Source organism: Nyctereutes procyonoides, unplaced genomic scaffold, assembly GCF_905146905.1.
Source record: "Nyctereutes procyonoides isolate TBG_1078 unplaced genomic scaffold, NYPRO_anot_genome, whole genome shotgun sequence".
NCBI classification, from domain to species: domain Eukaryota; kingdom Metazoa; phylum Chordata; class Mammalia; order Carnivora; family Canidae; genus Nyctereutes; species Nyctereutes procyonoides.
The window spans coordinates 8,166,720-8,229,742 of record NW_026575044.1 but is presented as its reverse complement, the minus strand read 5'-3'; the positions used below and the strand labels follow the sequence as shown (position 1 = coordinate 8,229,742).

General features: G+C 41.0%; 1 protein-coding gene across 1 annotated transcript; it reads right to left on the bottom strand.

Annotated features, from left to right (window-relative positions):
* Positions 1–7,034: 7,034 nt before the first annotated feature.
* On the bottom strand, positions 7,035–23,551 carry CUNH1orf100 (chromosome unknown C1orf100 homolog). Its single transcript, XM_055324354.1, has 4 exons — positions 23,496–23,551; positions 17,579–17,674; positions 13,867–13,943; positions 7,035–7,126 (listed from the first exon to the last, which is right to left on the bottom strand). The coding sequence occupies exons 1-4, from the start codon at positions 23,549–23,551 to the stop codon at positions 7,035–7,037; spliced, it is 321 nt and encodes a 106-aa protein (XP_055180329.1).
* Positions 23,552–63,023: the final 39,472 nt, after the last annotated feature.

Here is a 63,023-nt window from a genome sequence, read left to right as displayed (position 1 = left end):
ATCCCTGTAGTATGTAAGGATGAGGTGAGGAGAGGGAGATCAAAACAGAATCTTAGAAAATAATGTAAATATTTTTTGTCTTCACTAGACATATTTTAATTAATACTTAGTTCAGAAAATTCTAAAACAGAGCCAGCCTTGTTGGATTCAATAAACCAAAAGGATAATACAGAGGATCTTACAAGCCCATCGCCAATCAATAATAACCTTTATGTAAAATTTATATTTAATATACAATAAATAATTTTTATTCTAATGGAAATTGAATGGGCTTTTATTTCTTCTTACCCTTTATCTTCCTACTTGAACTTCAAATCAGGTTGAGTTGAAATTAGGTTTTTAAGTCCTTATTCTCATCTTGGCTGAAAGTCTGTTACGGAAACATAATTTTAATAATGGTCCAGAGGCAGATGTGAAGAACTCATTCTCCAAAGAGATTACTAAAAAATAAATGAGTAAACTTAAAGAAATATCTTAGGGGCAGCTGGCTCTCTCAGAAGAGCATACAACTCTTGATCTTAAGTTGTGAATTTGAGCCCCGTGTAGGGATTACAAAAAAAAAAAAAAAATCATTTTCTGAGTCAGTGCTTTTTTTTTTTTTTAAGATTATATTTATTTATGAGAGACACAGAGAGAGGGAGGCAGAAACACAGGCAGAGGAAGCAGGCCTCCTGCAAGGAGCCCAATATGGGACTCAATCCCAGATTCCGGGATCACGCCCTGAGCCGAAGGCAGATGTTCAACCACTGAGCCACCCAGGCATCCCAGTGCTTTTTGTTTAAACCAAAAAAAAAAAAAAAATACAGATATCCTATTGATTTGATAGGCATTTACTTATTTTTGACCAGAGTAATTCTCTCCTGTCATTACAAGTGAGCTGTTTGATAATTAAGTTGGTTAAGAGAGTTCTGGTTCTGCTCTTCAGATACAGTTCAGTTTTTGAAATCCTGGATAACAGTATTACACTAATAAATCTTTATTGAACAAGAGTATATGCTAGAATCTACTAGGTGTTGGAGGACGTGGTAGTGTATTGTGGGGCAGCATGTCAGACAAATGTATTTGCAGGTTATCTGTGGTACAGTGGGAGAGTGCAAGATGCTATGAAGGAGAACTTAATCTAAGTTTGGAAGGAGTCAGATCAGCCTTTAGCAGAAATAGCATTCAAACAGACCAAAGGGATGAGTCGTCAGAGGGACAGTGCAAAGGCATGGAGGCTGGAAACACCTTGGAAAAGTTGGAATAACTGAACAAAATGAGTGAGGGGCTGGTGAGGCAGATAGGCTCGCAAGAAGTTGGAGGAGGATTCTGCCAAATAACCAAAATATGTTTCCACTGAAAGAAAAGGACAAAGCCAAAATGTAATCACTATGCTTAAAGGGGCATAATGACACAGAAAAACTGAAAGAGAAGCATACTCTTCAAATCTTAAAAATTCAGTAGAGGGGCACTAGGTGGCAGAACAAGGTATTTCAATGGGGTGATGGCCTATTTACTTTTTATATATTAATGGATTGATAGAAATGAATGTCCTTCACAAATGAGTATGTGAATTGAATGCCATTCCAGTCAGAATTGCCAGGGGGTTGTCCAACTGGACAAGAGTGTATCAAAACTTTAGTGGAAAAATGAATGTGCAATAATATCTAAGATATTTTTGAAAAAGGAATGTGTTGAGACTTTTCCCCCCACCAGATGTTAAAACATCGTGAAGCTCCTGTTGTCAAAGTATGTGATATTGTCATGGGAATGAACAAATATACAAGGGGAATGGACTGGGCATTTTGGAAGTAGATGCAACATGTTTGGGAACTTGGTATGAGCTAAAAATGGAAATTTTGTGTTAATAGGAAAAGTGCATTAAAAAATGATAATCTTAAAATAGGAACTTCAGATTGAATAAAACTCAAATCACAAAAGTTTTAATGAAAGTAATATAGGAATATCTTTAGGAGAGTCTTCTAAAGAAAAATCAGGAAACTTAGAAACTATCAGGAAATATGTGCAGATTTGACCAAATTAAAAAATTTTTAAAGACTTATGAACAAAGCTCATTTAAAAAAACAAAGAACACAAAAAAATCCTGAGAAACCAAAAAGCAAACTGGGAAAAAATATTTCAACACAAATCCCTTGACACAAAGAGCTGCCACAAGTAAGAACATGACAACTAACAGAAAAGATGGGTAAAGCAATACATACCAATCAATCCACAGAAAAATAAATGTAAATGGCCCAGAACACGAAAAGGCATGCCTTGTCCCCTACAGACAGGAAAATGGGAGTTAACATAATGAGATACCACTTTCCATCTCAGAGTGGTAAATATGTAAAACCAGTGCTATGGCCCTTTCATATACATACTCCTGACCAGGGGGTAATTGCTACAATATGGGGGAAGCAATTTGGCAATTTCTGGTACAATTTGTATTTGCAAATGCTTTGACCCACCAGCAATCCCATTCTCCCCCACCCCTTAAAAAACACAGCCCTATTTTGCATATAATTGTATCATTGGAAACACAAATGTCCATTAATGGTACACCATGATCCTCTATGAAATCTTTAAAAATATCCAGTTAGATCAATGCATGTTGATTATAAGATGACCGTGAAACACTGACATGACCCACAGCAAGTTTTCTGTGTGACTCCATTTGGAAGGAGAAGGGAAGGAGAAAATTGAAAACTATTTGTTGATCTAAAGCTAAGACAAAGTATGTAGGGGAATATGTCAAATAGTTAACATTGGTCACTTGGAGAGGACTTGGAGGATTCCCCAATTCATCTTTGTATTAAATTTTTTAAAGCATACTATTTTAAGTATTTTAAGAAATAAGCAACAACAGTTTACTGAGAATAATTTGCTGTGTCAAGTGTACCTGAGAACCAAGTATATTTAGTGATTAATACTTTCAGAAATCCACTTTATATGTCATAGTCTATACACCTTTGGGAAGTATGGTTGGAATGCTGGCATTTGGCATCACTTTATAGGCTCAATCTTTAGAAACCCTGTGAATGAACTTCCACAGTGACACAAAGACAAAGGTAGTGAATGCAGGGAAAACTGCTTTCACTGGATTCTGCAGTCACATAGTATATATTAGCCTCCAATATTATATAATTGCCTTAGCTTCCAGAATTTGGAGGGAAGAGATGACTATACCCCTGTAACTCTTTCCCACTGCTTTCATTTATTTGTTTCCCCAAAACTGAAGAAGATTATTGTTTGGGAATATCAATGTATATACCATTAGCCTAGCTTCTCATTTATAACTGCATCCACCTGTATAGGAAAATAAGATTTGGATCATCTTTATGCACAATGTCAATCCATCTTCCTTAGAGACTTCTTGGTCTGATTTTGTTTTATTTTTGTCAGTTATCCATACATACACAATGGTTTTTATTGAAACAACTTTATTGAGGTATAATTTATATACCATAAAATTCACTTGTTTTAAGAATATAACTTGATTTAGTTAGTAATCACCACGATCCAATTTTAGAATGTTTCCATCACCCCATAAAAATTCTTTGTGCCAAAGGCACTTGGGTGGCTGAGCTGGTTAAGTGTTTGACATCATGATCTCAGAGTCCTGGGGTCAGGCTCCCTGCTTATTAGGGCGAGAGTGGGGGAGGGGTCAGCTTGCCCCTCTGCCCCTCCCCTGTTCTCTCTCTCTCAAATAAAATCTTTAAAAAAATCTCTTTGTGCCCATTTGTAGCCACTCCCCGTTACCACCTCGAACCTCACAAATCTCCCTCCATAAAATTGCCTTTCTCAGACATTTCACATAAATGAAATCATGTAATATGGAGTCTTCTGCATCTGGCTGTTACCAGTTAGTGTAATGTTATGAGGCCATACCAGGGACTTCATCCTTTTTATTGCCGAACAGTAGCCCGTTATGTGGCTATACCACCTTTTTCTTCATCTGTTCATGGATACTTTATTTACAATTTTTATCTTTTTATGAAAAATACTATTGTGAGCATTTGTAAATCTATGTGGACATATCTTTTCATTCCTCTTAGCTAGACACCTAGGAGTGGAGTTTCTGAATCCTAATTATAATTAATTTTTAAAAGAAATTTCCAAAACACACTAGTTTACACTCATACCAACAAGGTATGAAGGGTTCCTATTTCTCTATATCCTTGTCAATACATATAATAAATAGTATGTCTTTTTTATTGTAGCCATTTTAATTGGTGTGAAGAGTTGTTTTAATTTGCATTTTTCTAAGGTGACTAATGATGTTGCAATACCTTTTCATGGTAATTTATGTATCTTTGGTGAAGTGTCTGTTCAAATATTTTGCCCATTCTTGAGTTAGGTTATTTTCAGTAAAAGAATGGAAAAAGATATTCTAATATCATATATGATAGACTAAGTAAAAAACTATTACAACTGACAAAGGACCTTATGTATTAATAAAAGGGTCAAATCATCAAGAGATGTAGTAATTATAAACATATACTCATCAAACAACAGTGCCCCCAAATACATAAAGCAAATGTTGACAGATTTGAGGGGAGAAATAGTACTTTGATAATAGGAGTTTTCAATACCCCACTTTCAGTAATTCATAGAACATTTAGGTAAAAGGAAATTGAGAACTTGAATAATACTACAAACCTGCCAGACTTAACAGACATTTATGAAACCCTTTACCTCAAAATAATGGAATACGCATTCTTTTCAAGTGCACATGGGATATTCTCCCGTATAGACCCTATGTTAGGTCACAAAACAAGTCTCAGAGTTTAAAATATTGAAATCCTACAAAGTAACTTCTTTGATGAAAATGAAATGATGCTAGAAATCCTTTAACAGGAGGAAAACTAGGGGCACGTGGGTGGCTCAGTACTGAGCATCTGACTTCAGCTCAGGTCAGGATCCCAGGATCTTGGAATCAAGTCCTACGTGCAGCTCCCTGCGTGGAGCCTGTGTCTCCCTCTGCCTATGTCTCTGTTTCTCTCTCTGTGTCTCTCATGAATAAATAAAATCTTAAAAAAAAAAAGTGGGAGGAAAACTGGAAAATTCACAGTAGAGATTTAAAAACACTCTTTTAACCAGTGGGTCAAGGAAGAAATCCAAGGGAAATCAGGAAACACTTAAAAGTTGAATGACAACAAAAACACAACATACTAAACCATGGGATGCTGCAAACATGAGTGGTGCTCCACAGGAAATTGATAGCAGTAAAAGGTCTCCCATCAACAACCTCAGTTTATAACTTAAGGAGCTAAAAAGGAGTAACTGAAACCCAAAGCCAGTAAAAGGAAGGAAATAATAAAAATGAGAGTGAAGAGAAACAAAATAGAGACTAGAAAATAACAGAGAAATCAGTGAAACCAAAAGTTGGTTATTTTTATTTTCTGTTTTCATGTGTAAGGCCACAGCATACACACTGCATTTGAGGTTTCTAGTCCCTTGATGATTTCCTCTGATTTTCTGTTCAGTCTCTAGGATGCTTATTAGTCAGATGATAGACCCTCTGATTTATTATTCTATGTCTCTTTTTTTTTTAAGATTTTATTTATTTATTTATTTATTTATTTATTTATTTATTTATTTATTTATTTGAGAGAGTGAGCCCTTGAGCAGGAGGAGGAGCAGAAGAGGGAGAAGCAGCAGGAAAGGATCTCAAGTAGACTTCTCGCTGGGTGTGGAGCCTGATGTGGGGCTTGATCTCATGATCTGAGCCAAAACTAAGAGTGGGACACTTAACTTACTGAGGTACCGAAGTGCCCCTCTGTGTCTCTTCTCTTAAAACAATAATTTTCTTTGCCTTTCTCTTCTATATAAAGTTTTTCTGAATTTTCTTCCAATCCTGTCCAATTTTTAACTTTAGCAATCACAATTTTAATTTTCTTTATTTTAAAGATTTATTGATTTATTCATGAGAGAGAGAGAGAGAGAGAGAGAGAGGCAGAGACACAGGCAGAGGGAGAAGCAGGCTTCCCCGCAGGGAGCCCAATGTAGGACTCAATCCTGGATCCTGGGATCACGCCCTAAAGCCGAAGACAGACACTCAACTACTGAGCCACTTAGGCATCCCCACATTTTTAATTTCTAAGAGGTTTGGAAAATTGCTCATATTTGTGGATGTAATTATTTTGACACATCCCTTGTCAGATGACAGTGTTACTTTGTTAGCTTGTTTTAGATTCCTTGGTGTTCCCTGAATTGTTTCCTCTGGGATAATTTCTTTATTTTGGTCTTTGTCTTTTATCTTCTGTTATTTTTCCAACTCTGGTGATCCTTGATTGGCTCTTCACATCTAAGACTATGGCAGTGGAACACTATCAGAAATTGTGTTCCTGGGGAAGTTTGTCAACTGGTAGGCTTCACTTTGGGGTGTTGAGTAGGGATCCTAACTTGTACGTTGGGTGGTTACTAAGGGCAGAATGTAGGATTCTTTTTTTGGAATCATTAATTTCTTTAGAAAATGCCCTCTAACTTTTTGCCTGGGGAATCCATGCCCCGTTGTTCAGATAGGGGTATTAACTCTGTATACAGACTTTCAATTAATCCTTTTTTTTAAACCAGTCTCATAGCTCACTACAGCCCTAAACTGTATCTGGGTTTCTGCATCCAGAGCAACCTTATGGTCTGTGGTGCCTGCAGTCTTCCTCCCTGACTACATCACAGGTTCTTTTTTTTTTTTTTTTCTTTTCAATAGTGAATGATGCAGTTATTGAGCAGATTGTATCCCTAACTGGTCCCCTGTATAACCATTGAGTTATATGTAAGATGCTTTGTAAGCGCCAGCAATGAGACTGGTGTTGGGGCTGATGTGAAAACAGATGACAAGTTCTCTTAAACTTGACTCTTGATTCCCTGCCCTTGGCTGATTACCTCAATCTGAAAAGAATTTGCAATGTGTAAATGTTTCAGGATTGTAACCATTTGGATACATACTTAAAATTAGTTCTGTTATAATTATTTTCGTCTTAAAGAGTCACGTAAGAATTCCAAATGTTTTGTTCAAATGCCATGATTATTTTAAATGCAAAGGTTTTCCTTCAAAGCTGCCTCGCTTCACAACAGTAGAACTCTGGCAGTGAATTTAGTGGTGTAGGATTCGATGAAACTGTGGCTAATTTCTGGTTGCAACCTGGAATTTAAAACAGAATAATGATTTATTTTAAGACCATTCACTCCTAAGTTTTAACATGCTGTCAATTGTGTACAATAAAATAATTCGAGGGATTTAAGACAAAGGAATATAAGTAAAAGATGTGAGAGAAAAACACTTAGTCAAAAGGTTATTTCTGTGTTTCAATCTCTGATCAAGAGGCATATCACTGAATTAATGCCCAAATGTAAATAAAATCAAATCAATCATAAATTTGCATTTTGACGTATTAATTGTAGACCCCCAAACCCTTTAACAATATATTATTAATGGGCCAGTTTGTATGATATTTATATCAAACTTCAGTTGTTACCATCACTAAATTCATACCCATTGGAGTTCCCTTGTACTTTATAACCTCTTATCTACAATCACAGTCTTTGAAAAATAAAATGAATCATTAGTTGAGAACTACAGGGAAAATTTAACCAACTTGCCAAATCCCATTTATTCCAACTACTTTAATAATATAGTATCACTTAATATTATACTAATTTAAGAGATTTTCAAGAATAACTTTGATTATACGTGATTATTACCTTATGCACTGGTTTGAGAACTTAATCTCAGTATAAGATACAATTCCATTGCATTAGGGTTTTGTTGTTGTTGTTTACAAATATTTATTATGGCACATGTTAATTAATTCTTTGATCAACAACAATAATAATGTAATAGCATTACATTATTAAATTATTATTTAATTTATTAATAATTAATAATTAATAATAATGAATTATTATTTTATTTATTATTAATTTTTATTAAATAACATTTTTTGAAGGCTTATTAATGTTACATACAAGCAAAATGCTAAAGTCTTTATATGGATATCTCAGTTCTGGTAGGTAGATACTATTTTTACCCTTTTTGCAGATGAGAGAACTGAAGGTCAGACTGCTACCGAGATCATGTATTTTATTCTTTTAAGTATTTGGTACCAGGGTGAGTAATACAAGGGCAAGTTTTGTCTGAGGGGCCATCCTATCCTACAGTGCTGTAAGTTCTCTGAGAATAGAATCTGCTTTCCTTATACTATGTCTTGTACATAGTCTGTGCTTGATAAATATTTCCTAAATAAATGAATGAACCCCTATGTGCTGAGAAAGAATTTTTACTGAGGAAGAATTTCTTGAGCAATAACTGATCTATCACGATCTATATGTAATCTGTTTCTCACCAATTCCCAAAAAGAAGTAAGAACTGAACGTGAACTGCAAATCAGTGTTCATCAAGACGTAAGCCCTACCCTTAAAATCTGATCACAAAGACTGTCAGATGGTCAAGAGAAAGAACCCCACACCTTGATACACAACTTAATGTCGATCTTATTCTGTGAGAAGCACTTCCCTGCAAAGACTCCTTTAAGGAATCAGTTTCTTGATTCAAACAAAAGCTTGAGTCAGCAGCCACTGCTGTGTTCTCTCTCAGAGCTCAGATTTGTGACCTCTCTGCTGAGTCTTTTGCAGACCAGACCTGCCTGATTGTTGTTTACAAAATAGGCATCAAGTAAGTATCTTGCAAATTCTCTACTGTTAACAGCTATCCTCAGCTGCGTGAACCGCAGAGTCTAAACTTGGCTGCATGGTGGAAGAATCTGGGAGTTTTTAAAATTACTGATGCCTGGGACCACTCCCTTCCCACCAGGAGATCCTGGTTTGATTGGTCTGGGTCTATCCTGGGCGTCTGGATTGCTAAAAGTGATGTCACTGAAGTTAAGCACCTTTTAGCCTAACCACTGCCATGGCCTACTGATGCACCATATTCGATCTCTGCCCCACCCGACACCCCACCCTGCTACCTTTTCCTTCTCCACAGTTAGAGCAGTCTTTTCAAAATGTACTTTTAATCATGGCACTTCAACCCTCCTTTAAACTTTTCAGCGGTTGCCCATTAATCTCAGACTAGAGGGCACCTGGGTGGCTCAGTGGATGAGCATCTGCCTTTGGCTCAGGTCGTGATCCCCAGGTCCTGGGATCGAGTCCCGCATCTGATTCCCCACAGGGAGCCTGCTTCTCCTTCTGCCAGTGTCTCTGCCTCTCTCTGTGTGTCTCTCGTGAATAAATAAATGAAATCTTAAAAAAAAAAATCTCAGACTAGAGGATGCTAGAGCTGAAAATGACCTGTAAACACCCTCCCCCCTTCCTTGTTCCTATGTTTACATCTCTCTAGTCCCTCCCTACTCCACCCTTCTGGATTTCTGTGCTTTATCACATTCTTAATTTTTTTTGGTTCCTCAAACACGTCCTATTCCTGTCGCAGGGCTTATGCACATGCCACACTTGCTGTGAAGCTCTTCCCCCCCACTCCTTGCCTAGTGAACTTTTAGCTCATCATTTCCTCAGGGAAGCCTTTTCTGATCTATTAAATGCTCCTATATAGCACCACATAAACTCTGCTTCATAGCATTTATGACAGGTGGATTTTATGCTGATTTCTAACCTGGTTCCCCATTCTTCTTGATTGTAGAAACTTGTGTCTATTTTTGCTTGTCATAGTATTGCCAAAACCTTGGACAATGCCTGGCTTTCAAATTATTTACTGAAAGAATACAGACAAATGAATGAAAATGCTCTCTGCAGCAGATCTATCACCAAGTCCAATTGATGTCACCTCCAAAATATCTCTGGAATCCATTCATTCTTTTTCATCTTCTGAAGCTCCAAGCCACCATTATCTCTGTTCTAAACTAGTAAACAGCTTCCCCACTGGTCTGCATGCCGTACCTCCAAACAAGGTCTTAGCAGCAGCCCAAGTGATCTTTTAAAAATACAAGTAATAAGTCACTCCTCTTTTTGGAACCCTTCTCTTTGTTCTTTGACTGGAATTCAGGCATCTTACCACACATACCCTCACTGACTACACAGCAGCTCTGCTGGGCTCCTTTTGTCCCTCAAACATGTCAAGGCTTTCCCCACTTTCAAACTTTTGCACTTACTGCTCCTTTCTCCTGAATGCTCTTTATGTGACTCATTCCTATATTCCAGGGCTCAGCTAAAATTGTATAGAGGTTTTCCCTGACTGCCCCATTAAAAGTAGCCTCCCTTAGTGACCCTCATCACCCTGCTTATTTTCCTTACAGCACCACTACAGTCTATAATTTCAAATTTTTAAAAAATGTGCTTCGTTATGCTCTGTACTCTGCCCTTCCAAAGAATGTCAGCTCCACGAGAGCAAGTATCTTGTCTGTGCTGGTCACTGTACCCCAGCAGACAGCATAGAGGCTAGTTCATAATGAGAACTCAATGAATGAATTGTCTTATGGTTCCCAGCCTCCAAGATGGGCCCCAGTAATTCTTCTTCCCTGGTATCCGTGCCTGATGTAATTCCCTTACACAGTGCCTCAGGGCTGGCTGTGTGTCACTAGTAGGGCACCTCAGAAACAACAGTGTGTGACTTCTGCATCTAGGTCATAAGAGGCATTGCAATTTCCCCCTTCATCTTGGATTGCCCATTCTAGGGGAAGCTGCATGCCTGCAGGGCACTTAGCACCCCTGTGGGTTGGCCACTTGGACCACAAAGGCCTCCCATCACCAGCCAGCATGTGAGTGACACCCATGTAAATGAGCTGTCTTGGAGGTGGCTCCTCCAGCCCCAGTCAAGCCTTCAGATGGTGTAGCACTTGGTGACATCTGGCTGATACCTTGAAAGACTCTGAACCAGAACTGCCCCGTTAAAAAATAAAAATCATCATTTATCTTGTAAATCACTAGGTTTTGGAATGATATGTTACTCCACAAGAGATAGCTAATACGCATTCAGTGATTCAATGAATAGAGCAGTGACTATTTCATCATAAATTACCTCTTGAATTGGTCAGGCTTCAGACCTCACTGAGGAGGTGACTATCTGACCCTGTTTCCTGCCTGCACTTTCTAGCACCTTATTCTCAGTCATCCACAGTTGCCAACCTCACACCTCTTCTGCCAAAACCATTATTTCTATTAGAGGCACCAACAATCCTGCTATATAGAATCAGAAGGCTGAGAAGTGAGCTTTAACTTCCCTCATGTGAATTCTCTTTTAATACCACCCTTTCTCACTCCAAATGCTACACCACATGAATTTTCTTTCCATTTCCCATGAAGCCTCCTCAGTCCAATCCAAGAACCAGGGTCTGGAGTATGACCTATCTGGATGACCTGGATTGACGATTTACAAGCTGCTTGAGTAAGTTTCCTAAAATCTCTAAGACTCGGTTTTCTCTTCTGCTACATGCAGTGAATAATAATACCTCCTTCATGGGGGCTATTATGACCCATTGCAACCGCGAGTGTATGTAAACACATGTGCGCATATCACTTAGCACAGTTCTGAGCACATGACAGATATTGTAAATCCTACCAGCTATCCTAAAATATAGAGCCTTTGAATCTCTACTTGACAGAGGCACAGATCGGTTCAGAGAAGCCAAGTGTCTTGCCCGACATGGCAGAGCTAGAATGTGCAGGCCTGCAGCCCCCCAAGGCCTGAGTCCTGCCCACACTCCCATAGCTCCATCCTGCCTGACTGCCAATGTCGTCATGTCTTCTCCAACCCATCCTGAGCAGGCTGACAGGCCAACAGCCTCCGGGTTCTCCCCCTGTCTTAAGATGGCTCTGATTGTCCAAATTCAACTTTCCAGATTCCCTCCTCGAGCTCCTCTTCATTTCCAGCCATTCTGTCCTACTCTGCTGCCACAGGTGATTCCCCACTTCCTCCTTCTGCCCGGCCCAGGCGGGCCAGCGTCCTCATGTCTGGAGTCCTTCCTGCTCTCCCACCCTCCACAAGCCTTGCTATACCCCCTACCCTGTCCCTGGCTGCAGTGTACACCACTTCTCCTCTGCCTCAGACCTCGTCCACTGGGGCCCAGCTTGGGTCCCCATGGCTACAGGTTCTAGATTCCATCTTCCTGTTCTACTAGTTCCTCCTATCTCTGATAGGCTGGTTGTTGCCTTAGCTTCCCGATTAGATTGGGAACTCCCCATGGCTGAGGTCAAAACCTGGACTTGCATTCACCTCCTCCCATGGCACCCAGCACGGTGCTGGGGACACAGTAGACGGTGAATGTCGAACTGTATTGCTAAACACCTGGTTCTGTAGATTTGGAAAGAATTGGGGATTGTCATCTAAAACTAGCAGGGGGAAAACCTTTTGTGTCTGTCTAACTGGATTCCCTCACAGTGGAGGAATTCTAAAGAAGGTCCTATTTACTATCACTTTGGTAAGTCGAGGGTTGCCTGGATTCCCACATGAGAAGGAAGCAGACTTCATGCTCAGTGAGTCTTGAAAGGGCAAACTGCTTTGCTGGAGCCCCACTGACACCTCCTGGCCACCTTTTCTTTCCAGTACTTCAGGCCCTGGTGGCTTCTGTCCCCCCAGGCCTCACCCTTCAGCCCCTAACCTGCACCACCACTCACTCCATCCTTTTAATACAGCCCTCCCAGGACCCTCATGGAACCTGAACTTCTACCATCCCACACCCCCTCCTGGCACCTTCTTCCATAAATGAGCTCATCTCAGCTGCCTGCTTCCTCTCTCAGCTCCCTTCTCAGCCTCAAACTTTCTCTGCCCTCCCAGACCCCAATTTTGCATTGCTGGTAGGTAACTTCTTAGGCCAGATGCCTCCTGCCCATATGGCCCATCCTGCTTCATCTACTGCCCCTTTTTGGTGGCTCCACTGTCTGGAGATGGCCTGGTTCCATCTGCTTCCCATCTTCCTGACTGTTGTTGTTTGAGGCTCCTTTGGGCCCCGAGCCCCATCCCTGGCTTAGCTTTCCATCTGGGCTGCTGCTCTCCTCGGGGGAGAACAGAAGGAAAGGCCACTCCCCCCCACCATCCTTCTCCTCGTTTTCATTTCCAGCAAAAAGAAAGTGGCTCACTCTCAAGCAAACTATTAAATGAATAGGAGTGTAAGGCACTCTGACCAGGTCAAAGGCAGCATGGCTTAAGGGTCAAGCCCCGAATTCTATGTTTCAGATGGCCTTGGTCTGAACTCTGCTTCTCCTGCGGACTGCAGTGTCATCTGAGGCTGCTTAATTAATTGGCTCTGCAACTTCATCTCCCTTATTGTAAAATGGGGAAAGTGATAGCACCTACCTGAGAGCTGTCAGAAGGACAGAGTATGTGTCTGCCACCGCAAAAGAGCCCCAGAAAGAGTGGGGCTTACTCATTTAGAAAGCAGCAGCTCCCTCCTCCTCTCTAAAATTCAAAGCACCAAGAACGACAGGAATACAAGTAATGTCTACATTGCTGTCTGCCTGTATACTCTCCGGGTCACCTCTGGGGGGAGGAGGGTTGGGCCCTTCATATTCACCTGTTACAACATACAGGGAACGTAGAATTTTTGAAACATACCTTCAAATGCCAATAATTGTCATAAAGCCATTTAAAATGGGAGAACAAGAGGGAAAAAAGTTCCCTCAACAGTATGTTTAGGCACAATAAGGAATTTGTTGACTATAACAAAGGGCTCAGTGAAAAATAGGCCCCCTCTAGCCTGCTTCCTACCAAGGATGTTTGTGCATTTTTATCCTTGAATTTTCTAAGGACTAGAATAAAGAGGAGAGGAGGAAGCAGCCCTTGGGCCAGCCTCTACATTCTTCCTGCTTCTAGACACATGCACACCCTCCCCCAACTTGACTGATCCCAGACCCTCCCTGATGGCGGTGAGCCCATGAAAGAGGCTCCTGTGAAGCAAAGTTGATCTCAAGAGAGTCAGAGCAGTGGACCTGACTTACCCATGTTGTAAAATGGCAGAGAATAGTCTCTTTGATAGGTGGTTTCCTTATACCATCGTTCCGCAGGCTGCAAATATCTTCGAAAACAAATATATCGAATGAGAGTTTGTTGGTCAAATTGAGGCTGATGTTGACTTTCTCTCTTGGGTGGAATTGCCAAGTCTATGAGATGTCTAAATAAAAATAAAAAAGAGCTTGCTGAACACCCAGAAGAAGAAAAGCATTCCATGTTCTCATCAGCTGACGTCCGCTCTTTGGAAGTGGCCAAGAGGTTATTGGCAAGACTTCATAACTCCAGGGTCAGCCCAGCAGTTTTCAGGAGGTGACTCAGGAATCCTGGTCCACTGTTCCCTGGCATTAGCATCCTCCTCCTCCCCCGTCACAGCTTATAGAAGGTGACCTGCATTGAAACTTCCACTGGGTCTGCTCATGCGTGGCTACTTCCTATAATCCAGATCTCCCCAGTAACCTCTCCCATTGTAATTTTTTTTTTATGGACGTTTGGTTCCCTCGAGGAATCAATGCTTTCTTTTGACCAGACTCACCCCTATGGTGCAAATTGGTGATGGACAACCCTGAAATCAGTTCCAGCCTTCCTGTACCTCCACTCAGATAAAAACCCTCTGAAGATAAAGGTAAAGAAGAATCAAAATGTAATGGGGGAAGTATCTTCATGCCCTTGTGAGGGTACACATTCCCTGGTGCAACTTGTTGGAGAATGATTTGGCGATGAGTATTAATAGCTTTAAAATGGGCCTATACTCTGTCGCAACCACTCCAGAGATCTACGTGCTCATTAATGGATGAATGAATAGAGATGTTGTGTATGTATCTAAAACGGAATACTATTCAGCCATAAAAAGAAGGAAAACCTGCCATTTGCTGCAACATGGATGGACCTTGAGAACATTGTGCTAAGTGAAGTAAGTCAGATAAAGAAAGACAAGTATTGTATGATCTCACTTATACATGGAATATAAAAAAAACTAAAATGCATAGAAAGAACAGAATAGTGGTTACCAGGCTACCAGGGGCAGAGTTGGGGGATGAGGGAAATGAGTGAGTCAAAAGGGACAAAATTCCAGATAAATAAGTACTAGAAATGTTATGTACTGCATGATGATAATAGTTAATAATACTGTATAGTATAGTTGAAAGGTACTAAGACAGGTAGATCTTAGAAGTTCTCATCATGAGTGAGAAACTTGCAACTATACAAGGTGATAGATATTAAATAAATTTATCAATGATCATTTTACAATATGTACATATAGTAAATCATTATATTGTACACCTTGAATGAATACAGTGTCATGTCAACTGTATCTCAATAAACTAGGGGAAAGAGGGGGTTTCAAAATATTGTTCATCCCATTTTGTGTAGATCTGGAATATTCTGATGATAGTCTGTCTCTGAGTGATGACATTATAGGTAATTACAATTCGGTTTTTATTAATGTTTTCTGAATGTTGTAATAAACATGCATATTTAAAAATTTTGTTTTACTTATTCATTTTTTTAAATAATCTCTACTCCCAATGTGGGGCTTGAACTCACAACCCAAAGACCAAGAGTCACATACACTACCAGCTGAGCCAGCCAGGTGCCCCAACATGGGTATTTTTAAACTATAAAATACATGAAGTGAGCAAATATGAGATGTTGGGTGAGATTTAGGAACATCTTACCCAATCATTTAGTAGTAAGATGTAGTCTTACTTGATGGGATCACCATGATTGAGCACACTTAAACGAGGTGACCGAAACAATATAATCATAATGTATTGTGTTTCCATATTCGGGTAAAAACTTGATTATAATGGACCTTCTCTGAAGAGTGCTTAGCAGAAATGGAGTGGTTCTTCCTGAAGTTCAGAAAAAACAAGAGCAGTAATGTGAGGGTGAGGACATGGTACTGGTGGGGGAGAAATGCTGGTGGGCAGATGGTGCGTAGACATGAAGAGACCCCGAAAATTCCTGCCTGCCTCTACTTGCTCTTATTTCATGCCCAATAGGCACTGGGTCTTGTAAGATGGGCACCTTAAATGGTGGGCAGGAACACTCCTTTCCCTATGAAAGCATGTCCCCCACAGTGGATCAAACATTTGCTGCCTAATGAACAGGTGAGTCTCTTGTGAGGTTGGGCTCTGTGTAACCATCCCTGACATCAGGTCACTTTTGTGCCACTGACAGCTCTGGCTTCTGAACCACATCCTAGAGATTGTCCCTAGATCTACCCTGCTGGACTAGCAGACCGTGCTGTCTTTGCTTTGGGTCTTTTGACAGAACCAAAATATTCTCCATCTTCAAGTAATACATCAGTGTCCTGAAGAAAAGACTTTGATTCAAGGGATGGGATTCTAATACTGAAACCATTAAGTTGGTAGAGGAATATATCTGGGGGAGATAAGCCATTAGACACCTATAAAATTATACTACAACCACAAAAACTGAAGTTAGGACTTGTCCCAAGAATTGTATTATTTCTTGTTTTTTGGAGAGTGGGGCTTGTCTTGTCTTTTCCTTCTTATTTTTAACTGGAAGTTGCTAAAATCACTGATTGCCATCTGCACTAAGTTTTCCCCTTAAGGCTGATCTTGGGCAGGCACTGATCTTGTCAGAGTCAAAGTGGGTCAAGGTTCCATACTATGGGGAGAAGGACTGACATATGGGTACTGGGTGTTGGAGTCAGGGGTGTCATCAGAGCCTACAGAGTACACGTGGAGAGAGCCCTGGTGGTGGGCTGGCCCCAGCAAGAGTTCAACATAATGTGTATCTGAGGTAGAACAAATCCTTGAACTGAGAATCAGAAAATGTGCATAGATCCAAGTACCAGCTTTCACACCAACCAACTTCTCTGGGCTCCGTCTTATTCACTGACTAGATCAGAATGACCTCTAACACTACTTCTAGTTTGATCTTCTAAGACTATGTGCTCTTTATAGCTGCCATGGCTTCCTTTTCTTTGCATAGAGGATAATCAGGAGTTGACTATATCAAAGGCCATTAAGAGAAGAACTTTGTAAAATGTATTAGACAATGAAGTCAAAATAATCATATTTCAAGTGCTTTCTATGTTCTGGAATTTTATGTCAGTTATTTTATTTAACAGGTAAGGCAACTGATTCCCAGAGAAGGAGTTAAAATTGCCCAAGATCAACCACTTCAAAAGTTACTCATATTGCTGCTTCTAACTATTGTGGTTTCTAGCTTCCCAAAACTAGAAAATAACGTCCAAGAGGCTGTTTTTTGTTTTTTCTTTTTCTTTTTGTTAAACATCACATCTGGAAAGGCAGAAACTGTTCAGGCCAAACTCACAATTTTACTGAGAGGGAAACAGAGTCTCGGGAAGGGTATGTTTTTGAACAAGTTGAAACTCTGAATTCACAGTGTTTCTTAAATTTGTCTAATGATTTCATAACATTTTATATTTGTTGTTGATTATAAAAGTAATAGATGTTCATTAGAGAAAATCTGGAAAATGAAAAAAAAAAGTAAAATACAAATACTCACATCTTACCACTCAGAAAAAGCCATCGTTAACAGTTGGGTATATTTCCTTCCAAACTTTTTGAATCCACTAAATAACAACTATTATTATTTATTGTTATTATTATTATGGTTACAAATTGTGACTCCCATTTCTTTTTTGTTTGTTTATTCTAACTTTAGTGAAATTTTTGAAAACAAAGATTTGGAAAGGTGTCTCACCTGGGTGGTCTCTTCACACTAGACTCAAAATGGACTCTTGCCAGCTGCCCGGTGTAATATCCTTGGATGTCCTTTCCTTGATGAGTGATGAATATACTAGTGGAGAAAGTAAGAGGGTCCTTAAAAATAAAAAGCAATTACTACAATTATTTCTTTACAGAAGAATTCCAGCTGTGGTCTAATAAAAGATCCATGTACTTTGCCCCCAGTTGCTGGCACAGAGCTCTTGAAACCCTTGGAATTTCTTGACAGGAGCATCTTCTGTTACCTGTTTTTCAAGATCGGGTTCTCAGTATTCATAAGAAAATATTTGATGTGTTAGGCATTAGGTTCGAAAAATCAGGAAAAGAAATAGGATATGTAAAACCATGGGAGCAAATGCTAATAATAATAATCAAAATGTGAAAATGGATAAATGGAAGCTCCTTATACTGTTTTTTTTTTCTACTTTGGGTAGGTTTATAAACTTTCACAAGTTTTATGTTCTTGTTTTTTTTTCTTTTTTTTTAAATTCTGTTGATTAGGTGTATGAGATAAGAAATGAATAAGCACTATGATGGCCAAAGCACAGGGCACATCTGTGCTGGAGGAGGAAGCCTCGCCTGGCTGGGAAAGGCTGTGTTTTGAGAAAGTTTTGAGGCACAAAGGGAGTAGGAGTGTTTCTGGGAGTGAAGGTGAGATGGAGCTTACAGCTGAACCCCAGAGCCAGAGGGAGGCGAGGCAAGGCAAGGCGGGGTTGCAGTGAGGGAGTGGCAATGCCCAAACCTCACCTTTTCAAAGACATCTTATTTTATAATCATAGTCCTTTTAGAATATAGTCATTGTGTTATGCAACTACTTTAAAATTATGTGTGGTTGGATTATGTTATTTGCAGGTTTTATTTCAGAAGAACAGTAGGAGTAGTAGGAAATATTTGTTCTAAATAAAGGGAGCATTGTGTCTTGAAACGTTGAGAACCACTCATATAGGTGACAGGGAATCTTGGTAGAATTTTAAAAAGATTAATGACAGAGTGCAATTTTTATTTTAGAAAGATCTTTGCCAGTGTGATGTGGACAAAAAAGTGGAGGACAATCTGGCTAGAAGTACAGAGACTGACCAGGAGGCAAAAGTGGTCATTTATGTGGGACCCTGTGTGGTGGGAAGGTGGCCAGACAGGATAAAAGACGCTGTGGGAGAAAGGGTTGAAACTGAGAGGAAGGTGTCAAAGACAAGGACAGATCTTAGGCTTCAGACATAAGGAAGAAGGCTGCCATTCCTTAGGAGACAGAGGGGACACAGGCAGGTGACCATTGTGGGGAGAATGACTTTAGAGAGTTTGTGACGTGTAGGTCTTTGGGGACCTGTCACAGATTCTGAGTACTCAGTGGGTGTCATCAGAGATCCAAGGGAAGAGTTAGTAGAAAGGAGTACATAGTTTTGCATGAAGGAGCTCGCCAAAGCTGCATTGGGTTCACTGAATACATGGGACATGCCTGCATGCTCTGTGTTCTGCACTCACAGAGCTTGTCCTCACCATGCTTTTATGTGTGAAATAGTGATCTGAATAAAGGGTCAGTGGGGGCACAGACGAGGGAGTGATGCCTAGGATTTGGGCAGGCAAATACAATGGCAAAGAGATTCTAGGTGAGGGGAATTTGAGAAGCCAAGATGTGGCCAGAGTTGGGATCAGAGTGGTGGGGTGGGAATCTCGCTGTCTAACTAGTACGAAAGGCAAGAACTGGGAACAGGGTGGGCCTGTCTACACAAACAAGACCTCAGGAAGCTCTGATTTTCAGAAAACCACAGACTGTCTGGGCCTGCCCCGTGGCTGGGATAATATGACTGAGCCCTGAAGAGTAAATAACAGCAGGGATTAAGTCATAAGAAGAGGGAGAAACTGGCATGATAATAGGGGAAAATGACGTTTCTGAGTGCATGGGAGTGGAACGTTCTTGGGCACCCATCCTGCTCTGAAGCACTACACTGGGAGAGATTACCCTAGGGCCATGTTACAGGTTGTTGAAAACCCAGCTGGGGTTCCCAAACCACACTGGTTTCTCGAAATAGCTGTGCCGTTTCAGTAGGCTGAGTTTTGACCATGGATTCTTCACTAGCTTGAATATAACTAACTGAATATAGGTGAGCAACCTAAGAATATACCCTGCTTTTAGTCCCTGAGGATCTCTCTTGGTAGGTTTTGGCCGAGGAGCCAGGAGAGGGAAGGAAAATGTGGAAGTAGGTGCTGGAGGGAAGGAGTGCTGTGTGGAGAGGCAGAAAGCTTTTCTTTTTTGGGGAAAATAGTGGTACATTTTGCCTCCAACTCTTTGGGTTGACTTTCCAAGCTCCCCATGTGGCCTAACTTCAGCTCACAGGAGGAAGCTCCCAATCAGGAGGTTTGCAAGGGGGCAGTGCCTAACCTGGCTTGTCATTCAGTATTCCTAGAGGCTCCACAGTAGCTGGCCTCTCCTGAGGGTACTGGGTGCATGAGCAGGGAAGCAGTGCTGGCTCTCCAGGCCTGGCTGAGGAGCCCTGCCGAGGCTGTGCTCAGACCTGTCAATTAACCTGGCTTTCAGGGTTCCTGAATGAATGTAGGGAGGTCTTTCCTTCTTGGGTGGGAGCAGGAGGCCAGCTTTGTCTGATTCCCCCATACATTGTTTACCAGTCCCTGATAGTTTGGCTCTTCAAGGTGACGTATTCTATCCAGACAAGAGCAAACTTGTCCCCTGGGAGGGTGCATGTCATCAGAGCAGAAATCTGGGCTTAGCTATAGACAAAATTCAGTATGCACAGGGGAGGCCAGGAGTGTCCATCCCTCCTGAGCCTGGTCTCGTGGCCCAAGATGGCCCATGCTCCTATGTGGCTCTGAGTCCTCTGTTATGTCTGTGTTGAGCCTCAGGCTTTAGGATGGTGACCTCATCTAATTCCCAGTCACCTTGCCAGGGCAATATTATGAACATCTTGTTACAGAAGACCGAGGATCAGAGAGGTCAAGTGGGCTCTCCAAACTTCATCTGGCTGATAAATGCCAGAGCCGTGGTTCAAACCCCATTCTCTGAACTCCATGTACATGCAGAGTCACCTCTACATATGCAGGATGGCTTTTGTTCAAGAGTTCAGTGCTGTTTTTATAGAACTCTGTGATTCTCTCATGGGCAGACAGGAAGTAGAAGTCATGCACCAAAGGTCTAGAAGAAGAAATAACCCAGCTATGGTAGCTGGGAGTGGCCTTCATGTCAATGAGGTGAGTCTCCATTGAAGGCTCTATGATGTCCGCTATGTGCTGGGTGCTAGGGACACAGTGCTGATAAATATTGTCTTCTCCCCAAGAGTTGATGATCTGGTAGGGAAAACCACATTCAGGCACTAATCATACACAGTGAGTAAGTGCTGTGCCAGTCAGGAGCTGGCTCAGGAAAATGAGTCACTTAGCAAGGACACAAGCTAGTCAGCACAGAGGATGGGACACTGCCATGCCTACTCTGCCATCTCCCAGACTTATCATCCCCTCCAGGAAGAGGACAGCCTGAGGTTCCCCATCAGGAAAGTAGGGGGCATACCAACATCACTGATTTGTGACTGGATCAATGAGACACTGTGAACGCACATGGTGACCTGTGGTAGATGTTGCCATAGCTCTGGGCAGGAAGAGCTGCTCCTCACACTGCCTCTGGGTCCCCCAGACACCACTTCAGTCAGTGTTTTAAAGATCCATTTTAAGCCTGACACAGATTCCACATCTTTTCTCTTCCACACCACACTGCAAGTACTCCACAAGAAACAACCTCAGGAGTGTCCTGCTCTTGGCAAACCAACTCAGAGCTCAGGCCTGCCTGAGTGACGGGCCTGTGGCTTTGGGTGGCAGCAGGTCACATTTGCATCTTATACAATTCTGATGAGAGTTGTGTAATCAGTCCTGCTGGTGAACCACAGAATATTTAATTTTATTGGATGCCCCTGCCAGTGTGCGATTCAGTTTTCCCTCAAGTGGTCCCAAGGTCTGGGCATGCAGGGAGTGACTGGATGATTGTCCGAGAAGCAGGAGGCGGTCAGGCCTTCTACAGGTACCACCAGCCAGCAGGAGGCTACGCCACAGATCCATGACCCGATAATTGTATCTCACTGATTCATTCATGTTCTATTTTTTTTTCAACAAATGTGCATGGAGGAACTACCAGAGGTGGCAGTCTGCTCAGCAGAGGTGCCAGTGATGGGCAGAGAGAGGCAAGTAAGCCTAACTGGACATGTGGCCAGGTGCAGGGATTAAGAGCACAGATGTTGGAGCCAGCCCTGTGGGTTCGAACCCTACCTCTGCCAATTTCTTCCTAGCTGTGGGATCTTGGGACAGTCACCTTACCTCTCGTGTCTCCATTTCCCCTCTCTCTCTCACAGCTATGGTAAAGACAAAATGAGTGAATATATACCAGGTGTGAGCGAGACTGGCGTGTTGGAGGAACAAAGGAAAGACAGTGTGGCTGGCCAAAGAGGAGGCCACAACAGGGGCAGGAACAGTTCATGGAGGGCCATAGAGGCCCCAGCAGAGGTTAGATTTTATGAAAAATGCAGTGATTGCAGGGTTTTCTGCAACAGAGGGCTTTGATCCAATTTACATTTTATGAGGTGCCCTCTGTACAATGGGAAGAGGAGGATGGGAGTGGGTGGCCATTGGAGGTAAACGGGGAAAAGATAGCATTCCTGTGGGAGATACATCCTGGAGGTACAAGTGAGGAACCTATGGAGGGGTTGGGTCCCTACTGTTGCAGAGGCAGGCAAGGCGTCAGGTAAATGAGGACCAGCTCCACAGTGAGTATGGTGGGGAGGCTGGGGCCCCAGCCTGGTTCCGGCTGCATGCCTCCTGGTGGGCCTCTGATGGATGAGCACGGAGAACAGAATCCAGCTCTGTCTTAGGACTTCATGAACCCCATGCCTGCTGTGCTATGTTCCACCCAAACCCTCAGGCTCCCCCACAGACTGGCTTAGGCCAGGCCCAGTGACTCTGATTGGTTCCACAGAACTCCAGGCAGCAGCAGCTTAGAGAGTTTTGTTTCCATTTTGCCCAGGGGATAACCCACAGTTAAGTAACCTGACAGTGGACAAGACAGATCTCAAACACACTCAGAAAGACCAAGGGCTTGTGGGGAGGCAGAAATCAGGAAATATGGAGACCCATCCCGGTTTCCCTCTAGCTTCTCCTCATGGGGTTTCCTAGAGGAAAGGGTAGACTCCATACTTTCTCTGAAAGAGGACTCAAAGCAACCTTTCCTTGCCTCTTCTTCACTAATTTATGGAAGCAAAAGAACTTATCTTTGTGATTAAACATTGTTGAAAATAACTAGATACTAAAACATGAGGCTTACTCAAAACCACGAAGCCAAAGAGGCTAACCTCAAAATCACTTTACAGTGTGAGGGTTCCTGCTGGAATTTCATAGCTTCTGAACTTCTGCAGACCCTATGGCCAGTGGTGAAGGGAAACTGGGTTAGGATTTATGGATTATTATCCAGTATCTCTCAGCAAGATGAATTTAGCATAAAAAAACACATCTAGGATTTGTTGGCCTTGGGCCATCTATGAATTTGGAGAAAGAGTAAGAATCCTACTTGGTTTTAACCTGTGCAACCACCTCCCATATGACAGAAGCACAAAGGGGTTTGTTTGATCCCAAGCAGAGTAAAGGGGCCCCTGCTAAAATTTAGGCTGAGATTCCTCATACTTCTTGCTGAAGCCCTTCCCAAGCCAAACCCAATAGGCTTCTAATCTTTTTGGAGTTTGGATTTTGTCATGAGTGTGGGATTTTTTTTTTTTTGTGCAACTTTCTCCAAACTCAAAGAAATGTCACTGGAATCTCTGACAGAAGTCTGTCAATCAGAGAGCAGCCAGTGAGCAAGTCTGCCCTACCACAGCTCTGGATGGCATCTGTGTCTGGAAGAACATTACCTGGATGGGACCACTGGGCGGTGGTCGATAAATTCTCGAAGTCGGATGGCAGCCATGGGGGATGGGAGTCTAAAAAATATTATAGAGTGAAAGATGAGATTACAAATTTATACACACTACATACTATATTACATATTGCACATATACACTATACACAGTCCATTTCCATGCAGGAGCTGTCTAGTGCCACCAAGTCAGCCTTGAAAGAAAAAATAGTAAGAAAACTGAAGAGTAGATAGATTATCCGTGGCTTTGGCTAAACCACTTAGAGAGGAAATAAACTAGTAAAGGGGCGGGGGGGGGGGGAGTGGGAAGCATAAGCTAATACACACAGATGCACTTTTTAAAACAAACTACTGAAGCATCTGGGTGGCTCAGTCAGTTAAGTGTCCGACACCTGGTTTTGGCTGAATCATGATCTCAGGCCCCATGTTGGGCTCCTCGCTCAGCAGGGAGTCTGCTTGTCCCCTTCTCTTTCTGCCCCCCGCCCCCCGCTTGTCTGTGCTCTCTCTCTCTCTCTCTAAAATAAGTAAATAAACTTTTTTAAAAAAACTAAAACTAAAAATAGAAACTACTGTGCCAGTTTTCATCCTGATTAGGGTGTTCCTACTGCACAAGCTTGCAGGCTCAGTGTTACACACCAGATTCCCTGGCACCTAGAGCTCTGGATAGGAATTAGACTCCTCCAACCCCACAGACTGGATTGAGACTCAAAGGCAGAAATGAGGCTGAGGCCATTTCCTGCTGCTTGGACATTTTCTACTGGCAGGCAAGGCTGGGAAGCCATGGTATGGTGAAATTCTGTAGCACAACTGCCGGGGCCAGCCTCCAGCATGGGCTGTCAAGAAACAAGTGCACTGAGGCAGTGGCTTAGCCCTGTGTTCCAGTGTTCAAATGCCATTTTTGGGAGTGTGAAGAAGGCGCTGCAGTGGCAGTGGTGGCAGCTTTGGGAAGAGGTTCTGGAAGCAGCTTCCTCAGTAGGGCACAGGTAGCTGCTCCCATGATGGGTCAGTTTTCTGGTGGCGTTCTAGATGCTTCTTGGAGGCCTTCCCCAGAGTGTTTCTCATGGTCTCTCCAATGATTTTGGAAGTGCCCCATCATCTGTATCAAACCTTTTCTGTGTCCTAGATGTGAACATACAATACATATTTCTAGTGAAAAATTCATATTGCATCTGATTGCCTACTGGAGTAGAAGACGTGCCACAGAAAACTCCTACATCTAAATATTCACTTGAGGAAAACTCAACACTGGGGAGAGAAACAGTGCCTGGGGGGACAGAGGTAGTTGAAAGCCTTACTTTTCTTTACAGTTTACCTTTTGTATACCTTATAAATTTTGTACTATGTGTTTATATTATGTGTCTACAGAGACAGCTGGTTTTCTGTTTGCATAAATACATGATGAAGAACAATTTAGCAGGAGAACATCGGAAGGAAGGAGACTCACACTCCACACCTGAGCCGCTCGCATTCACACATTATACTCTGATCCAAGAAAGTAGTGATACTTGGAAGCAGAGTCTTTGGGAGGTAGTGAGGGTGAAGAACCCATGAGTGGAGCTAGTGCTCTTACGAAAGAGACCCCTGAGAGCTCCGTTGTCCTCTTCCTGTCATATGAGGACACAACAGGAAGATGGCAGCCTGGAAACCAGCAGAGAGTTCTCATCAGAACCTGACCATGCCAGCACTCTGATCTTGGACTTCAGCCTCCAGAACTGTGAGAAATAAATTTCTGATGTTTAGAAACCACCCAGTCTATGGTAATCTGGTGCAGCCTGAACAGAGTAAGGCACTCGATCTGTATATGTATGATTACAATACCTCTCTGCAGGGTTAAGTGAGAAATAATGCATGTGTGCATTCTGTAACAAAAACAGCACCTTTGAGGAAAGAGAAATATGAGTTTCTATGTACAGGCACGTATTCTGTATCAGGTGATAAGAATGAACTCATTTTAGCCTTCCAGAAACCCTGTGAAGTATGCTTCCTATTTTACTGATAAGAAACCTGAAGGAGTGAGAAGTAGAATAACTTGTCCAAGGTCACTGAGGAACCAGCCTGGGAACCCATTTGGTTCTAGAGATATTTACCTTGACAGTATTCTGTGCTTTATTGAAACAACCGCAGAGCACTCTAACCACCAGCCAACATGAAACTGAAAAAGATAGGAAAAAGATAGACAGGAAGAAGATAGATTAGGAAAAAAGATAGATTAGGAAAAAGATTAAAAAAGATAGACATTTTCATTTATTTAGGCACTGATATAAAACAGATTATATAATGAACAGGTTCCATTGGATAGCCCCCAAGAAGCAGTAACTGGGAGGGGGATGGGTTTCCTTGGGAAGGAAAACAGTGTGTGGGGCCTCCATCCCCCTTCTTCTAGTCAAAGCTAGTCAGTGTATTGCCCACAGGCCAGCTAGCTGTTATTTCATATCTCAGTGTGTTTTTCAAGCAACTTGAACATTTTCAAGCAAGGTTACATTATAATAGAATAATTTGGCTATCCAATGGAGCCTGTTCATTATATAATCTGTTTTTTCTTTTAGCACTAGTGTGATTATATTAAAAAAAAAAAAGGAAGAAGAAGAAAGAACAGAAGAGAAAATCTGAGTAAATACCATGGAGCTCTTGCTTACACTGGGAAAGCTTTGTGACTGCTGGGATTTTCCCTCACTGGAAGTGACATGCTGGAGAGAAGAATGCAAGATATTCAGGACATTTGTGTTTCACTAAGACAACACCACGTCTGCCTTTGATGATAAAGTGATTGCTCAGTGCCTAGAAATTCTGAATCAACACCAGAGGGAATAAGCCAGGCCTGGGCTGCCATACTTTAGCCAGGCCACAGAAACATTTTCAGAGGAACACGTGAATAGCCCACATGGAGTCTAAGCATAAGCTCCTGGAGTCATCGGAAGACGTTGTCTGGCAATGGTTGCAGCCTGTCGTTCTGAATCTTTAGGGAACTGAACTACTACATAGATACCAAGTCACATCTTGTGTGATTAGTTGTCATCTCTTGAACACAGAAGAAAATGTTTCTGCAGTAAGATATGTCAGTACATTTTATTTTAGTCAATCTTAAAAAATAGATTCACATGCCAAATCTAAATAAGATAAATTATGAACACATGTTAAACTTGCCATCATTTCCAAGCTCACAGCCAACACTGCACAACCACTGTTCTCGGCACCCTGAACAACGTAACTTTCATCTCCTTTAAAATATATATATTTTTATGAGATTCCTTAGTAGAGATTCTTCCTCAGCTGTGCCCCAAATAGAATTTTTCCAGAGCAAATGTGAGTTCTATGTGTATCCTCATCACACATTTCATTCAATTTCAAATTAGCCTTAGGGAACCTTAAATATTTTTCTTTTCTTTTTTTTTTAATTAAGATTCATCTATTTATTTGAGAGAGGGGGAGGGGCAGAGGGAGAGAATCTCAAGCAGACTCCCCACTGACTATGGAGCCCAACTTAGGGCTTAGTCTCACAACCCTGAGTTCATGACCTGAGCCAAAACCAAGAGTTAGACACTTAACCAACTGAGCCAACCAAGCGTCCAAACATTTTTCTTGTTTTAAATGGAAAACATAATTATGCTCAGAGTAAATAATGCTGTAAAACGATATTAAAACTATCCACAAACAACTGTTTACATTTTTTATGTTTTATATGTATGTATCTACTTAAATGTTTGAACCACAGCAGACATCTTATTTTGTATCCTTTTTTTTTCATTTAATAAGATATCATGAAAAATTTTCCACGTTGTTAGAGAGTATTCTTAATTCTAATATTTCATGTTCCTTTATATTGTTTGGTGAGGCCCACCCATCACTTTATTTAAAATAGTACCCCATTCCACTCCCATGCCTGGACTTCTTATTCATGCTCTCTGCTTTATTTTTCTCCAAAACACTCATCACCATCTGTCATATTATGTTTACTTATGTATCTTATTTATGCCTGTCTCCCCAATGGAAAGTAGTCTCCAGGAGTGCAGCGATGTGTCTCTTGTGCTCATTGCTGTAACCCTAGGGCCAAAGATAATAACTGGCACAGAATGGACATTTCATAAAGGTTTATTAAGGAACTGAATATGCCATAATTTATGAAACCCAGCCCTAATATTGGACATTTTGGTTGTGCTAAATAAACTATATTTTGGTTCTATAGAATTTATATTTTCAGATACATTCCTAAGAATGAAATAAGATTTGGACATCTTCATGGCTCTTATTTAGGAGAATTTTAACCACTTCCACTTAGTTAACACTGACCCATAAACCAGCAGTTAGACTCCCAGGGCACAGAAATTAAAGTTTAATAATATAATTTTTTTATTATGCTGATGTTCAGAAGGTGAACTAAGGTAAGTTCACTTCATCTTAGCCAAAAGGCCAAGAAACAATTGAACTAAGATAAATAAAGGACATACATTGCAACAAACTTCTCCAACTTTAATATTCAACATACAGACTTCAGGGACAAAGATATAAGATTTATCTTGTCAACTTTCTTAGCAACTTTTGTGAATTATAGACGATATTATGGATCACATCAGAATTCTATAAAATAGGATAACAGCCAAAAACCTGATAAAATCTGTCCATTTATCATAAAATTTCTTAGTCAACCATTAGGCAAATTTTTCAACCTGATAAGGTGCATCTATAGGAATTTACAGCTAACATCATACTTAATGGGGAAAGACTGATTTCTTCCTAAAATCGAGAACAAAGCAAGGATGTCTCTTTCACCACTCCTATTCAACATAGTGCCAGCAGTCCTACACAGTGCAATAAGGCCAGGGAAGGAAATATAAAGCACACAGATGGAAAGGAAGAAAACTGTCCCTATTTACAAATGATATAATCATTTATGTAGAAAATCCAAAGAAGCTTACAAATAAATTCTTAAAACTAATAACTTTTTAACAAGATCATAGGATACAAGGTCAATGCATACAATTACATTTCTATACTTTATTATTTATTTAAAATTTCTATTTAGCTATTTGAGAGAGAGAGCGTGTGAGAGGTGGGGAGGGGCTGAGGGAGAAGCAGGCAGATACCTAACCAACTGAGCCACCCATGTGCCCCGCATTTCTATACTTTAAATAAAAAATTGAAACCAAAATTTAAAACACAACTATTGGGGTGCCTGAGTGGCTCAGTCAGTTGAGCATCTGACTCTTGGTTTAGGCTCAGGTCGTGATCTCAGGGTCATGAGATCGAGCCCCATGTCAGGCTCTGCACACAGCAGAGCCTGCTTGTTCCTTTCCTTTTGCTCCTCCCCACCACCATGCTTGCTCTCTTTCAAATAAATAAATAAAAATTTAAAATACCACAGCTATTTACAGTAGCTAAAAAAGAAATATTAGGCACAAATCTAATAAGACGTGTACAGATGCTGGATGCTGAAAGGTTACAAAATGCTGATGGAAGAAATCAAAGAAGATCTGAGAGATACACTGTGTTTATGTTTTGAGAGACTTAATATAGCAAAGATGACAACCTCCCCACACTGATCTGGCTTATCTGGTCAAACTTCCCAGGAGGAGTTTTTGTAGATCTAAACCAATTTATTCTAAAGTTTATTTGGAAATGCAAGGGAGCTAAAATAGCCAAAACAATTTTGAAAAAGAGCAACTACCCTCTGTTGGAAACGGACGGGAAAGATCTTGTCCTGAGCGAATGCTTGTCAGCCACCAGACAGTTGGCACCATACACTACTTCACTCAGTCCTCACAGGAGTCCTGGGAGTTTTCCATCATTATCCTGAATTTCTAGAAGATGTTAAATTCCATGTTGAAGGTTACACAGCCAGTAAACAAGCAAAAAAAAAAAACAAACAAACAAAAAAAAAACCCACAAATCTGCCTGACTCCAAAACTCTTCTTCTTCTGCTACAGTGCCACTGATTCATTGATTCACTCAACAGATATTTATTGATAAACTACCTTTGGTTGGCATTTTACCAGGCACTAGGGAAAAAGCAAGTGACATGTGGTTCTGTTCTCATGTTACTTATCTGGTGGAAGAGATGAAGTCAGATATTAACCATAGTGTTGCACAAGTTGATATAAAATTAAAGTTCTGTAGCTGCTAAAACAGAATCCCCAAGTTGCCTTTCTGATAGATAGTTGAGCGGCTGTGTCCCTGCCCCTACCCACAACCTCTCTTTCAGAATTTTAAAGGAAACGTTTCCAAGAATAGATGTCACATCTGCTTCAGAAAACCTGAACCTTTTCCCTGATATGAAGTATGTGATAAGCTTTCCTCATGGAGATGAGCTTTCTGAGGTTTAAAATTTTAAGTTGGCATCAATGTTTATGGTAGAAAAGAGCTAAAAGAAGTATTTGTAAAATTGAAGGTTAAGCCCTCTCAGTACGATAGTGAGTGGAACCAGTAGTAACTGCCTGGTAAGGTTATTTAGGTTGCAAACCTCAATTAAACAACTAGCAAGTTTTATAATTTAATTAATCTGTCCAAAAAAAGGGTGGAGGCAGGATATTAGTCAGGGTCCCAAGATTTTGTTATTTATCAAAATTTGGGGAAAATTCAAGAAATAGAGAGTGACATTTAGACAGGTATATAAGCAGCAACAATTGATTTTCCAAGTGTACTTTATAACCTCAGAGTCCTGGGCGGGGAGGGCTTTCCTTGGAGGTGTAGAACCAGTATGCAAGGCATGGGGGTAAGTTAGGGCCCTGGAGATAGCCACTCCCTAGTGCTATCTCCTACAAGTCCTCTGTTCTGGATTCCAAATGGTCCACTGCCCACTTCCAGAGCCTTTGATTAATCTTATAATGCATTTTGGTTCCCAAGCCTATTCTTATTGGTTTATTGCTTTCTGAATTCATTTATTCATTCTATCATTTAGGAAAATATTTAATTAGTAAAAACTTTGTGCTAGGCCTCAGATAAGGCTCTAGAGATTCTTCAAAGAACAAGACATGAGTTTCATACAGAGTCTGTCCTGTCCACCTGAAGCATAAGCTCCTAGATGTTGGAGCCATATTGCTTTGGCAGACACTACCTTTACTCTCCTTGTCCTTCTCCTGCCTTACTGACTTGCAAAGTATTCCCCATCCAAGGAAGTACTCTTTGCATACTTTGGAATGAATGAATATATGAACTCAGTAACCTCGTAATCTACTTAACAGTGTTTAATCTTTGTTCTTTTTGTGTTGCAGAAAGCCAGATGACTTAATATGGGTATACTTCATTTCTTTTTTTTTTCTTTTAAGATTTTATTTATTTGAGAGAGAGAGAGAGAGCACAAGTAAGGGGGAAGGGCAGAGGGAGAGGGAGAAGCAGGCTCCTCGCTGAGCAGGGAGCTCGATGTGGGGCTCAATCCCAGGACCCTGATATCACAACCCAAGCTGAAGGCAGACGCTTAAGTGACTGAGCAATCCAGGTGCCCTGGTATACCTCATTTCTAAGAAAAAAAAAATATTGAGCTAAATCTACTCAAATAATTTAAAGTTAAGAGGTATGAATATATACTTTCCAAAAGAATTCTAGACTTTACAAAATGATTTGTCATAAAGTTTCTCTAGTTGTGAGCTTTTGTCTCCAAAACCTTCAAAATTCAACCAGCTATTTAGTAATGCAACGACTAAGCTACAGGAGAGAGGTTCAGGTGGTAATGACCAAATTGGTGTTACCTGGTTTGGCTGCAGTGGTTAGAGCCCTCTTTGTTCTTAAATGCAGTCTTCCGAGGACAGCAGTTATTTCAACTGCCTCCGGTGTTGGATACACTGCAAAAGCACACTGCAGAGTTATAAGACTTGATCCTTTTACATCACTTAAAGGGTATTGTGATGCACTGTGGGACAGAAAGTTTTGCTAGGTAATGCCTTTCAGGACTTGGCCTTGTAAAAAGGAGGGATGCTTTGGTCTTTGTGAGAGCCCAGCTGCACAAGAAAGAAAGGATGAAAAATCAGTATGTAAAACAAAACCATGTGGGCAAATAACTCAGACTATTTAAGCACTAGAACTTTCTTTTCTGTAAAGATTATTCCAAGAACAACATAAGGTTAAAGATCTGGATGATGCTGCATTGGCAAGTAACACCCTTTTCAAGCTAGAATCGAAAAAGTAGGGCACACAGGGGACAAATAAGCCCAGGTCAGCTTGGTCCAAGACCAGACTAGGCTCCATGCAGCTCCTACTGAAACCGCCAAAGGAAACTTTTAATTATTTACAACTACCGTTCATACCAATCCATGGAACATCACAGTAGCACCATGATATGGGACAGCAAGTTCTCAGAAGAACAGAATGGCAAGTGTTCTCATTCAAACTAACCTCTACTAAAAACAAAAACAACATAAAACACCAGTATTATGTGTAGGAGCCTGACCTGGAAACAGGAACACCTCTCAGTTAAATAGTGTTTTCAACTGGGAAGTGTTTGTAACCAGGAAGTTTTTGTAACTATCCCATGAAATTTTAGGTGGTACTTAGGAGAGACCAGGGGTAAGGCTAGGGCTCTCACTGGGAGCCTCACCCACATAGAACAGACACAATAGTAGTTTAATACCAAATTCTTGATGACACAGCACTTTGTTGAAAGTAAACAGATGGGGAAAAATTAAAGATAAGAACAGAAGCAACATACTGGGATTACACTAATAGAAATGATACATAGTTCTCATTTGTTGGGTAATCACCTTCTATTGACAGGCACTGTGTTAGATGTTTGACGCATATCATCTCAAATTCCAACTATGGCCATTGATGGTAAATATCTCCATTTGAATTGAAGGCTAGACGAGGCTAGGGAATTTGCTTGAAGTTACACAACTAGGCCATAATAAATCTAGGATTTGAATTTTTTATTTTATTTTATTATTTTTTTATTTTATTTATTTATGATAGGCACACAGTGAGAGAGAGAGAGAGGCAGAGACATAGGCAGAGGGAGAAGCAGGCTCTATGCACCGGGAGCCTGATGTGGGATTCGATCCCGGGTCTCCAGGATCGCACCCTGGGCCAAAGGCAGGCGCTAAACCGCTGCACCACCCAGGGATCCCTAAATCTAGGATTTGAATCTAGCTCTGTCTTATGCTGCAGTCCAGGTTGAATTACATTTTAATTAAAATATGTTAATTTTTAATTTTAAGAATAATAATCCATATTCTTTATGAAGGAAAAAACAAAAAAAATCCTCATGTTATTCATGGAAATGTATCTGACAATATAAGAAGAATACAAAGAAAATTTAAAAATGAACATAAATCTCATGAGTCAGAAATTATCTGTGCCCACGATTAGTGAACACTAGTTTAGATGACATTCTGAACATATAAACAAATTGACATTAAGAATTAGATAGCTGAGTTTGGGGAAGATGGTGGAGTAGGAGGACCTAAGCTCATAACTAGATACCACTAGAATATGATCTGAAGACCAGCAAAGCAAACTCCACAACTAAATAAAGAGAAGAAGCCACATTGAAGAGGGTAGGAAGGGCAGAGTCTCAGGGGGAAGCTAAATGGACTGTGGTCCTCAGCAGGAGGGAGAGAGCTGCAGTCTCAGACTGGGAAGAGAAGACCATCACACCCTGGAGCCCACACGGTGAAGACAAATCCCCATAGCATTTGGCTTTGGAAATTAGAAGGGCCAAATTTCAAGAGTTCTTGCAACCAGTGGGACTTAAAACCTGGAACCATAAAAATCAGCAGGCTCTGTCTGGAAGAGCCTGGAGAATGATAGGAAACAGTCCCTACCCTTAGACAGTATGAAAAACAGCCCCTGGAGATGTAGCTTAGAAGCAACAGTTTGAAAAATGCCTGGGGCATATGAGCAGAAGAGTTATTTACTAATCAAAGAGCAATTCCACCTGCCAGAACCAGTGGGGTCCTAGCATTTGCTACCAAATGTGCTTACACTGCACCCCACTTCCTCCAGCTGGGCTTGTCCCAGTCCCCACCCTGCAGCTTCCCTCCCTCAGAAGACCCATGCAAACCTTGTCAACACTGCCTCTCTTGACCACACACTTTGTGGGACCTTGATCCCTGCTGCAATGACCTGTCACGTCTCATGGAGAATACACACACCTTGTTAAAACTGTGTGCCCCACCTGTGCACACTTTCCAGATGCACCAGCTGGCCCTACCTTGGCACTGGAGACATGTTCCCTCTGGCAAAGGACCAATGCCACCTTATTAAAGTTGCTCACTACTTTCAAGAGCTGACTTTCCTCACACATTGAAACAGGCAAAGAGAGTTAGACAAAATGAAGAAATGGAGAACTGTGCCTTAAATGAAAGGACAAAATTATAGCAAGAGACCTAAGCAAAACTGGCATAAATAATATGCCTGATAAAGAACTTAATGATCATCAAGATACTGGATTTGAGAAGAGTGGAAAACATCAGTGAGATCTTTTAACAAAGAGACTTTTTAAAAGAGAGAGAGAATAGACTTAGGGAACTCAGCAAGTCTATCAAAAATAGTAACATTCATAGGATAGGGATTCTAGAAAAAGAAGAGAGAGAAAGGGAACAGAAAAATTATTTAAAGAAAAAATAGCTGAAAACTTCTCTAATTGGGAAAGAAAACAGAAATTCAGATCCAGGAGGCACAGAGATTCCCCCAACAAAATCAACAAAAGGAAGTCCACACAGTAATTAAAATAGCAGAAAGTAGTGATAAAGAAAGATTTTAAAAGCAGATAAAGAAAAGTTACATATAGGGGAATACCCATCAAGTTATCAGTGGATTGTTCAACAGAAACTTTGCAAGGCAGAAGAAGTAGCATGATATATTAAAAGTGTTAAGAGGAAAAAACTACATATGAAAATATTCTGTCCAGCGAGGCAATTGTTCAGAATAGAAGGAGAGATGATAAGTTTCTCAGATAAACAAAGGTTAGAGGAATTCATGACCACTATACAGGCCCTACCAAAAATGTTAAAGGGGACCGTGAGTGGAAAGAAAGGAAGCACAAAAGCAGGAAAAATAAATACAGCTATAAAACTCAGTCAAAGGACTCACAAAATTAAAGGATGTAAAGTATGATACCCTATACATAAAACGTGTGTGTGGGGGGGGAGAGGAGTAAAGAATGTGTTTCAACCTAAGTGATCATCAACTTAATATAGACTGCTATATGCAGAAGATGTTATATATAAACCTCGTGGTAACTACAAATCAAAATCCAGTAATGGATATGCAAAGCATAAAGAGAAAGAAATCCAAGTATATCACTAAAGAAAGACAGCAAACCATGAAAGAAAGACAAAAAAGAATCAGAGAAAATCTAGAAACAATCACAAAACAAGTAACAAAATTGAAATAGGTATATGCCTATCAATAATTACTTTGAACGTAAATGAACTAAACACACCAATCAAAAGATATAGGGTGATGTAATGAATAAAAAACAAGACCCATCTATATACTGCCTAAAAGAGACTCATTTCAGACTTAATGCAGATTGAAAGTAAATGGATGGGAAAGCACTTATCAGGTAAATGGAAGTGAGAAGAAAACCATGTTAGCAATACTTATATTGAACAAAATCAACTTTAAAACAAACAAAGAGGGATCTCTGGGTGGCTCAGCGGTTTAGTGCCTGCCTTTGGCCCAGGGTGTGATCCTGGAGTCCTCGGATCGAGTCCCACATCGGGCTCCCTGCATAGAGCCTACTTCTCCCTCTGCCTGTGTCTCTGCCTCTCTCTCTCTGTGTATCTCTCATGAATAAATAAATAAAATCTTTTAAAAGACATGAACAGAAATCTCACAGAGGAAGACATAGACATGGCCAATATGCACATGAGAAAATGCTCTGCATCACTTGCCATCAGGGAAATACGAATCAAAACCACAATGAGATACCACCTCACACCAGTGAGAATGGGGAAAATTAACAAGGCAGGAAACCACAAATGTTGGAGAGGATGCAGAGAAAGGGAACCCTCTTACACTGTTGGTGGGAATGTGAACTGGTGCAGCCACTCTGGAAAACTGTGTGGAGGTTCCTCAAAGAGTTAAAAATAGACTTGCCCTATGACCCAGCAATTGCACTGTTGGGGATTTACCCCAAAGATACAGATGCAATGAAACGCCAGGACACCTGCACCCCGATGTTTCTAGCAGCCATGTCCACAATAGCCAAACCGTGGAAGGAGCCTCGGTGTCCATCGAAAGATGAGTGGATAAAGAAGCTGTGGTTTACGTATACAATGGAATATTACTCAGCCATTAGAAATGACAAATACCCACCATTTGCTTCGACGTGGATGGAACTGGAGGGTATTATGCTGAGTGAAATGAGTCAATCGGAGAAGGACAAACATTATATGTTCTCATTCATTTGGGGAATATAAATAATAGTGAAAGGGAATAGAAGGGAAGGGAGAAGAAACGTGTGGGAAATATCAGAAAGGGAGACAGAACATAAACACTCCTAACTCTGGGAAAAGAACTAGGGGTGGGGGAAGGGGAGGAGGGCAGGGGGTGGGGGTGAATGGGTGCCGGGCACTGAGAGCACTGGGTGTTATTCTGTATGTTGTAAATTGAACACCAATAAAAAATAAATTTAGTATTAAAAAAATAAAAATAAAAATAAAACAAAGACTGTAACAAGGAAGGACACTATATAATCATTAAGGGGAAAATCCTACAAGAAGACATAACAATTGTAAATATTTATGCACCCAACATAGCAGCACCCAAATATATAAACAGTTAATAACAAATACAAAAAAACGAATTGATAATAACACAATAATAATGGGACTTTAACACCCCACATACATCAATGGGCAGCCATTATCTGAACGGAAAATCAACAAGGAAATGGTGACTTTGAATGACACAGTGGAACAGATAGATTTAGTAGACATATTCAGAATATTCCATCTTAAAGCAGTAGAACATACATTCTTTTCAAGTGCACATGGGACATTCTCCAGAATAGATCAAGTATTAGGCCACAAAACAACTCTTAACGAATTCAAAAAGATCACAGTCATATCATGCATCTTTTCCAACCACAATACTATGAAACTAGAAATCAACCACAAGAAGAAATCTGGAAAGAGCACAAGTACATGGAGGTTAAATAATATGTTACTAAACAATGAATGGGTCAACCAAGAAATCCAAGAAGAAATTTTAAAAATTCATGGAGACAAATAAAAATGAAAACCCAATGCTCCAAAATCTTTGGGACACAGCAAAAGCTGTACTAAGAGCGAGGTCTATAGCAATACAGTCCTACCTCAAGAAGCAAGAAAATTCTCAAATATACAGCCTAATCTTACACTTAAAGGAGCTAGAAAAAGAGCAAACAAAATCCCAAACCAGCAGAAGGAAGGAAATAATAGTTAGATAGCTTTATGCCATATATGTAAAATACAAAAATATAAATTAAGTAAATTTACAAACATTTAATTAAAGAGTCAAACCCAAAATATGATGAGTAATCTACATGGTATAAGAGGTCATGTGGATTGTAAATCATCATAAGTTACTCTAAACAATGAGGACTGGGGATCCCTGGGTGGCTCAGTGGTTTCGTGTCTGCCTTTGGCCCAGGGCGCGATCCTGGAGTCCCGGGATCGAGTCCCACGTCTGGCTCCCAGCATGGAGCCTGCTTCTCCTTCCTCCTGTGTCTCTGCCTCTCTCTCTCTCTCTATGTCTATCGTGAATAAATAAATCTTTAAAAAAAATAAACAATGAGGACTGCTTGTGCATAAAAATGTTCATTGATAGAAATTTCTTCAAGTTCATGCCAAGCTTAGTGACCTCTCGTATATAGTCCTCTATTCTCTTCACCTTTAAAATGTTCTCCATTTGCCCTCTGGGTTTTGTGAATATGAAACTTCCATTTAGAAGTGTATTAGTTGGATCATCCTATAAAGTTGGTCATAATGCTATTAATCTCTCATTCTACCATGTCATATTGTCATGTGACTCTCTCAAAAGGCTAAATTTACAAGGTCACCTTGACCACTACCTGGGGAAGCAATCATCACATTTCTTATAACACCCAAATCTTACCCTCAAATTTAATTCATTAAATAGCTCTTTTCCAGGATCACTGTTAGCTCTCTATGGCGTAATCCTCTCTCCACTTAAATCTCAAGTTTGTCCCCTGGTGACATCAGAGAGCTCCGAGACCTTCCTCAACTGCACAGGATATGGAAATATTCTCTTAAAATAATACATTTCTCATAATTCAGATGGCATAGAAAAATATGGTTAGAAACATTAGAATAATCTTTCAATCTGGGGACACTGCTGTTAATATTTGATCTCATTAATTATATCACAGATATTATTAGGTCAGGGTGCCATAGGACACTTAGATTCCCATGAGGGTTGGTACGAGAGAAATCATGCCTTGGAGTGACCTTTCAGACAGATGAGCTCTTTAACCACAAAAGTGTAATGATCCCACATTCTCTCCTTTAAGATCAAAGCATTCCCACATCTGCTTAGAGTGTGTAGTTGCCTCTTTTTTCTTTTTTTAAAGGATTTTGTTTATGTATTCATGAGACAGAGAGACAGAGAGAGAGAGAGGCAGAGACACAGGGAGAAGGAGAAGCAGACAGAGGGAGAAGCAGGCTCCATGCAGGGAGCCAGACATGGGACTTGATCCCGAGTCTCCAGGATCACACCCTGGGCTGAAGACGGTGCTAAACCACTGAGCCACTTGGGCTACCCATGTAGTTGCCTCTTGATAACTCACAGCTCAATCCCTCTCTGATAATTGCCTTTGGCTAAAGCTAACTGTCTTCCGTGCATTATGCTCCCACTTCCAGGCAGTCCACCTCCAATGACTGGGCAACAGGAGGACACAAAGGCCCAGTCCCCTGGCCTCAGTTTGGACAGCTCTCAAGGGCTGTTCCAGCTCCAGTGGCCCCTATGGAATCAGCTGGCTGGGGGTGAACTGTTATTTCTCAATTCAGTTTCTCCCTCTACCTAACTCTGGTCCCTTTACTCCATTACAGGAATAGTTCCTGAAACTATTCCCCAGTAAGTCACCTCCACGAAATTCTCTGTCTCACAGTCTTTTACCCAGTGAACCTGATTTGAAAGAGTCGGCCCAAGAAAGGCGAGCCTGAACTGAACTTTGCAATTCCATCACCCACTGGCAGACTATGGGTGAGGACCTCACCACTGGTAGTAAGTAGAGCAAGGATAGCCCCTGGCTCTCTGTAGTGGAGCAACTGTTAAGACTTTCCTCACTGTACAGAAGGACAGGATATGAGTAGGATAGACTCTGACACGTGCAGTCTCTTAGGCATTTGAGAGGTCAGAGGAAGAAGTAGTTATAAGGCAATGATATTGGATGGCTCTTGATGAGTACCCATGTATCTTGCAGTAAGATAGTGAATATCTCAAGATAATTAATCATTAATTAGGCAACATGTGAAATCAGAGGACCCCCTTTGCTGCATATGTAGAGACTGATTTGCTGTAGCAGGAGGGCAGAAACAGGTGAAAATCAGGCTCAGTTCTGAAATATAAGGGTATCAGAGCCCCATAGAACAACCCCAAAAGTTTGCTGTGCCAATGTCAAGGCTGTGGTTGGAAAGGAGTGACAACCTAAGATTTGGAATAAGGAAAAAGGGGTCATTACACTTCATGACCTTGAAAACTCAGACTCATCTGAATTCCCTGGGCCAGCAGAGGTGATCCATTCCTCTATTAAGGGTGGTTGTTTCTCCTCTGCTTGATTGCTAGGAGAAAATGCAGAGGTCACCCCTTGCCTTCAGAGCCTACCCTCTTCTCCCCTTCTGGCCACTAGACTAATGAGACCTAGTAACATCACCTGCAGGATAGCACAGAATCTGTTAAGAGAGGAAAGATGCTGAGTCAAAAGAATATAACCTGAACTTTAGCCATAAGGCAAGATAGACAAGCTTCCTTATAACTCCCCTGAAATCTTTAAAAATGATGAAGTCAAGAGAGAAAAAAAAAGGCTGAGAAACTCTCTAGATTAAGAAGTGTAGACAAAGATAATAAACAGTATGGCTGGATCTGAGCTCAGTAGAGGCAGACTGCACCTCCTGGATCTCCATTTAGGTTCTAGTGCTCCAGCTGAAACTGTTGCCTTCTGACAGGTCACAGTTCAATTCCTCCCCAAAGAATTTCCTTCAACTAAAAAGAGTAGCCTCTCTCAAGACTACACATCCTTCCTGGGACAGCCCACATCCAATGAGTGGTTAATATGGGGGTATGGAAGTCTAGCCTCCTGGCCCAGATTGGGACATTTCTGAAGTTCTGTAATAGCCTTGGAGCTCTCCAGGGCACTGGCTCCCCTTTCAGCTTATCCACTTATTAGATCCTCCACTCATCCGCCTGTCCACTGCAACAGACCTTCCCCTGCAAATTTCTGCCTCAAACAGTGTTTCCCAGGAAGCTCTGTTTAAGAGACGCATCCAAAGCCCAAATTCCTCTCCCTCAAAAAGAACCACAACCCCTGCATGTTCCTTCTGCCTCCAATCAAATGCTGGGAAAGGGATGGAGCATAGACACTAGAGACTGCTCCAGTAAAGGAAGGCTTAAAAGAAGGCCCAGGAAAAAGAAGATGTTTTTTGTTTGTTTGTTTGTTTGTTTTGCAGTGTTTCAGAAGTTATTCTCAAGTTTCTGGTGTCCTGAAATCTTACTTAAAAATTCAAAATTTCCACACTAATCAGCAGGGGAATGCAAATCAAAAGCATGATAACACATCACCTTATACTTGCGAGAATACCTAGAATCAAAAAGACAAGAAGTAAGTATTGGAGAGGATGTGGAGTAAAAGGGACTCCCATGCACTGTTGGGAATGCAAATTGATGCAGCCACTGTGGAAAACAGTGTGGAGCTTCCTCAAAAAACAAAAAAATAGAAGGGTGCCTGGGTGGCTCAGTCAGTTAAGCCTCTGACTCTTGATTTTGGCTCAGGTCAGGATCTCAGGGTTGTGAGATTGAGCCCTGCATCAGGCTCTGTGCTCAGCATGGAGTCTGCTTGTCTCTCCCCTTCCCACCACCACCACCCTGTTCTCTCTCTCTCTCTCTCTCATAAATAAATAAATAAATAAATAAATAAATAAATAAATAAATAAATAAAATATTTTAAAAGATTAAAAATAGAAATACCATGCAATCCAGTAATTCTACTACAGCATTATTTACAACAGCCAAGATGGAAGCAGCCCAAATGTCCATCAACACATGAATAGATAAAGGAGTGGTCTATATCTACAATGGAATACTACTACTCAGCCTTAAAAAAGAAGGAGATCTGACCATTTGCAACAACATGGACAGACCTGGAGGGTTTGATATCAAGTGAAATACGTCAAACAGAGAAAAAAAATACCATATGATTTCATTCATATGTAGAATCAAAAAACAAAACAAACAAGTAGACAAAAAGCAGAATCAGACCCATAAATACAGAGAGCAACCTGATGGCTACCAGAAGGGAAGGGTATAGGGGATGGGCAAAGTGGGTGAAGGAGAGAGGGAGACACAGGCTTCCAGTTATGGAATGAAGGGTATAGCATAGGGAATGTAGTCAATGGTATTGTAATAGCATTGTATGGTGACAGATGGCACCTACACTTGTGTTGTAACATAACATAATATATCAACTATATGCAAATTTAAAAAAATTTAATCCCAAAATTTCAGAGCTCTCTAACACAATACACCTCTAACAATTTTAAAATGTAAAAAAGGATTAAGGGGTACAAACTTCCAGTTATAAAATGAATGAGTCACAGAGATGAAAAGTACAACATAGAGAATATAGTCAATAATATTGTAATAATGTTGTATAGTGACAGATGGTGACTATACTTATTGTGGTGAGTATAAGGTCATGTGTGGAATCATCCAATCACTGTGTTGTACACCAGAAACTGATGTGACACTGTATGGCAACTATACTTCAATTTTAAAAAACAACAAAATTAAAATAGAAATTTATCTTTGCCAGCCAAATGCTACATCATGTTGCGGCAGGACCTGCCAGGTGTTTCTTCCTGAACTGGCCCTGAGGGAGTAAGGAAAACGAAGGTGGCTCATGGTCAGACACAGGCCCCAGTCCTGAGGCTCTGCCAGTCGACTCTGCACCCTGGCTATACAAAGTAGGGCAATAAAACCTACCACGTGAGGCTCATTCCCATTATGATTATAAGACATAATGCCTGTGGCAGCCCTTTGATAGTTAGTGAAGGTTAATTATAATTCTAGAGGTCAGTACTAGCCTCAAGAACTAGGTACAGTAGGCATGTCACTCTCATTTGTTGACATAAATCTGCTCTGTAAGACATTTGCATGACACTTTCCCTGTTTTTGATTTAGAAAATTTTCAAACTTACAGAAAAGTTAAAGGAATAATGCAATGAACACCCATATGCTTTCACCTCATTTTGCTGGTTTCCATATATTGCCGTGTTATCTATATATTTTTTTCTGAATAATCTGAAAATAGACATCATGACACCCAACCCTAAACATTTTGACACTTCTCCAAAGAATCAGAATATTTTTCATTAACACCAGTATATTGTCCCACAGAAGAGAAGTAACACTAATGTAATAATACCATTCATACAAAGTCCAAATTGACCTCAAAATGTTTTTAAGGCTAATATATTTTTTTAAATGATCCAAAAGCCAATCAAAGCTCATACATTGAGTCTGGTAATTACACTGGCCTCTTTTAATTCCTAACAGTGACTTTGTTGGCATTCTGTGATAATGACTTACTTTATGAGTCCACATTAGCTGACACATAGCATGTCTCACAGTCTATGTGTTAATCTCATTTTCCCCCCTCACTTCCTCATGATTAGATGCTAAGTAAACATTTTTGGCAAGAGTACCACATATGAGAGATTGTGGCATATTATATGCTTTGGAAGACTTAACGCAGGTGTATGTTAATCATACCTTATAAAGTGATTTAAAAAAAACCTTACCAAGTTGGATAAAATTCTTTTGGTTTTAAGTTATATAAATAAATACCATTAACTTGATGGAAAAATTAATTTCTTGGAAGGCCATTAGAGTGAAGAAATGAGGAGAGTCACCAAACCTCAAGAGGCAGGCATCAGGGCAGGTCTTGGGACCCCAGACACAGGGCTTCCTGGCACCCTGGGGCATCAAAACTGATATGACAATACCACAGCCTGTCAGTCAGGGGTTGGGATCATATAGCATCAATGTAGCCACTGAGGAAATAGGATCACTAGGTAGTCACTCCAACTGCTTTCTATTTAAGTGAAAGTGCTTTCTATTTAAGTGATGATGACAACTGATTGTTATAGGGAGGCTGATGTAAAAACACTTTTACTTGCTTTATTGGTTTGACCCTCCCAATAAACCAAGAGATAAGAAAGTCTCTGAAGAATCCCAAAACAATAGAATGTCTCCTAAGTCACAAAATCAATTTTTGCCTGTTGTGATGGAATATTTGCCACCCTAAAATTCGTGTGTTGAAGCCCCAATACCCAGTATGATGGTGTTTGGAGATGCAGACTTTGAGAGGAAATTGGGTTTAGATTGGTCATGAAGATAGGATCCCCATGATGGGTTTAGTGCACTTAGAGGAGAATAAGAAATAGAAAGATCTCTCTTTCAACATGTGGGGATGCAGTGCAAAGGCTTCCACCTGCAACGTGAGAAAAAGCCTTTGGCTAGGAACTGAATCTGCTGACACTTTGATCTTGGATGTCCCAGCCTCCAGTATGGTGAGAAATAAATTTCTATTGTTGAAGCCACCTTGCCTGTGGAACTGGCAGCCCAAGTTGACTAAGACAATGCATCTCACTAGCCTGCCCTCCAGGGATTAATTTAATCACTGACATCCCAGTCACCCAAGCCATACATTTGGGAATCATCTAAAAATTCTTCCCCTTCAGCCCTCATCGCTAACACCTCACTAAGTGATTTCTGTCCTTCCCTCGTTAGTCTCATGGGGCTGCTCTCATCTCACCCTCCACTTCAGTGCAAAAGTGTCAGGCTGAGCCCTTTGGTTGCTTTCCATCACCTTCTCCCTCCCTTCCTCCTTCTTTGCTGACATGACCCCAGTTTGGTTCCAGTTGCAAGGGGTGCAGCCCCAGTGGATGATTCATTGCCTATCTCAGCCAACTGTAGCTTTTCTGTCTTTCTTTGTGGCCAATGGCAGGTAACAAAACATACACTGGGGGGTTGCTGAGGTCTATCTTCCTCATGATAAATGAAGCACTTCCCTCACTGATTCTTTCTGATTGAGAAGACAATGTCTGGAGCTCAGCTTCCACTGCACAATCAGTGATGGCCGTGCCATTTTGTGTGCTGCTTTCTGGGTCTAGAACACGTTTCTCTTTTTGTTTGATTAGCTGATTTCCATCCAATCTTCATCTAGGGAGCCTTCCTCACCCATCTGACTTGTACACACCCGGTCACTATGTCCTGTTTACCTGTGTGTCAGCCCAGATGGTTTAAGGCCCGCAAGTATTTTCTCTTCTTTGTGAGAAGCAGCTTAAGTTAGTAAGTTAGTTAAGAGCAAGAGATTTGCTCTCTCAAAGACCTGGAGTCAAATTCTCACTGTGCTGCTTTCCCAGTTCCATTGGTTTATTTTCTTTCTTCCTTTTTCCCTCCTTCCTTCCTTTCTTTCTTTTCTTTCAATATTTTACTTATTTATTTATTTAAAAGAGAGAGAATGGGGAAGCTTGAGCAGGGAGAGTGAGAAGAAGAGGGAAAGAATCTCAAGCATCTCCCATGCTGAGCATGGAGCCTGATGCAGGGCTCCATGGAACCTGATGCAGGGCTCCATCTCACAAGCCTGAGATAAAAACCTGAGCCAAAACCAAGAGTCAGATGCTTAACTGACTGATCCACCCAGGTGCCTCTTCATTGTTTATTTCTTAATCTCTAGTCCCTAATGTCTCCTATTGATTGGCATGTGGCAATAATAATAATAATAGTATTATCTATAGCACAGGATGGTTGTGGTGAATAGAGAACCAATACATATAAAATCAGCACAGTGCCCGGCATGTGGTAACATCTCATCAGGTATTAGTTGCCATAACTATTATTTCTGGCCTGGCACCAACACAATCACTCACTTAGATGGCTGAGCTTTGGTTCCTAATTCAGCTCTGAACCCCTGACCTCAAGACCAAGTGCTCTTTTTACTGGACTGCAGGTGGAGGAGTTAAAGAAACAAGTGCTTCCTTGTTTTCTCTGGCTCCAGTGACAGGTGTCTATGCCCCATGGCCTCATTTAGTTAAACACAAATGTCACTTGGTCATCTGGCCACTTAAGACCTAGACAATATTGCCCCAAGCCCACAATATCATTACACAGGGAAGTGCAAAACCCTCTCAAGATGGTAGCTAGTTTGGGGAAGAGGAGGATGTAGGAGTGTGGTTATGTATTTATGTCATTGTTTAAACTCCAGCTTCTTCAGTTTTGGGGTATGATAAAGGCTACTATTTGTCCCCCAATATCCAGTCTTTTCTTCCTCTTCAGGAATAGAATTCTCAATTTTTAGCTGAGGTCAGGATTGACTTAACCAAAGACCATATTTCTCAGCCTCCACTTCATCTGTTTAAGAAAATATGTATAATAGGCACCTGGGCGGCTCAGTTGGTTCAGCATCTGCTTTTAGCTCAGGTCATGATCCTGGGGTCCTGGGATCAAGTCCCTCACCAGGATCCCTGTTCAGTGGGGAATCTGCTTTTCCCTCTCTCTCACTTTGTCTCTCTCAAATAAATCAATAAAATCTAAAAAAGAAATACGTGTAAGGACTAACAGACTATGGATGAACACTGAACAGAAAAGTTGTTGGCTTGAGCAAGGATGGATCCCTACTAGCATAGAGTCTAGGCTCTGGGGGATTAGGTTCAGGCAAAGAGAAATGCAACAGGTTTCTTAAAGCCCAAAGACTAAGAAGTGCTTCTGTCTCATCTTAGAAATTCAATGTCTGAGGTTTCTGATTGGCTAGTGATGTCTTGGTTGGTTGGTTGGTTGGTTGGTTTTTAGGTAAGCACTGAGGTGGCTGGAAGCTGTTGACGTGAGGTACCTGCCTTGGACCATGGCCTCCAGTGGCTCCTGCTTAAGCAACGATTATAGTGCTCAGGGAGGTCTGCTGCAGTGTCAGCAGGCTGGGTGGCCAGGGCAGTATTTGCCACATGTGTGTGTGGCTGTGTGTCTAACTCTGAGCTAGTACATGCCACTGGAAGTGTTTGGTACCCTCCCTGGGACATACCTTTGAAGGAGGAGGCATGGCCTTTTCTTACCTAAGAATGCAGGTAAGATGCTGGGATTTGAGTAGTCTTGGCACCATGCGTTGGAAGCCATGCATTTAGGAGGGTGGAAAAGCAAGCTTGAAGAAGGCTAGCTTCCTCAGGATCTTGAAGCTACCAAAACACCCTTGACTGTCTTCCTTTGGACTTTGTTTAGATAAAACACAGGGAGCCCCTATCTTGTTTGAGCCCACCTCTGCAGAGCCAAACCCATATATGTGGTGAGCAGGACAAGATTCACCTTCCTTAAAGGAACTCTTATTTTTAAATGGAGTTCTTCCACCCATCCACCTCTCTCCATTCATTCATTTGTTGAAACAGTGTTACATAATGTATAACAATGCATCCTTCACTTTGTACTTTGGAAAGGACAGGAATTTGAGTACAAAAACAGTGGCACTGGGAAAGAGCCAGGTGTCATTGTCACTAGCATCCTTTTTAGTGTGGCTTCTGGGAAGCAAGGCCTGACAAATAACATGGTTGTCACAGTGCAATTGAAGCTAAAAGACTTGTGTTGAGGGCTACGAATGACCAGGGTAGGATATGACCGTACCAGGTAGGCACTGTTTTATTGTAGAAACCTGTTTTCTTTCCCTTCTGCTTCTCTGCAGCAGCATTGAACATGGCATCTTCTTGCCTTGGAGAGGCTTTGAAAATTAGATCCAGCTTTTCTGATGCTAATCACTTGGACTCTGGCTCCCTGAATCAATGTTATTAGAAAGTGGCAAGACCTGAGAGAAATGCCAGAGATGGGAACCTGGAAGGTAGACTATGATCAAGATTCAGTTTACAGAAAAAAAAAAAAAAAAACAAATTTACTTACATTCGTTTTGGAACAAGAGTCATGCTTTCTATGTGACTTCCATTTGCTGACCACTCACCAGGAGCCTGATGTGTTGCTAAGGCACTTTATAAGATGTTTTGTGTTTTTTTTTTTTAATTCTTGAAATATTATGAAGTGGCTACAGCAAAGTCCTTTTCGGCAGAAGCAAATGAGGCCAGGAAGCATTTGAGAACATGCCCACAGTTACACACGCAGAAAAGGTAAAGGAAGGCTCTGAGCCCTAGGCCACGTGACCCCAAAGTTTTTGCTTTGACCCACCATTCTTTTCTGCCTCTATGGAGCATCCTTTGTGCACAGTGGGAAGACGTGAGGTTAGAAGCGGGGTTGGCACTCAGTAGCTCTCGACTTTGGGTGTGTTTCCTCTTGTGCCCCCATGACCCACACTTTCTGCTTTTGTGGTTTCTTCTCTCTCTGGCTCCGGAGACCGGAACTGCAGGTGAACTGGCTTCCTCCCCATCCTGTCTCCTCCAACAGCAGCCCTTTGTCCCTGAGTTGGGTGACTCAGCATTTGTGAGGAAAGCCAAGGCTGAAGTTGCCAGAGGAAACCAAACAATTCTTATTTACCAAACTGTCAAAATCCTATCATTGCAATTAAGGAGATAGGCAATTAACTGTGTCTTAATTACAGCAGCTGCCACTTCATCTGAATGCTGTAATTTACAGAGAGAATGGGAGGAGACTTTAAATTAATGTGTGTCTTTAAACAACGGAAAACATTGATGGAGCCTGAAGAAAACTGTCAGCAGTGGTCGCTGAGGCCCCTCCTGAAAAGAGGCGTTGCTTTGACTAGATGTGTGCACAGAACCCCTGATTTTCCTCTGCCTTTGCTGCCTGTCAGCTACATTCTTAACAAATACTGGAGTGACATTGTTATATCCTATTCTTTGTGCAGTGTCCTGATTTCAATAGCAATATCATCTGGTGTATTGCAAATGTCATCTCAGTTCTGTTTAATTTTTTTTTACACTCAGCATTATATTATTTTATTTTTAAAAAGATTTTATTTATCTGTTTGAAAGAGGGAGAGCACATGTGCACCCAAGAGCTGTGGTAGGGATTGGGGTGGGGAGGGAAGGGGGCCAGGGGGAGAGGGAGAGACGGCCTCTTGGTTGGCAACACAGGGTTAAGTCATTGTAGGGAGGGACTCCAAACAAAAGGACAGGACTGAGCTGTGGCAGATCCTTCTGAGCAGCGCTTAGAAGTCACTGGGCTCAGGGGAGGGGTTGGTGGCTGGCAGGTAGAGGCCCAGATTCAGCTGCATTTGGAGCTGTGCTTCGGTCCCTGGGAGTCTGCAGGGTGGAGAGATAAGAACAAAAAGCCTGTAAGCCAGGCTGACCATGCTTCAAACCCCTGTTCTTCATCTCCCCAGTTGGGTGATCTTGGGAAATGGTTTTTTGCCCTGAGCTTTAATATCTCCACTGTTCATCTCTACACTGGGGACTGGATCAGCCTTGCACAAGGCTCAGTGGCTTCAGTGTGCCACCAGTGGTGCAGACACTTTGACATGTTACCCCTTCCTGTCCCCACAGCCATCCCAGCTCTTCCCCAGAAGAGGGCTCAGTCGGTTGGGTGTCCTACTCTTGGTTTTAGCTCAGGTCATGATCTCATGATCTCAGGAATGTGAGATCAAGCCCCATGTCCAGCTCCCTGCTCAGCGGGGAGTCTGCTTTTCTTTCTCTCTCCCTTTCTTTCTGCCCCCCTCTCTTGTGTTCTCTCTTAAATAAATAAATAAGTCTTTAAAAAAAAAAAAAAAGGAAGGAGACTGGGAAGACCTGGATCCCAGAGGCATGGATGGGATTCAGGGAAGGGAAAAAGGAAAAACCCAGTGGCCTATAATAAGAACAGGACCATATGTTAAGGGGAGAAACTCAGTCTTAGGAACAGAGCAATACCAGGGACCAGACTAATGCCACATGGCAAGTATCACAGATTTCCTGTTGAGTCTCAGAAAGCTGAGTTCAAGGATGTTAAAGCCCTCCTGCCTCATTCAGATCAGAATGAGTCCTTGGGCCTGTGCAGGACATTAAATGGCATAGCCATAGGGAAGAGGGGATGCTGAGCTATGGTGCAGAGCAGGTGCCAGCCGGTATCAGAAGGCCAGCTGTGTGGCCCTAGGGCTGGGCTTTGGGTGAGCCCTGCACATCTCAGACCACACCCCATGTGTGAACACTGCAGAGAGGTTAGGACAGCCCTGCAAGAGACAACCAAATGGGGCACCTGCCTGGCTTAGTGGCTGAGCATCTGCCATTGGCTCAGGGCCTGATCCTGGGGTCCTGGTATTGAGTCCTGCATTAGGCTTCCTGCAAGGAGGCTGCTTCTCCCTCTGCCTATGTCTCTGCCTCTCTCTGTGTGTCTCTCATAATAAATAAATCTTAAAAAGAAAAAAAAGAGAGATGACCCAGTGAGGGTGTGGCTCTGTGCCTGCAAGACTCTCCACTGTAGTTTGGTTCATTTGCAATAGTCTTCTCTGGTCTGGTTGAACTTTGATCCCTTTTCAATGCAATAGATCAGTTTAGGGATAAGATTACAGAAAAGTAGGCTGATGCCTGTAAGTACTTTGACAAGAGTTGACCATAAGCTGAGAGTTACCTGGTAGCTTGGGCACTACAGACAGAAACTTCTCTGTCTTTGCTGACCTGAGGCCCTGGTGCTGAGCCACTCCCTCTGCTTCACCTTCACTCCCCTGACCAAAGTCAGCATCCAGGAAATGAGCGGCTGTTAATCATGCAGATCCTAATGCAATCTGAGGTCTGGGTTGCCTCTCCCAGAGGAATAAGCATTTTAGCTTCTCTGTTTGTAACTAATATCATTATAGAGACTCCATTCTCCTAACTGCAAGTGGAAGCTCTTAGCCAGGGGACTGTGATACTCTGTCTCAGAGTTGCTAGTACTTTCCCAGAGGGAAGGTCAGAAGACAAAAGAACACAAGGTGATATTGGTACAAGTGTGCAAGAGGTGTGGGCTTAGGGGTTGTGTTAATAACTGATTTTCTAGTCATCAATCACAGGAGATTGCCCAGAACCAACCCTGTATCTTGTTAATCTCTGTATGTCCAGACTAAGCACAGAAGCAATGAATGTTTATAGGCTCTAGCCAACTGAAATAACATCAGGTGGACTTTCCAGTCTTAGCCCATTAACCTGTCATTCTACCATGTGAAGCCACCAGAAAATCGCCCTTGCCCTTACAGAGTCACAGAAACCAGAGCTGGATGAAACTTGAGGACCAACTGGTTAAGTGACGAATCCCTGAGACCCTGGTAAGGTGTGTAACCAAGCATCTTCTTGTTGCTAGGCGTGGTGCTGTCACCAAGGATACAGTGGTTACCAAATAGGCTGCAGGCAGATCTAGAACAAAACATCATTTCTCTGGACCCTTGGTCGTTTACTTTTTTTACACCCCATAGGAAAGTCGGTGTGAGCCCTGTCCAAGTTCTATCTATGGTGTTTCATAAAAATAATTTAATGAGATTCTCAGGACAGGAAAACCACTTTTGCCTGTTATGAGTGAAGAGGCTGGAAAAAGAGCAGGAGATGAAAGAGAGGAAGGTTTACAAAGAGCTAAGGATTTCATTCTTTTTAAAGACTGAATAATATTCCATTGCATATATATGCATATTTGCCACATTCTGGGTTAAAATTAAAAAAATAAAAATGAAAATAAATTTACTTATTTCCTAGAAAAATAATTTTAAAAATAACAGGAGCTAAGGGATCTTTGACTCAGGGGTCAGAAAGCTCAGCTGCCTTGCAATGAGGAGCCAGGCAGGTACGCTTCCATGAGCAGCATGGTCAGGAGCTGGAGATGGGGCCATGCTGTGGGGTCTGGAGGGTGTTCAAGCCCCACAAGGGGCAGCTGCCATCAGCTTTAATCTGCTGAGCTGTCATGGGAAAATGGGTCCAGTGATGCCAGGGCTTCCAATTTTTTGAGAGAAAACAGATTTTTAATGGGAACTTTCCCGACTTGTAGTTCACTGAGCAAGCTGAACAAAGCAGGCGGTGGAATTTATCCTATCGGCCATCTGTTTTCACCCTTGTGAATTTCAAAATTAAAAAATGACTTAGATGCATCCAGAAAACCAGATTGCCGCCTCTCCTCTCCTTTAATTCTGCTTTGCCTTATCCTGCGGTGTCACATGCTTTGCTTTAAGAAAGGTCCCTGAGTTAATTATTCACAGTGATGTAGCTGAACATTTTAATTTAGTGGTGGAACTCCATTGGCAGAACCTGTTCCAGGGGTATTTCGGGGAGGCCTTCAGCAGCTGAAGAGATGAAGCCACGAATGCCAAGGGAAGCCCACCTGGCAGAGACTCGTGCTCACAAGAGCAGTATTGTCCTTTCCTGTGTTCGTCTCTGGACGAACATTGCTTCTGTGGCAATGAGAAAATGTCCAAGGAAATACTACCCTTTCCATAGACAAGAGGACTTCACTGACTCAGAGCCCTGTCTTGGCCTCTGGGGACCGGCACCCACTAAGCACCAGGCCTCCTGGGGCTGGCATGCAGTGGAGGGTTTGTTGGTGTCCTGGGAGAGGGGATCCTAGGGAACTGGTGTGGCCCTCATCAGTCAAGCAGAAAAACTGGGCCAGTCTAGGCTATCAAACATTTTAAATATATGTGGAGAGTTAATCCATTCTTTATTTGCAGTGCTAAAAGTGTATTTTTTTAAAAGACTTTATTTATTTGAGAGAGAGAGAAAGAGCATGAGTAAGCACAAGTTGGGGGAGGGGCAGAGGAAGAGAGGGGGAGAGAGAGAATCTCAAACAGATTCCATGCTGAGTGTGGAGCCTGACACAGAACTTGATCTCAGGACTCTAAAATTGTGACTTGAGTCAAAACCGAGTGATGGATGCTTAACTCATTGAGTCACCCATTCGCCTCATTTAAGAGTTTTATTTTAAGAATGCTTCTCAGCTGCAGATGTGGAATCTAGGAAACTCTACTGTGGGACTGACTTGCTCACAGTCATGCTTTGCAGGAAGCAGGGGTGCCTAGAGAGGGCTGCTCTGCTGACTGGTCTGTGGCTCTCCTGCACTGTCTGCATTCACCATCCTCCGTCAGCTGGTGCCGGCCTGTCTGTCCCAGTTCTTCACAGGCCACATGCCACTCTAAGCTCACCAGACTACTGGGGGTTCCCCAGACACAAGGTGAAGTTTGTTCCAATGCTTTTATTGTTCTAAATTAATACCCAGCCCTCTCTTTAATTTTCCAGTTTATTAAATTTCACTCATTCGCCACCTTCAACAATTACCAAACACTGGGAATACAAATATGAATAAAATGTGGAGTCTGTCCTCCAGGAGTTTAGAATCTAAAAAGGGAGACAGTCATAGAAACAGATAAGCTTATAGGTGAAAGGAGAGAAAATGAGTGGGAAATATCAGTGGGGGTAACAGAACATGAGAGACTCCTAACTCTGGGAAATGAACAAGGGGTAGTGGAAGGGGAGGTGGGCAGGGGGTTGGGGTGACTGGGTGATGGGCACTGAGGGGGGCACTTGATGGAATGAGCACTGGGTGTTATTCTATATGTTGGCAAATTGAACACCAATAAAAAAAATATACAAAAAAGAAAAGAAAAGAAAAAAAAACAAGCTAAAAAAAAAAAAAAAGGAAGGAAGGAAGGAAGAAACAAATAAGCTCTTTCCACCTGGTTAACTTGTCCTTTTCCTCAGGGCTCTGATATTCCTGTCCTTCTGGAAAGCTTTCAGTGACCAGTAATGGTTGGGTCATGTGCCATAATTATCCTAGAAATTGCCTGATTTTCTAGGTTGTGACTAGAGTAAGTGCAGGGTGCCAGGAGGGCACATAGAGGGGACACTTACCCAGGCACAAAAGTCAGAGAATGCCTAAGCCAAGTCCAGAGAATGCCTAAAAGTAAAGATAATTAGTCAAGGATTTTAGGATTCCAGTTCCATATATAAGGAGCTCAGAAGTCACCACTCACCCCCTCATAACAAGAAAAGCTGAACAAACTGAGTCAGTGACCCCTCTCCTTAGGCCTGTCCGAGAAGTGAAGTCACAGAACAAGTTGCTATGAGAGGAAGTTGAATCCAGAGAATCAAAACTTCTTGGAACAGAAACTTCCATGGGACCCAATGCAGGGGCAGGAAAACCTACACTGTACTGGAGACATTGCCAGGGTCTCAGTGTGGACAGGAATGAGCCACAAAACATCAGGGGGACCCAGTCAGAAGACCCCCCCACACTTTTGTGAGTTTTACCCTCCAGTTTTGATGAGGTTCTCACAGTGAATACCAGAGAACATTCCCCTCGTGCTTCTGACAGAGGGAGGGGTAAATAAACCATTTGAAGCAATAAGAGCATTCTGTTCTTAACAAGATCTGCCCTCAGGGAAAATTATTTTACCAGAGCCTAACCTGCTGGGGTAATATCAGAGCCTAACTGACCTGGAAGAAGGGAAATAGCTTGTTTCCAGCTCCCTCTGGCCATCCTGTCTCACCTGAGAGGGAGGGGACTGAGAAGCAGCAGTGAAGCCCATAGTCCTGGGGCACAGGCTCCCTGAAACTCCAAGACCCAATCACAGGATCATAGAATGCATCCCCTTCCTGTACCACATCACCCCATTACTCAAGGCCTATTTACAGCAGTTGTTTTACCTGGTACATCAAGTGAGGTATCAAGAAAAAAGTCACAAGGCACACACACAAGGCAAAAATCAGTTTGGAGAGACTGAACAAGCCTCAGAAACAGACTCAGAAATGACAGGAATGTTAGAATTATCAGAGCTGGAATTGAAAACAACTATTGTTAAGATGCTAGGGCCTTAATGGATAAAGCAGCAAGTATATGAAACAAGCCTAAAAGCAGAAATGGAAATTCTAAGATAAAAACAAAAAAGAACTGCTAGCTATCAGAAACAGTATAGCAGAAGTGAAGGATGCCTTTGATGGGCTTGTTAGTGGACTGGGCATGGCTGAAGAGAGACTCTCTGAGCTTAAGGATGTAGCAGTAGAAACCTCCAAGTCTGAGAGGCTAAGAGAAAAAAAGATTGAAAAAAGCAGAACACAATATTCAAGAACTGTGGGACAACTACTGAAATATAACATATGGGTAATTACAACACCAGAAGGAGAAGAAAGATGGAAAGAACAGTAGAAATATTTGTAGTCTATTTTTCTGATAGAAGTATGGCTGCCCCGGCTTTCTTTTCACATCCATTTGCATGATGAATGTTTCTTCATTCCCTTACTTTCAGTCTGCAGATGTCTTTTTTTTTTAATCTTTTAAAAAGACTTCTTTATTTATTTTAGAGAGAGCACAAGTGGGAGGGGCAGAGAGAAAGGGAGAAAGAATCTCAAGTGGACTTCTTCTGAGTAGCATGGAGCCTGATGTGGGGCTCGATCTCATGATCCTGAGATCATAACCTGAGCTAAAACAAAGAGTCAGATACCTAACTATGCCACCCAGGCATCCCTGCAGGTGTCCTTAGGTCTATAGTAAGTCTCTGATAGGCAGTATATGGATGAGTCTCGTATTTTTATCCACTCTGTCACCCTATGTCTTTTTGGAGTGCTCAGTCCTTTTACATTCAATGTAATTGTACACAGATATGTGTTTATTGCCATTTTATTAGTTATTTAGGGGGTTGTTTCTGTAGTTTTTCTCTGACCCTTTCTTCTCTTGCTCTCTTTCATGGTTTGTTGACTTTTTTTAGTGATATACTTGGATTCCCTTCTGTTTATTCTTTGCACGTTTATTAGTGGTTTTTGATTTGTGATTACCATGAAGTTGGTATTTAACATCTTCTGCACATAGCAGTCTATATTAAGTCGATGGTTGTTTGAAGCCTTTCTTTGTTCCTCCCCCCCCCCCCCCCACTTTTTAGGTATATGGTGTCATATTTTATATCCTTTTATTTTATGAATCCCTTGACTGATGTTTCTGGATACATTTATTTTTACTGCTTTTGTGTTTTTTACTTTTCATACTCTCACTTATGTTCTTTCCTTCCCACTCAGAGAGTCCTCTTTAATATTTCTTGTAGGGCTGATTTAGTGGTCATAAACTCCTTTAGTTTTTCTTTGTCTGAGTAACTCTCTTCTATTCTGAATGATAGCTTTGCTAGAGAGTGTATTTGTGGCTGCAGATTTTTTCCTTTTAGTATTTTGAATAGATCATGTTGCTCCCTCTAGCCTGCAGAGTTTCTGCTGAAAAATCTGTGGATAGCCTTATGGGTTTTCCCTTATATGTAATTGTCTTCTTTTCTCTTTCCGCTTTTAAAATTCTCTCTTTATTGCTACTTTTTGCTATTTTAATTACTATGTGTCTTGGAGTGGACCTCCTCAGGTTGATTTTCTGGGGGAATCTTTGTGCTTCCTAAATCTAGATGTCTGTTTCCTTCTCCAAGTTAGGGAATTTTTCAGCTATTATTTCTTCAAATAAATTTTCCACCCCCTTTTCTCTCTCTTCTTCTGCTGGGATCCCTATAATGCAATTATTATGCTTGAAGGAATCACTGAGTTCTCTAAGACTATTCTCAATTTGCAAAATTTTTTTTCCTCTCAATTGGTCAGCATGGTTACTTTCCATTATTCTGTCTTCCAGGTTATTCATTCATTCTTCTGCTTCATCTATCATGCTATTTATTCCACTGAGTGTTAATTTCATTTATTGTATTTTTCATCTCTGGTTGGTTCTTTTGTTATCTCTTTGTTAACAGTCTTACAGATCTCCTCCACTCTTTTCTCAAGTCTAATGAGTATCTTTCTGATCATTACTTAAATTCTCTATCAGGCATATTACTTATATCTGTGGTTTGGTCCTACTCTTGCATTTGGGACATATTTCTCCTCACTTTGTCTAATTCTCTGTGTCTGTTTCTTTGTGTTAGGAAAATCAGTTATGTCTCTTGCTCTTGACAGTAATGGCCTTATGAAGAGGTCTTGTCATGCCCTCTAGTGCAGTGTCTCCTGTTCCCCAAGGTCTGCACTTCAGGAAGTGTCTTCTCTGTGTGTTGTGTGTGCTTTGTTGTTGAGTCCTGGCCTCTTTTTTTTCCTTTGGTCCAGTTGTTTGTAGAGGCCCTCTCTGTCAATTGTTAGCAGCGTTTGGTCCCCAATAGAGGTGGTTGTAATTTTTTAAAAATATTTATTTATTTATTTGAGAGAGAGAGAGAGAGAGAGAGAGAGAGAGAGAGAATGAGTGGAATGGGCAGAGGGAAAGAATATCCAAGCAGACCTCCACTGAGCATGGTGCCTAACATGGGGCCCAATCCCAGGAGCCATGAGATCAAGGGGCTGAGCTGAATCCAAGAGTTGGACACTTAACTGACTAAGCTACCCAGGTGCTCTGGGGTGGGGAGCATTTTAATAAGGTGTGCAGTGGTCCGTTTGTGAAATGAGACCTTCCACTACTACTGCCAGAACTGAAATCCTGCAAAATATGCAGGTCAGGAGACAAGATGTTGGGGTTTGTGCCAGTCTTCTGGGAGAGGGGGCCTGCAGCACAGAGACTGAGACAAGTATGACTAGGAAGGATGGATCTGCTGAAGTGCAGGGGAAGGGGGAGGTTTGGTGTAAGCAAGTAAAGTAGAAAGAATCAGTGCTGTGCTGGTCCCCACAGGTGGCCCTGTGTTTATGCTGGGAGGTGGAGGAAGGAAATGGCATGTGTTAGCTCCTTCATTCCTGGAGGAGTCTCCCCATGATCCCTGCTTCTCCAATTCTTGCTCTGAGATGGGTAAATAACTCCTTCCCATCTATCTCCAGTGTTTTTCAAGCTGCTGGTTCTACATTGCATCTGAATGGGCTGTTTGTCATGCTGTCTCTTTAAGGGCAGGGACTCAGCTTTCTTTTTTGCCCTCTGGGCTCTCCCAGAGCTCAGGCTGCTGATTTTTAAAATTCTAGGCTTTAAGTCCAACTGATTGTAAGAACTCACAAAATCTGGCCCCTCTCAGTTTCAAAGACAAATGATATGGGGATTTGTCTTCCCTATGCTGGCTCCCCTATGTCACAGTCTGTTTTTCACCCTTCTCTGCAACACTGGCTCCCTCCACACCATGAACAGCCATGATTCATTTCACTCCCAAACCATGTTTTTGCCCTTCCTTACTTCTTCAATGTTGCCTCTTCTCTATTTTTAGTTGTGGAATTTTTTTGCCAGTCTTCAGGTTATTTTCTGGGTTCTTTATGTTGATGTGAGTATAACTCGGTTGTATCTGTGAGATGAGGCAAGCTTAGGGTCTTTCTACTCTGACATCTTCCCAGTCTCTTCCAAAGTTAATAAGCTTTTAGACAAACTAAAGAAGAAACAGAGAAAAATACAAATTACTAATTAAGAAATGAAAGAAGGAAAGTTACTAAAGAGCCCATGGGCATTAAAAGGATAATAAAGAAATACTACAAACAACTCTGTGCCCATAAATTTGAAAACTCGGTTGAAATGGGCCAGTTCCTTGAAAGACACAATTTGTCAAAACTTACACAAGAAAAAATAAATCATCTGAATAGGCCCATATCTATCAACAAAATTGAATTGATAGTTAATAACCTTCAAAACAGAAAACACAAACCCTGATGAGTTCACTATTGAATTCTACTAAACATTTAAGTAACAAATTAGAACAGTTGTCTACAATATCTTCCATAAAATATGAGAAATAATACTTCCCAAATCATTCTATGAAGCTAGCATTACCTTAATATCAAAATCAGACAAATATATTTATGAGAAAGAGCACTAGGGACTAATACTATCTCTCAGGAACATAGAAGTAAAACTACTCAATAAAATATTAGCAAATTTAACCCAATAATGTGTAAAAAGAATTATATATCTTGACCAAATGGAATTTATCTCAGGTATGCAAATCTGGTTCAACATTTGAAAATCAAGTAAAGTAACCCATCCCATCAATAGACTATAGAAGAAAATTTCATGATCAAATCGATAGATGCTGAAAAAGTATTTATAAAATCCAACACATATTCATTATAACACTCTCAGTAAACTAGAAATAGAGGGGAACTTTCTCAACTTGGTAAAGACTATCTACAGAAAGCCTGTAGCTAACACCATACTTCATGGTGAGAAAGCAGAAACTTTCTTACTAAGATCAGGTACAAGGCAAGGGTGTCCTTTCTCACCACTCATTTTCAATATTGTATTTGAAGTCCTAGCTAATGCAATAAGACAAAAGCAAACAAAAGGTACATTAATTGAAAGGAAAAAATAAAACTGTCTTTGTTTGAATGTGATGTGATCATATATGTAGAAAATCTGAATTGATTAAAAAAAAAACCCAACAACTCCTAGAACTAGTAAACAATTCTAACAAGGCTGCAGGACACAAAAAAGTCAATCTCTTTTCTGTCTACCAGCAATGAACAAGTGATATTTGAAATTAAAAACACAATATGATTTATATCGGTGGCCCCCCAAATGAAATACTTAAATATAAATCTAACAACATATGCATAAGATTTGTATATAAGATATTTTAAATTATTATAAAAGGGTTAATTAATAAGGAAAAGATATTTAAAACATAAATATGTATGTACCGAGTAACATAGCTTCAAATACAGGAAGGAAAAATTGGCAGAATCAAAGAGGTAAGTAAATAATTCCACAATCATTGTTAGAGATTTTAATACCTCTTATTCTCAGCAACTGATAAAAGAACTAGAAAAAAAATCAATTATAACTTATTATTGATAGAACACTAAACAATGCATGGTAAAATATAAATCCAACTGCAAATGGTATATATACCAGGATAGTCCATATTCTGGATAATAAAATAAATCTCATTAATATTTAAAAGATTGAAATAATACCAGGTATATTATCTGGCTATGATGGAATTAATTCTAAATCAATAAAAATAAAATAACTAGGAAAAACCCAAGTACTTGAAAATTAAACAGTACATTTCAAAATAATCAATAGATCAAAGGAGAAATATAAGTTAGAAAATGTTCTGAATGAAAATGATACACACATTAAAATTTGTGGGCTTCAGCTAAGGTTGTACTTAGAAAGAAATGCATGGCTTTAAATGTTTGTAAAAGAAAAGGAGAAAGGCTTCAAATCAGTGATCTGACCTACAAGCTAAGAAACCAGAAAAAGAACAATTGTAGCCCAAGTCAAAGAATAATAAAAATTAAAGCAGAAATTAATAAAAGAGAAAACAGATAGAGAAAGTCAATAAACCCAAACTTTATTCTTTAAAAAGGCTGATAAAATTGATGAACTTCTAGCCAGACTGATTAAGAAAAGAAAAATGCCATGAATTCTCAATGTCAGCCATGGCACAAACGACATTACTACAGATTCTCCAGGAATTACAAAGATAGCAAGAAAATTTATTTTGTTTTATTTTTTAAAGTATTTTATTTATGAGAGAGAGAGAGAGAGAGAAAGAAAGAAAGAGAGAGAGAGAAAGAGAGAGGGAGAGGCAGAGGGAGAAGCAGGCTCCATGCAGGGAGCCTGACGTGGGACTCAATTCCAGGTCTTCAGGATCATGCCCTGGGCTGAAGGCGGCGCTAAACCGCTGAGCCACCGGGGCTGCCCGCAAGAAAATTTTATGCCAATAAATTTGACAACTTAGATGAAACGGACAAAATCCTTGGAAAATACAAGTCATCAAAATTGACCAAAGAAGAAATAAAAAACTTGAATAGCTTTATGTCAATAAAAGAAATTTTTAAAAAATTTAAAAATTAAAAATAAAAAAAAATAAATTGAATTCACAATTAAAAACTTTCCCACAAAGAAAACCTTAGATCTAGATTGCTTCACTTGATGAATTCTTCCAAAAACTTAGGATTGAGATGATAATATAAATCATATACAAAGTGTAAGAAAATAGAGGAGGGAACACTTTCCAAATAATTTTATGAAGCCAGTATTACCTAGATTCCAAAACCAGACAATGAGATCACAAAAGAATTCAGACCATTCCTCATGAACATGGGCACAAAAACCCTCAAAAGTGTTACCAAATTGACTCCAACAATACATAGATAAGACAGCATGACCAAGTGGAACTTATCCTAGGAATGCAAGATTAATTTAACATCTAAAAATGAATCAATTAAACTCACACTAGTAATAAGGTAAAGGAGACAAGTTATGTGATCATTTCAATAAAGGCAGAAAAAGTATGTGACATATTTTAATACCCCTTCATGAGAAATCCATTTGGAAACTAGGAATAGAAAGGAAGTTCTTTGATCTAAGAGTACGTCTAAAAAGCCTACAGCTAATGACAATACTTTCTATCCAAGATCAGGAACAATGCCAGGTTATCTATTGTCACTACTTCTGTTTAACATTGTATGGCAAGTGCTAGGCAGTATAATCAAACAAGAAAAACAAATACAAGGTATACATATTGGAAAAGAAAATAGAGGAGGGAACACTTTCCAAATAATTTGGAAAGTGTCACTTTGGAAAATTGTATGGCTGCCTCTTGTTAAGTTAAACATAAACTTACCACATGACCTTGCAATTCCACTCCTAAGTATTTATTCAAGGAAATGACAACATATGTCCACAAAAAGATATGTATATGAATATTCAGACTATATTATTCTTAATAGCCAAACACTGGAAGCAACTCAAATCCCATTATTTAGTGAATGGACAGACAACTATGGTATATCCATAGTGTAGAGTATCATTTAGCAATAAAAAGGAACAAAATATTAATGTGTGCAATAATATGGATGAATTTCAAGGACATTGGTTGAGTGAAAGAAGTTAAACACAGGAGACAAAAGACTGTATATGGTTTGATTTTCCTATAGTGACAGAAAGCAGATTAGTGGTTGCTGGAATGTGGGTGGGGGCTTAACAGTCAAGGGGGCTCAGGGAAGCTTTTAAAGTGAGAGAACTATGTGTATTGTAACAGTGGTGATTTCATACCATTACCAAAGCTTATCAAACCGCACACTTAATCGGGGTGAATTTTTTTGTAAGTAATACCTTAATTAAAAAAAAAAAGAATTTTTAAAAGCAATTGGACAAGAGCTGTCTGAACACCTGATTCAACTCATCAGCTGTGGGCAGTGGGCAGTTTATTAACCCTGCAAGGTCCAGTTTTCACTCCATAAAATGAAGATAAGAGTATCTACCTTACAGAGTTATTATGATGAATAAATGGTGTAGTTAATGCCTACTACTGAGTCAGTGCTCAATACACAGAAGTCATAATGATCAAGGTTTAGAGGTTTCTTTTACTTTTAAAAATATTTTATTTATTTATTTGAGAGAGAGAGAGTGCGCACAAGGGAGAGCACAACAGAGCAGGGAGCCCAACATGGGGCTCGATCCCAGGACTCTGGGATAATGATCTGATCTGAAGGCAGCTACTTAACTAGCTGAGCCACCCAGGTTCCCCTAGAGGTCATTTTCAGGCAACAGACTTAAGCCATGGAAATTTGAACAAGGCAAAAGGGCCCTTTTGATCTGACCACTGAGCTGACACAAACAGGCTCATTAAGAGACCCACCTTGAAACAGCCATAGGCCTTAACTGACCAGTTACAACAAGGCACACTTCCTAAGATTACTAAAGAAGGGAGAATTCCATATGTTTCTATACTTCCTCACTCCACCCAAAACTATGGCACCTCACCACCGCCTCCCTGCAGACCCTCTCTCCTTTGCTGTCCTGCCTGCCCTATCTTGTGGTGCATTTGATTCACTTCTCTCTCTTTTGTTCAGCCTTAGGTGAATTCTTTCACTGCCTGCACACTGGCCCAATCCAATCAGAATGCACCACAAAAGGGAGGCCAGAAGGAGAGATAAAAAGCCTGTTCTAGGCTGAGCAAGCAGCAGATGCATAGGCACAGAGGTAGGTAAGCAAGTTGCTCGGTCTGCCAGGAGTATGGGAAGGGGAAGGGAAATGAGGATGAACAGTAGCTAGGAGTCAGATCTTCGAAGGCGTCTTCTGCTACATTATTGAGGTTTGGATTTTATTTGGAAGGAAAGTTATCAAAGGAGTATTATAGGTAGTTTAATTATGTTTGGAAGCTAGGCTGGATTTGGATCCTGGTTTTGTCATTTACAAGCTGTAAAACTTTGAACAAGTTCTCAGTAGTTTGCTCACCAGTAAAAAGGCAATAATAACAGAATCTACTTCACTGGATTGTCATGAGGATTAAATGAGTGATGTGCTTTCCACAGTCCCTGGCACATTGCAAACACTCCATCATCGTGATCAAACTTGTATGTGATGGTGTGGAAAGTGGTTTGTAGACAAGTGGCCACAGGGAGATCCTTGAGAAAACTGCTTTGTTATCTACTGAGAATGGATGGTGCCCTGAGCCAGGGCAGTGATAACAAAGACAAGAAAAGGAGACAGGCTGGAAATGTACCCCAGAGGTGGAGTTGACACAACTCTGGGCAAGCAGGGATCAAGGATAATGCTCCCCAAAGTTTCTGGTCTGAGGGGCAGCACCATGTATCTAGATTTGAGGGGCCAGTGTCCTTCAGTTCCCACATCAGCTCCTTCCTGAAGGAGATGACTATACTTCTGGAGTCACACACGCTACCGCCAAAGTGCCTCCCATAAATGCAGGTTACCTTGAATGTCAATCAGCAGAGGTAAGAGGGAGGTCAGTAAGTCTGAAATGAGTGGCAAATATTAGAAACTAAAAAAAGGAAAGGTCACGATGCCTGGGTGGCTCAGCGGTTGAATGTCTGCCTTCGGCTCAGGGCATGATCCTGGAGTCCCAGGGTCGAGTCCCACTTCGGGCTCTTTGCATGGAGCCTGCTTCTCCCTCTGCCTGTGCCTTTACCTCTCTCTTTGTCTCTCTCTCTGTCTGTCATGAATAAATAAATAATTTTTTTTAAAAGGAAAGGTGATCACATTTAATATATAAGATGAATGACTGGCTTCACCATGAAAAGAAGTTTACATCAGTATCTCCTCTGTATTTCCCTTCGTGACTTTAAGAAACACTGAACAAGTCTGCACCTTAGTAAGAAGACTAGAAAATCTGGAGAAAGTGCTAGCTCCTTATGCTCATTTGTGGCTGCCCGAAGTACCACAGCGAACACATGACACTCAAATACACTGTGATTTCCTGCACCTGACTCAATATATTATATGAATGTGTAATATACAATATTATATAATAAGTCTATTACATCATATTTTGTTGCTCGTTGAAATGCTTATCTTTCCCTACATGTGCTGATTACCTTGTAAGTAATTTGGAAGGTTAGTTTTTAAAGAATACGTCCTTGAAATTTAGGTTGTGACTTACAATCTATGTAATGTGTATATCAGGAACTATATGCATAAGCAACAGACATGGATTGTGGCAGAGTTCTGGAGGCTAGAAGTGTAAGATCGAGGTATGGCAGGTTGGTTCTGAAGGCTTGGGAGAGAACCTGTTGCAGGCCTCTCCTCTCTCTTCTGGTGGTTTGCTGGAAATCTGCAGCATTCCTCA

Bases quoted from the DNA above. Each gene is read 5' to 3' on its own strand.
- CUNH1orf100 (XM_055324354.1), bottom strand. From the start codon at position 23,551: ATGGCTGCCATCCGACTTCGAGAATTTATCGACCACCGCCCAGTGGTC. The intron at 17,675-23,495 runs GTAATGTTCTTC...TTTCTCCACTAG, and splicing joins CGCCCAGTGGTCCCATCCAG to TATATTCATCACTCATCAAG. The intron at 13,944-17,578 runs GTGAGACACCTT...TTGTTTTCGAAG, and splicing joins AGTGTGAAGAGACCACCCAG to ATATTTGCAGCCTGCGGAAC.